The sequence below is a fragment of the Pelmatolapia mariae genome, linkage group LG16_19 (genome assembly GCF_036321145.2).
Source record: "Pelmatolapia mariae isolate MD_Pm_ZW linkage group LG16_19, Pm_UMD_F_2, whole genome shotgun sequence".
Classification (NCBI taxonomy): Eukaryota; Metazoa; Chordata; class Actinopteri; order Cichliformes; family Cichlidae; genus Pelmatolapia; species Pelmatolapia mariae.
In genome coordinates this window covers 56,043,495-56,096,220 of record NC_086241.1, presented here as the reverse complement: position 1 = coordinate 56,096,220, position 52,726 = coordinate 56,043,495, and the positions used below count along the sequence as shown (strand labels likewise).

Below are 52,726 nucleotides of genomic sequence, written 5' to 3'. Positions count from 1 at the left end.
TTCTGCAATGTAATTGTACTAGTAGGAAAAAAGCCTCAGAGCTTCATACTACTACCACCATACTTGACAGCTGGTACAGTGTTCTTTGGTTTGAAAGCCTCACCTTTATTTGAGATATCGTACAAGGTTTTAAGTAATGCAACATTTTTAGGGTAGGCTAATTCAAGTTAATTAACATATTGAAAAGAAAACTATAATTCTTTTTCCATACTCATTATATTGTCTTTTTGATACATTATAGAAATATGTCACCTGTGTGTGTGGTCTAAAACTGAAACAAAAAAGTTTAGTTACAAAATAAGTTCCTCATGATCTGACCTTTTTGTTCCTTTTGAAACATGAGACCTCCACCAGTCGATGTAATGTGTGGGTTCCTTGTACACAGTAAAAAACCAAGTGTCAATTTTACACTTAGAGAGTTGATTTTAACTCTGCTTCAGATAACATTTGGTCCCACTCAAAATTAGAGTTAAATTTACTCTATGGCCAGTGTTAACTTTTCAGTGTTAATTGTACTCAATTTAGTGTCAAAATTAACAACAAAATGTGCAAAAATATTTAACACTGAGGGTTATTCACACTGTTCAGAGTAATTTGATTACACTTTATAGAGCTATTTTTCCTCCAAATTTAGTTTAATAATAACACTGATGTGTAATAATATATCATTTTTATTTCTCTGTAGTGTTACTTTTTCATATTCATCTTATGATGCTATATTACTAAACTGTGATCTATGCTATATTATGGAAATTACAACAAACATACAGGTTAAAGTAACAGCATTTATTATGTTTCTCATTTCAGTGTCATTTAATTAACATAACAAACCCTTACAATTCACATTAGCATACAGTTCTATGATGCTCACTAGACAAAGCAATATGACGTTTCCCCAATGTCATAGTTGTTTGCAGAAAAGTGAAAAAGTTGGTCAGGGATGAACTGTATGATGTACCAAAGACATAATGGGCCCTAAAGAGTTCATCAAGGGCTCCTACTGAACCTGTCGCTTTACATGGAAGTGCATGCTTGTCAATCACAAGGTGTGAATGCTGCTTCTTGTGGATCCCTGAGCAAGAAGGTAGGGCTGACTGCTTCGGGTGATGTTGTCTAGATGCTGCTGTACACTGGTTCCAGCCTACAACAACACATTAAACAACAGTATTAAGTGACTATCCTCTGACAGTAGATTAGCTCACCTCACTGTCCATGAAAATAGAGGTGATGGATTACCTATATAACCAACAATGGCAAATAAAAACAGTCACAATCATACCATTCTCAACTTCAGTACCTGACTCAGCATTGCACATTAACTCCAAGAGCTCTGAGGTGGGAACAAGACCGTGACTTTCCTTTACAACCTTTGCTTTGAGATTGATGGGCCACCTCTCCAAGAATTTGCTGGCAGTGACCTCACAAAACAGGAGTCGGAAATCTTGTTCTATCTGTAATGCAAAAATACAGAACATAGAGAGGTGCAATGAGTGACACTGCAAGCTGCATGGAATATTTCAGTGATTCAACAAATGAAGATGTCTTACCAGTCCTGGTGTGTCCAGAAACCGCATCAGGCCTATGAAGACATCTGCTGGATTCTTTTCATCGCTGACCATTGAATGCCGATAAATGAAGGTAGCTTTCATCTTTTCATGGATGTCTTCATCAGCAGAGTGTCTCAAAAGAGCAATAGCTGCTCTTACATCCTCATCTGATAACACTGTCTCAGTGGTGAGTGGTCTGGATCGACCATGGCCTGGCCCACCAACTTAAGAAAAAACAATTTGATTGAATCCTGCCTACAAATTACATCAGTATCATTTAAATGACAAGTGAACTTACTTTTGGGAGATTTGCAAACTGAGGCGCTTCTTTCCTCCGCAGCTTTTCTTTGAATGGTCTTCAACCGCCACGCAAGGTATCCTGAACCACTCTCTCTGTTAAAAATGTTTCTTTATATCCTACATTTTTTATTCTTACCCATGTGTTTCTGTCATCTCAGCCTCAAGTATGTTTCTCATCCGTCTTCTGGTTGCATCTCTCAGAGATTTGGTTTTTGCATACTCTTAAACCTTTCTATAAAATAGAAACATTACTTAATATTACTTAACATATCATTAACATTGCTATCAGTTAATTTATACAAAATACATATTTCTTACTAAATAATGAGCAAAACTCCAAATTAGTGTATGCCTTTGGCATTTGTTTAAAATAATATAAACCAGTAAAGTTAACTTTATGAAAAAGTTACCCACTTTTTCTGAAAGTACGTTTGCTTGTGTAAGCTAATTAGCGATTATTAGCTTACTAATAAACGGTAATTTAGTTGTTCAGACTGTACCATTAGACATGTGACAATGATATTATTTGGACAGCATTTAGAAGAAATACATAGTTAAAATGTTTTAGGTTCATATTAACTCAGTGAGAAGATAACGAACATCTGAACTTTTAGCAACTGCTAGCATGTAGCTACTGGACAATATCATTAAACCCTATGGGTAAATGCTGCTAACATGTCCTCACTCGACATCAGTGAAACTATAAAGAGCTATTTAGTTTAAAAATACCTTTTAAACAATGTTACCAGTATGGGAATGTTAACTTCACTTACCTGACTGCGGCAACTCTCCGGAGAAAATTCCACGGCATCAGAGCTCTGAGACCCCACACGCCTGCGGACTGGTACTAATCAACACTGTGTGGAGTTAAGTCTTCACTGCATGTCTAACAAACTTTACACTGACTTTTAACTCTGATGTTAGAGCTGGTTTACTCCTCATAGAGTTGTAAATACTCTATCTAGGTTAAAATAGGTTTACTCTGAAATATTGACACTCCATTTTTTACTGTGTAAGTTTACCAAAACCTGCTATGAAGCCATGACATTTAGGCTAGGATTGCATACATTCACATACAAACTGATACTTTTTCTAACTTTAAGTAATTCAAAGAATAAAGCTAAATGTGAACAAACCCAAACGAATTCTAAAATAAAACTATATTTCAAAAAGTGAAAAACGAACTTATCGACTACTTAAATCAAGTGAAATAAAATGTAAAATAAAAAACAACGAAGAGGCACAGAGGACCTGATGTACTGGCAAAGTCTGGATCTTCACTTTAATTAGGCTGACCAGGTATTCCACTTTTTAATGGTATCTGCAAAGCACTTGTATCCCTTGCCCCATTGTTTTATGTATCTTATACCAAATCTGTTTGTCTGCAAACTCCACCAACATGCAGTCAAACTTGATGGTGATATACCAGCAAGCTAAAACCACCAATTTTTAGCATTTATGTTATGAATACTGTGCAAAAGTCTCTAGCCACTCCTGCTTTCTTTATTTTTCTTCCAAGGAAAATGGGTTCATTGTTAGTCTGTTGCTAGGCAATATGATGACCTCATGACATCTGATATAGATAAGTACTTTTGGGGCCCTGAGTCGTGCCTGTGTGTTCTCAAACTCCTGATTGAGTAGAAGTTCACAGACGGTCACACACACACACACACACACACACACACACACACACACACACACACACACACACACACACACACACACACAGAGAGAGATTTGTTGCAGGCATGTGTGCAGTTAAGGTCATTGAGTGCATTCTTCTTCACTACTAGGGTTACTTCAAGGCCAAGGCTTTCTTCTTTGTAGATGAGAGACGCATGGTTTCCATTGACAAGCAGCAGACGCATCTAGTAAACGTAGAGCGGGCGCAAAAAATGACGTACCGGCAGAGCGCAGCAGCGGCCAGCGCAAAAATTCGCTCCAGCCAGCTGTCAGTGCAGCGCATGCCGCTCCCTGTGTCAAGGGGCCTTGAGAGGGTCACATCACAATGCCTAGAAAAAGGAAAGGCTCTTGCCGTAGCAGTAAGGATGCCATGCGGAAGAAGAAAATCAGGGCCACTGAATCTCAGCATCAAAGAGAATCTAGACTGGAAAACGCCAGATTAGCAGAAGCTGCACGAAGACAGCGAGAAACCAGCGAAGAGAGACAGCGTCGTTTGGAAAACGCCAGAGTAGCCCAAGCTTCGCGGAGACGGCGCGAGAGCAGCGAAAAAAGACGACTTCGCCTGGAAAATGCCAGACTGGCTCAGGCTTCGCGGAGACAGCGCGAAACCAGCGAAGAAAGGCAGCGTCGATTGTACCATGCCCGGTCGGCTCAAGCTTCGCGCAGACAGCGGGAAACCAGTTTGGAAAGGCTGCATCGCCTGCAAAATGACCGCCTGGCTAAGGCTTCCAGAAGACGGCGAGAAACCAGCTTGGAGAGGGAGCATCGCCTGGAAAATAAGCGGCTGGCGCAAGCTTCACGGAGACTGCACGAAACCAGCGAAGAGAGACAGCATCGCTTAGAAAATGACAGATTGGCTCATGCGTCACGAAGACAGCGAGAAACCAGCGAGGAAAGACGGCTTCGGCTGGAAAATGCCAGACTGGCTCAAGCTTCACGGAGGCAGCGAGAAACCAGCGAGGAAAGGCAGCGTCGATTGGACCATGCCCGGTCCGCTCAAGCTTTGCGCAGACTGAGAGAAACTAGTTCGGAGAGGGAGCATCGCCTGCAAAATGACAGGTTGGCTAAGGCTTCACAGAGACAGCGAGAAAACAACTTGGAGAGGGAGCATCGCCTGCAAAATAATCGACTGGCTCAGGCTTCACGGAGACTGCGCGAAACCAGTGAGGAAAGACTGCATCGCTTGGACCATGCCCGGTCCGCACAAGCTTTGCGCAGACTGCGAGAAACCAGCGTGGACAGAGAAAGACCGTCTGAAAACGAGAGACCATGGCGCCGTGAACATTATAGACTGCAAGTGCTCAATGCTTCCCGAAAGACAAATGGACTCGGCTTTCCAGCCCCTGTATGGAATTTTCACGAGTCTGCTTTTGAGGAGGGACAGGTGCACTCTGAATTACCATCACTGTACACAGTGAACATCCAGAGTTTTGTCTGCGTCTGATTATGGTGACAGTGTTTATATGTATGCTTCTCCGTCTCCCCAGAAGCCTCTTGATTCTGTGTATCACACTTACTCACCGTTGTATCTTATATGAAGGAGTGGGATTTATTTATTTAGAAGGCCGAAAGACATTTTAGCTGTACCTCTTCACACTGGTCTTGGAGAAACTGGATTTGAATACCTTGCTGCCTATGAAATGAGCTACAAAGAAAACAAAAATTGTGAAACTGCATTTTTTGATTTCACGTTAAGTGTCTGTCTGGATTTTTCTCATGGTCATGTCATGGTTCTGTTTGTTTGTCTGTCTGTTTGTTAGCAAACTTGAGTCCACAGTTTTCAACGTATCATTTTCATATTTTGTGTGATGGTATACCAGTAACAGCTGGAGCTGATTTAATTTACAAAAAAATCAGGTCAAGGTCACGCCAAAATCAATAAAATCTTTATATTGCTCTTCATATTACCTTTTTTTTTTTAAATGGGTTGTCTTCACAAAAATATGCAAACCTAGGTTAGCTAAGCATTTGACCTTGACCTTCATTGTCAGCACCCAAAGGTAAAGTTGACCCAGAAAAGTTTTTCAAAAAAACAATATCGAGTAATATATCATATAAAAGGCCACTGAGAGCTGTACAACCTACCACCCCACCCCGGCCCTCCCCCAAATACCATGCCCTACAGTGTTACAGTGACAGCATAAAGTTTTGCAAAATCACGCACTGAAAATGAAAATATTTTTAAATCTCAAGGTGTTTTAGCTTATAGAAGCCAGAAATTTTAGTCAGTTGTGCTGCAATCATATAGGTAAAGATAATAAAACAGACTATTTTAGTATTCAATGCTTCAAGGGCATAGGTCAAAGGTCAGACATTAGGATGTCTTTATAAAAGCAGGCTGAGGTCGCTGCACTGTAATAAAAGCAGGCTGATGTCAGCATGTTATAATAAAAACATCATAAAACATCTATTTTTTTTAGTATAGTAAAAAAAGTATAGTCCTTGCCCTTCAGGGTGAGTTGCACCCTCTGAATGCTCTTGTTTTTTCAATTTGACATCACAATGACACTATAAAGTCACAAAGTCACAGACTGCACGAATTTAACTTAAACTTAATTTTAACTTAAAATCTCTTTTTCTGCTTATAGAAGCCAAAGATTTCAGTCAATTCTGCTCCAGTCATATAGGTTAAAATAATCAAATACACCACTGTAGTGTGGTATTTATATTTGGTATATATTTTAGAATATCTTCAAGGCCATAGGTCACAGTTCAGGGTCACACAAATTAGGAAAAAGCTTTAGTTTCCATTGGATCATCTCTAAACTTTAAAGTGATATATTAGTCATTGGGGGATATAAGCACTTTCTTTGTTTGAGCTCTTTAAAACATTACTTTACAACATTATATAACTTCAAAATGCAAAAACACAAAAAGATTACTATACTACGCTAGATTTATTACACTAGATTTTGTGAGTGCTCTTGTAAGGCTCTCCTCAAGGAGAAGAAGAGAGTCTTTAGATCTGGAGACAAACAGGAGCTGAGAGTTGTCCAGAAGAAGCTGAAATGGAAGATAAGGCAAGGGAAGGAAAACTACAGGAGGAAGATGGAAGAGCAGCTGCAACAGGACAACATCAGAGGGGTTTGGAACAGCCTGAAGACAATCTCAGGACAAAACCAACCCCCCAGGCTGCAGGAGACTTGGGGTGGGTGAATGACCTAAATAAATATTTTAATAGGTTTGATCAACCACCCACCCCTCCCCCAGCATCGTCCCCCCTGCTGCAATCTCCTTCATCTTCAGGGACTGCCTGTCCTTCATCTCAGGACTTCACACCTCTCAGCTTCACACCTCCCAGCTCCCAGTCATTACACCCACCCCCAGTTTCTGTGGACTCCAACATACACCCCCTTCCCCCAAAATCCACTCTTTCTATCTCAGCACTTCAAGTGAGGAACAAGCTTCGCAAGATCAAGGTGCGGAAGGCTGCAGGTCCAGATGGCATCAGCTCCAGGCTCCTGAGGTATGAACTGTGTGGCATCCTAGGATATCTGTTCAACCTGAGCCTGTCACTGGGGAAAGTACCACAGCTGTGGAAGACATCCTGTGTGCGGTACCAAAGACCTCCCATCCCAAGGACCTCAGCAGCTACAGGCAGGTAGCCCTGACATCACATTTGATGAAGACCCTCGAGAGGTTGGTTCTAAACCATCTGCGCCCCCTGGTGAGGTCTTCATTGGATCCGCTGCAGTTTGCTTACCAGCCTGGCATTGGAGTGGAGGACGCCATCATCTACCTCCTGCACCGAGCTCTGACTCACCTGGAGAAGCCTGGAAGCACTGTGAGGATCATGTTCTTTGATTTCTCCAGTGCTTTCAACATCATCCAGCCACGACTTCTGAGAGACAAGCTGGAGCTATCGGGAGTGGACCACCACATGTCCCAGTGGATACTGGACTACCTCACAGAACGCCCACAGTATGTGAGGACACAGGGCTGTGTCTCTGATACGCTGGTCTGCAGTACGGGGGCCCCACAGGGAACTGTGTTGGCACCGTTCCTCTTCACCCTCTACACTGCAGACTTCTCCATCAACTCCCCACGCTGCCACCTACAGAAGTTCTCTGACGACTCTGCCATAGTCGGCCTCATCACAAGTGAGGACGACTCAGAGTACAGACAGTGGACTCTGGACTTTGTAGACTGGTGTCAGCAGAACCACCTGCTGATCAACGCCGGGAAAACCAAGGAGTTGGTGGTGGACTTCCGGAGACGCAGACCCACCACACTGACACCGGTGAACATCCAGGGAGTGGACATTGAGATAGTGGACTCTTATAGGTACCTGGGTGTTCACCTGAATAATAAACTGGACTGGAGCCACAACACTGATGCTCTTTACAGGAAAGGTCAGAGCAGACTCTACCTGCTGAGGCGGCTGAGGTCATTTGGAGTCCAGGGAGCGCTTTTAAAGACCTTCTATGACTCTGTGGTGGCATCCGTCATTTTTTTACAGTGTTGTATGTTGGAGCAGCAGTTTATCGGCAGCTGAGAGGAAGAGGTTGGAGAAACTCATCAGGAAGGCCAGCTCTGTTCTGGGATGAACCCTGGACCCAGTGCAGGTGGTGGGAGACAGAAGGACTCTGGCCAAAATAACATCTCTGATGGACAGAGTCTCCCACTCCATGCATGTAAATGTTGCTGAACTGCAGAGCTCCTTCAGTGACAGACTGCTACATCCTAGATACATGAAGGAGCGTTTCTGCAGGTCCTTCCTCCCTGCAGCTGTCAGACTGTACAATCAAAACTGCTCCCAACAAACATAGATGTTTACATCTGCGCTGTAACTGCAATAATTTAATCAACCAATTCGCACTACAACCTGGGTTTGCCTCTTATCTGTAGTTAATTTTATTTTATTTAATAACTGTACAGTACTCTGTTTATAGTAACCATTGTCCTTGATGTAAATATGTAAGAAAAAATTGTGTATGTTTCTGTTCTGTATCCTGTGTACTGTTTGTTTGTATATGTGTCTTTCTGGCTGCTGTTACAACCAAATTTCCCCTTGTGGGACAATTAAAGGATTATTCTATTCTATTCTATTCTATTCTATTCTATTCTATTGTTGTTTTAGTTTTTTTTTGGTACACCTTTCTCTCTTGAAAAAGAGATCTCCATCGCAGTGAGACTACCTGTAACTACCTGTAATAACTTCAAAAAAACAAGTTTGAATTTATTTTGGATTTTATCTAATCCACGCAGTGTAAAAAGTACACATACAGGCTCAAGTGTATACACTATATTGCTAATAGTATTCACTTGCTGCCTTTCTGCTTTTGACCCTGTGTAGATTGAAGAAAATCCTAAATAAATTCAAAGCTGTGCATCAGATTGATGAATACTGTAAATTAATCATTCCTAACTGGAAAAAGAACAGTTCAAAGAAATTATTAAAAGCCCTAAATTATCATGACTTTCATGCCCATAATGAGTGTATAAGAACTTCTGACCAGTACTGTATTTCTGAACTTCTTAAAACATATAATTAAATTAAAAGAGTCAAAGTATTATTAAAAATGACAATAATAATACACCAAAATCCAACTAAGCGTTGTATTAGGATATTTAAACATTAACGAGCTTAACCCATTCTGAAGTCTGATCTAAACTAAACTAAGATGGAAACAAAACATTTTAAATTATTGCAAATTAAACTACAGAACTTCAATAGCTATCACTTACAGGTGGCTTGTTTTTGGGTTTAATTTGTGCGCACAATAAGAGATTTTCATATAGATTCCTAGCGTGATCGAGTATTTTGCATAGACGCGCGCTCCCGCGATTTGGCCACCACGTGGTGTTTTAAGGGCCAATGGCTTATTTGCAGCAGCGGTCTGAAGCGCGCACCCGTCGGCAGGGCAGAGGAGAGGACAGAAGGCGGCAGAAAGACAAATAAAGCCGAACTAGCAGAATATTCTGAAAACTGCAACACGAAATCCTGCCGAGATGTCAGAGGAAAAGCCAAAGGTAATATATAGAGGTTTATATAATTGCTTGCTTGTTATGATGGCTGAGGCGAGCTCCTGCGAAACCGTCGCTTATATGTGCAATCTAAAAATGGCCTGGTTTGCACGTTTCTCTAAATCGGCGCAGTGTTTGTTTCGCAAATGAATGAGTACCCGCACATTCATATGTGCGTCTATATGCGCTCACACAGCTCGCTGTAGGTGAGAATGGGAGGGATGTTGTCCCGCTAATTGGGTCTAAAAGGTTGGGAACAGGAATGTCAATTACACCATGATTGTTATTTGCGGATTTTTTTCTTTGTCGAAACGGGACCACGCTATGTCCGCAACGCCGCAAATGCCGCAACTGCAGCAGTGGCAGAAGAGCGCAAATGGAGGTGACGCACCGCCTTAAAAACTGATGTGACTATGGTATTCTGGCAGTTTTTATTTTATTTGTTTTAATTTTTTCGTTGTGCTGCTTGTTGTACCACAATACTTCATAACAAAACTGCTAGCGGCGTTAGCCGGTAGCTAAACTCGCCAGTGGTTCTGAGCCTAGCCCGGAGCTAATGATGCTAACGTTAGCGCCCGTGAGTGCCCTGTGAACACATATGGTAGCATGTCTGTGTTATTAAGCTCCAATGTACGTTTTGTTTTAATCAAAGCATCAACTGAACAGTATGGCAGTAATTCAACACAAGTCACATCTGTGTTTTGTGAAACGGCTGTTAAAATTGTGGGATTATTAGTTTACTTTCTGTATGTCTGAGCTAGCAAGGCTAACAGTATTGTGTATGTCGCTTTAAAGAAAACGTATACGTACTATGCATTACTGTGGTTGCTAATCCATTTGTTTATCAAGTGTTAAACCATTGTGTTTCTACAGGAAGGAGTAAAGACTGAGAATGACCACATCAACCTCAAGGTTGCAGGGCAGGATGGGTCGGTGGTTCAGTTTAAAATAAAAAGGCACACACCTCTCAGTAAACTAATGAAGGCATACTGTGAACGACAGGTAAGCTGCTGTAAGTTCTTAAGCAGCATGATTACTTGCACACTTTGCTGTTCTTTTAACGAAAATGCGGCATCTTCATCTGCAGGGTCTCTCAATAAGGCAGATCAGGTTCAGGTTTGATGGCCAGCCGATCAATGAGACGGATACGCCTGCACAGGTATGATTATTATGCACTTAAAACCATGATTGAAACACATTCGCGTTTCTTTAAGATTACAGCGCACTTGTCCCCTAAATAAATTGAATATGTTTGCAATACTGTAAAATAATTAATATATGGAACATCTTTTTCTCAGCTGGAAATGGAAGATGAAGACACCATAGATGTTTTCCAGCAGCAGACAGGCGGGCATTGCTAAGCCCTACCCACCTCATTGACGGCCACCCTCAGACAACGCCCTCAACCATCTCACTGTCCATCCCTTCCCCACCACTCTCCTCATCTTATTATTATTATTATTATTATTATTATTATTATTATTATTATTATTCTTTCAGTTTAAAGATGTCTGTCATGGTTTTTGTCAGGTGTGGGCGGGGGGGCCTCGTTGGCTGTTTATGTGCTGTCTCAGTCAGGACTGAACTTTTGTGTGTCAACAGTCTCTCTGCTGGCCAATCAGGACACCGATTTCCTTCTGGCACCGCCGGCTGTGATTGGACCAACAACTCATCACAGCTGTTCCTGGTTTGTCACTGCTTTTGGTTCACTGTGCAGTGAAAGCTTAGTATCCAGTAGTTTGTCACTGTTTTCATCCATCAGGGTTGAATGCGAGGCTCTGCAAGTGTTTTGTCCAGGGGTCACTGTCAGTGGGCATAAAAATGGTTTGAAGTGGAAGCACTATCTGAACATAATACACACATGCTTTCCATTTCACTTTGCTTTTCTGTGTGTTTGTTGTCTGAATGGTGACTCCTGCTTTTTTTTGTTTTTGTTTTGTTAAATGAATTTTAATTCTTTGCATTTTAGGTGCTTCTGCAATGTTTCTTTTCTTTTGTAAATGTTATTTTTTTTGTTTTTTCGTCTGTTATTTTAAACATTAACACCCATGGGGCATATGGTCGACATTTTTTTCCCCCTCCTGTACAGCAGTATCAGAATGGGTGTTAGATAAATGTTGTGGGGCTTGGACCAATACTCCAAAAACAGAACGTCTGCTTCATATTTGACGTGCTTCTCTTTAAAAAGCCAACTTCAAGGTGAAAACTGTCACATTTAAAGGCATTTATATTGCATCAGTGTTTGCTTCCTCTTAGATGGCTTCTCAGTGAGTGACTGTGGGTGTCTGCGGTACAGATGGATATATGCTTATGCAGAAATGCTTGTTTCAGGGGAAAGAATTCATCTATATCACAGAAGTGCATCCACGGTGTGAGCTGTTCGGCGTTTGATTGTGTAAAGAGTCTCTTGGTGCAAAATACATAACATTATTTTATTTTTTTTTGTTCTGTTTTTTTCCAAAGTGGGCTAGTGACCGGTCCTTGTGATGATCTCAAAAGCAGGTCTGCTTGTTGTAGAGGGTGGACTGTGAGTGGGAATAACTAAAAGGTTCCTCAATGGGGTTTTTTTTTTTTTTTTTTTTTTTTAAGGTCAGGTGTCTCATCCCCTGTATTGCCCTAGCACAAGTAGGCCGACGGGAACACTGAGTTTTAGATGCGCTTTGAAGAGGAGCAGGTTCAAGTTTGAGCAAGGATATCCAACAAAAGTTGGACTGTCTTTGCTAAAAGACACCAACGACACTTTTCACTGCTGTGCCAGCTGCTGAGATGCTGTCTGCTTGTGTTGTTACAGTAGCAGTCTTTCAAGTGGTGATGAGCGTCTTTCACTATTTTTACATTCTGGAGAGTGAAGCATGCAGTTCGTTTCATATCAGGAGGTCAGCCATTGGAGTTTGGGAGACAAGTGTTCTGTACCCACAGGGCCCCGTTCTTCGTATGTGGGTAACCAAATTATCTTTGAATGTAAATAGTCTGAAATGAGCTAGGATTTCTTTTTCCCCCCCTTTCCTCCCCCCAGTTCAGCCACGGTTCATTAAGCTCAAATCCTGAAAAGAAACACCCAGCTTTTCTGAAGTTATTAGAAAGGGTTGCACCTTTCAAAGTTAAAAACACACTGCAACAAAATGAAACCACTGCAGTTAAGTATGGGTTGTAGGTTTTAATACGTGCTTTAAAAACTGTGTCTGAACATTTTCAGCTACTACAGTAAATGTTTTTCATCTTTTATATGAATAGTTAAGAGTTGGTGCCAGTACTGAGAAATGAAACCTTATTTCCTTGCACAGCCATCAGTAAGCATCTGTCAATATTGTATTGCACAGAGACATGTTGAGTGTTTGTGCGACATGCATCTGCACAAGCCAGTCAGCGATCATGATTCCAGCTTTCATCACACAAAGTAAGAGCACACTTTACGATGCCAACAAGCAGCCTTCCGCTCGCATTTTAAGAACCGAGTGAGCTGGACAAAGGTCAGCTGAGCTAAACTGTAAAGTACGAAGAACGGGGACCAGGTCTTGTCATGTTATGTTTTCTCTACTGATTTGTACATTATTTGTGGTCTTTTACTACTGTATACAATAAATATAGTTTGGTACTCAGATTTGATCTCAAGTTTTTGTTTTTGTATTTGACCAGCTAATCTCTGTTTGTTTTAAAGAACATAACTTAAAGCCCCTTTTCTGCCTCCAGAGGAGGGTTGGATGAAATTTGGGTACCCAGATGCACACAGATGGGAGCTAAAGATCCATATTATATGGTTTGTTGAACAAAAAGCACTGAAAACCTGCTTTCTTATGTGCAAAAGTAACCATTAGGTGGCACCACTGGTCCATACCAATATCATATCGCGGGTTTGCTAAAGCTTTGCTTTCATAAAAACATGAAAGTAGTGGGAAAAACTATATAGAAGTGCATAAAACTGAAGTGTGTTTCAGAAAATGATGTTCTGAAGTGGTCCTCAAGCACATTTCTTCCTGTAGTAGACAAAAGATGACTAAATTTAGATAAATGAGTTAAAAAAGGACAAACACTGATTATCATCTAAAACTTCACCATCATCTTTATTACCCAGGTCCAAATTTAGAACGTGGCATCTCATCTGATAGTCTGCGTGAATACTTGCATTCAGTATAACCGGAACAGTGATAAGATTAATCATAGCGGCCGATGAGTCAAACCAGGAATAAGGAACATCGGGCACCGGTGGACAATCTGCATCTGCTTTTCTTCATCTAAACAGGTCCAGGGGTGTAACTGCTGTTCCTGGCAGTAAGAGAGATTGATGAATGGATAAAGGAAAATATACTGGTATGTATTTTGCATCCTTGATATTTGTGGCGTCCATAATCTTAATGTGGGTAGAAGAAGAAAGACTGTGTCATTTGCCTTGTAAATGTGCCGGATGATTCTAAGAGATCTGACACAAGCTGACATGCCGCTGTTCCTCATGAGCACCTGGTGACCATCAAAATAAGATTAAACATACTTGAGGAAATCAATGAATGTCGAGTTTGAGTGGCACTGAACACTCCTCTGTAGGAGACTGTACACTTTTAGGTACTCCACTGTGACTGACTCGGCCCAGCCAGGTTAACATACATGCAAATATGTATTATTTGCAAAAACTATCGGACCAAGCTGCTCTTAGTACTTTGTCCATTACAGTCTTTGCTTATTTTAATACTATTTTGCTAATTCAAAACATATATGTGGTTCAGCATACTATTTAGCTTTACTATCTTGAAACATAATTACTTTTTCAATACTTGCAGAGCTTTTAGAAAACATCCAGATGTCCTGCACATACACTAAAGTGCAATCACAACTAATATAATAAAAGCTTCGCTTGTATGCACTGCTTGACCAAAGCTCGCGCAAGTGTTGTGTTGTTTTCTTTTGATTGCCTTTTAATAAGAACAATAAAAAAGCCCTTTAATCAATCATTTTTCATGTGATCACATTCAGTTATTGTGTCTGTCTGCTTGTCTGTGAGCGTACACGTATACATTCAGTGGTGCAGCTCACCCCTCTGGCAGGTCTGTGTCATCAGATTTGTGGTTGAGGGAGGATGACTGACAGGGTGCTTAGTGATTTGCATGACTCTGGAGTTTAAAAGGAGCTGCAGGTGCAGGTTTTTCCACACTTATGAATGGATCTCTCTCCAAGCGCGGATGCTCTGGGACTTCCTACTCCTAACATCAATCTTGGGTTGCCAGTGTGACTTTAATGATTTTCAACCGAGTTTCTTCATAGACATTTTTTTGTTTGGAGCTGGAATTCTTAGCAGGCTCAATATGAAGAGTACACAGCTTTCTGGTGTGTGTTGTCATTTAGGATAGGCAAAGAAATACCTTCAGTATGGAGACATTCCTACCAGCTGGAAACTGAAACCAACCGATTTTCTGCAATGTCAACGCTGATATTTATGCTGTTCCTTCTCCTGGGGTTAAGAGTAACTGAGACAGCCACAGAAACATGGAGGCAATGTACAGGTATTATTCCATTTTTATTCTATTTTATCTCTTCCAGTCTCAGCTGAGTTCAGCACATGTAATGTTTAGTTAATTATTATACAGCGAATGGCTTACTGTTTCATCTAAAACCCAGGAAGCCCCTCTAGCTAAAATACTTTTTGGTAATTCCAGCTGTCTGCATCTGCCTACAGTACAGTAGGAGTGCTTCTCTGTGTGGACGTGCATGCCACTTTAACCTAAATTAACATCCATAAACAAGTACAGACATTGGGTGTGGTTGGGATTCCACAACAATCCCGTACACATTGAAATATTAGGACGTACACAGCGCATGTTTACGTGATGTCTCATCAGTGTGGGAGTATTATTATTTTTCTGTTATCGTTGCTTAGGAAAGAGTATCTTTTTAAAAAAACATAATTAGATAACAAACCCACTGAAGTCTCATAAAACCCCACCACTACCTAGGGCTATTTCTCACACTCCAGGGTGTGGTGGTGGCAGTAGTACTGGGACATTGAGGAATTTATTAGTTTCCTGTGGATCCTGACCTTTTTGACTCGTGTCCCTTTAAAACAAACCTCTGGTTTGAAGATGCTCTACCACACTCAGCACTTAAGGTATATAGAGTAAGTAATCCTGCTGATGCACTAATCATTTCAGCTCAAACTTTATATGCTATTAGGTATTTTTTGTATTTTTTTTTACAATAAAGCATCAAATCACACTTTTCATTGCAAAACCTAAAGTTATTAAATTATTCTAAAGTACTGAAGTTGAGTGAAAGTGTGAAGTACGGTGAATAGATTACTTCTACTGCAGCCTGAGAGCGATTTTGTTTAAATCCACTTAAAAAACTTTCAGCTTTTATTCTTTTCTAACCCATTAATCATCCCAGGAATTCTGCAGTTTTACTTTTGCAACATGAGGAAGTTTAAAGTTTGGCCATAAAAGTCACTGCCACAGTCTTTATTTGCATATTTTGTTCAGGTTCGCTTCCCCTGGATCTTCTATCTTTTGTCCTTGAGAGGGACCCATCCAAACTTGTGCCGGGGGTGCACATGAAGCAGGCCGGCGGGGTGAGGGGGATTCATTTCTCAAGCCCTGATACGGCACTGAGTTTTCCCTCCTCCCAGATACTGGTGAACTGTGACCTCTTCCCCAAGGAATTCTCCATCGTTCTGACATTAAAAGTCACCGACGGTGCACCCAAGGTGAGCATCTGCCTGAAACGCCTTGGTACTAATGACTACAGGGGTGTGAAAATAGGAATATGTTGCAAGTAATAACAGTGGATTACTTAAGTATATAATAGATGCCACCACTCCACCCTGCTTTGCTTGAGGAGATGTTGTGTGTTATATAAATAGAAAGACTGTGTCTCTGCAAACCCAAAACACAGAATAGATTTGACAGAAATTCCTGTTACAGTGCCATATTAACCCTGACAGAAAGATGAATGCATACGCTGCTAAACTTGACACAGATGTCGGTATTGCTCATATTTACTGCCTATTGATTTATTTGCAATTAAACTTACATGCAAGCCTGTTCTTCTAGTGCAATTTAGTGTTTGAAAATGCAACATAGTTCATCACCCATCACCTAAAAAACTCCATTCTTAAGTAAAAAGCGTATGCACTTTGTTACCATCGTCTGCTGCCAAATTCAGTGTGTCTGAGCTTCTTTCTTGTTTTTCCAAACAGGGGAATGAATATGTGTTTTCTCTGATGGGGCCGAAAGGACGACCAGTGGATCAGAACAAAGAGGAGAACGATGGAGGCAGCAGCTTGAAAAGCAATAAAGAGTCAAGTATCACTGGAGAAGAGCAACACAGTCAGAAGACTAGAGTCAAAAGTGATGGGGAACATGGGCGCCTCATTCTTGGACTTAAATTCTCAGGAAAGCGCCTGCACTTCCTTTATAAAGGTCACAGAGGGGTTGTAGAGCACTGGGTGTTTCGAGGCACCCAGCTGGCTGACAGCCAGTGGCACACTCTTGTTTTAGCCATTGGTAGTCATCACGTGAAGCTCACAGTGGATTGCAGCTCACCAGTGGAAATGTAAGCTCAGTTTCTCTTCCCTCTTGCTCTTCTCTGTTCTCTGTTCTCTGGGTGGGTACGTCTGTTTCCCACTTTACTCTGTTCCCTCCGATTTTGCCTTGAGGCGCAGTAGATCCTTCACCACAATAAAACGGTCCTGCTCAAAATCTGCGTATGCCCTGTAGCCATATCAGAGTAGCCTGACAGTGTGTGATAGATGGTTTTTTAGTGGAAACTCCCTCTGGCACGCCGAAAGGAGGAATATCAACACCCACACAGCACTTGTACATGTAATACAGTTCATGTCTCACATTGAGTCCTAGAATGAGAAGAACAGAGTGAACTACTTTAATTATAGAGAATTTAGTTCATTTACAGAAGAAAAACAACTTACTCCACCTATTAGAAATAATTATATATATCTTTTATGGCAAACAGCATTCCCTCCAGGCCTTTCCCTTCAGACCTCAACATTCAGGGATCCAGATTCCACATTGGTAGTCGGGGGCTGTGGAAGGGCTTGTTTTCAGTAAGATGCCTTCTTTATTTCAGACTATAATAAGATTTCTAAAGGATATGCCATGACCTCAGAAATGATTGCCTCTTCTGTGACCACATATCCAGGGTCTACTGCGACAGCTGGTTTTGGTGCCAGGTTCAGATGCTACCCATCAGATCTGCCCCTCTTCTGACCCCCAGCTAGCAGCTCTGTCAGTACCACCACTGTTTTTAGACCTGCCAGCCACAGGAGCAGAAGATGATAGACATGTGAATACCTATGGTAATTTGCACATGCATGTATTTTTACTCAGTATAAATAAGACATTGCATGTTTGCTTGCCTCTTTGATTGCTTTCTGGTTTTAAATATGTCAGAAACTGAAGCTAGAGTGTCTGTGGGGCTGGAGAAGTCATGCTCAGAGCAGCTAAAGGGCCAGCTGTGGTTTAATCCCCTCAAAAAGGGCCTCTACCTCTGTGACGGTACAGTTTGGATCACTGTGTTAGAGGGTGAGACTCCAACTACCACTGTTTCTGTTCTTGTTTCTATGAAATAAAATCACATAAACCATTCATTTTCATTAACACAGATCGCAAAAGGCTGGACTATGTGCTGGAACATCAGGTGCTCACCACCAGCTCAGAGACCCACGATATAGAGGTATTTATCCACCATTTACTGTGAAACTTACTTAGGTCTTATTGTCTGATACTTTATTATCTGATACTTTTGTTTCACTTTCATTTGGGATTTCCTGTACATAAACCCATTGTGAAAAAAAAAATCCAATCTCCAGCTGTTCCAGGTACCTGGTATGGGTCTGATGGCTGCTATGGCTCATCGGTCAACATCTGGCTCTGCTGTGTATCTCTGGACCAAAAAAGGTTTCCAACTCTATCAGAATATCAGCACTAACGGAGCCCTGGCTTGGAGGCATTTCAGCATGGGCAATAAGGTGTGACAAGTTAGTGGAAAAATCACACTTTAATCCTAGTAAAAGCTTTAAATCTATACTCTTTCTCTTTTGTTGTTTTTAATGTAGATATATCTGGTGGTGTCTAATTCTGGGGGAGACAGGCGATTTAACAAAGAGTCACAGGCGGACTTTTCTGTGATTTACAAGTGGAGCAAAAGGAGAAAAAGATTTGTGCAGTTCCAGACTCTGCAGACTCACTGTGCCCGAGACTGGGAGGCATTTAATATAGATGGACATACATATCTTGCTGTCGCTAATCATAGACAAGGTAATATAAATATATACCTATACTACCTGTTAACTTCCACAGTTCCTGGCATGGCATCTTTTGCTTGTTTGGCTTTTAGGTGACAAGAATCACACTATAGACAGTGTGATATACAGGTGGAACAAATTATCAAAGTCTTTTGAGGTCCACCAGATGCTCCAGACTTCAGGGGCGTACGACTGGGAGTTCTTCACTGTCGGACCTTACTATTTCCTGGTGGTTGCCAATGCTTTTGATGGCGTGACCACTTCTTTAGACTCCGTCATCTACGTTTGGGTGAATGGAAACTTCCAGGTGTTCCAGAAAATTAAGGTTTGTGATAAGAATAATGTAGCTCAAATAGACTAAAAATATTTTCCTATCAGCTGTTTACTGCTTCGCTACAAAACCCTCAAAACTCTGAGTGGGTTTGAGGACGGCATGGTTTCCATTCCATGGCAAGATGTCATCTTCTGACCATTTGGGCTTTGGTTTCTCATGATGAGATCTGTATCTGATGATTATGAAAAACTACCTTAAAAACAGGGAAAGATAAAAAGCTGATATAAGAGAGCTGGGGTGCAAGGGGTGGGCATGTCCATGCATTTAAGGCAGGGCCGAAAAATAGAGTATGTGGTTTGCTATGATTTGCCTGAGCGATAACGGTGCTTTGACGTGTAACTGATAGTGAATGGTATATTTGAATCAAACCACATCTGATGTGAGAGTGTTGACACATTAATAGTCTCGAGAGAAAACAGAAGGAATTGTGTAATTAAGGGGAACACCCCATGCGAGATGTGAGGATGTACATGATCACCTCAGGGCTGCTGGAAATTAATTAACTGAAATAATAAAGAAAGAGGTCAGAAAACATACTTTTAGTCATGTTAGCTCTTTGATTTCACAGAGGCAAAGTGAGTCTGTTAGCTTATGCCCAGGATCTCAAAATAATTTTAGCCCATTGGCTACATTTAATATTATCAATTTGGATCTCACCTATCCAAATCTTTCCTTTACGCTGAATTAAAAGAAGGACAGGTACACTCTGAATATGCTCACATTTAATGAACCATCTATGTACAACTGATGAAAAGCTTGACATGTCTTCAGAAAAAAGGCGGACCGTATATCTTTGCTTTTTTTTGTTTATTGGCATATGCTTTAATTATAGAGAGTTGTAAATCCAAAAGCATCGGCACGCCTCCTTAAGTATCTTCAATTTTGGATGGTGAGCCATAGGTAATGTCTTTGTGACTCTGGCTTGGATAAATCTATCATGGGGTGAGCCATTTTAATGGCTTATAATATTTCCTGGAACAAAGTAAGTGAAAAGTCCAAGTCATATTTAAAGCTGTCCAGTGGATGTCAAATGGATGTCCCAACAAATTCACCCCAAGATTGGACTGTGCATTGTTCAGAGAAATTACAAAACCCCCCAAGAGTTACATTTCTGATTCAGACACAGCACAACTAGAAAAAGACTGAACAAGTATGGCTTGAGTGGAAACGTTGCTAGGAAAGCCTCTTCTATCAAAAAAGAACATGGCAGCACGGATTAGGTTTGCAAAGTCGCATTTGAACAAACCACAAGATCTCTTGAAGAATATCCGTTGGAAAGATGAGACCAAAGTGGAGATATCTGACCATAGTGCACAAAATCAGACACAGGTTATCAGCACAAACACCTCATACCAGCTGTCAAGCACAGTGGTCGAGGTGGGATGATTTGGGCTTGTTTTGCAGCCAGAAGGTCTGGGTAACTCCTCTGTATACCAAAGTATTGTAGCCACAAATGCAAGGCCATCTGTTTTGGCTGAAACTGGATCCTGCATGTATCAGCAGTTTCAGCACTGTAAAATATAATACCAGCAGAACTCATCCCATCAGCAGCAATATGCAACTTACTCAACTTCTGTGTGCCACGAGTTTCTCATTTGAAGGCTAAAGTATTTGATTTATTGATTGTTTCTTTTAGACGTTCTGTGCCACAGACTGGGAAATGTTCCAGATTGACAGCAGAGTTTTTTTGGTTGTTGCCAATGGACACAGACTCCATGGTAATGGACCGAGTCAGTACACCATTAACTCCACTATCTATGAACTGGACATGAGTGCACAGCTGTTTGTCCGCTTCCAGGACATTGTCACCTACAGGTATAGATGTTCAATTACCAGATAATACTTACCAGGTGTACGTACACTCAGAAACATTTTCTTGATGCGTCTGTTGTCATTTTATCTGTTCATTATCTCCACATACCTTCCTCTTTCTTTCCAGTGCAGTGGATTGGGAGTTCTTCAGCCTCGGGCAGGAATATTTTCTGGTTGTTGCTAACTCCTTCAATGGAGAATCCTACTCTCTCAACAGCATTCTCTACAGGTATTCAACTTGTCAACAGCACCCCTCCCAATGTGAAATAAGTCCACCTTATTGCCTTTTGGTATCTGCCTTGAAACCATCTCAAACATCACACACACAAGCAATTCTAATATTGATTTATTATCTTACTGTGAGAGCAGATGGAAATACTGCACTAATGGGATTCATCTTTTCTGTTTTGCTTTTAGGTGGCAGGGATATGAAGGATTTGTTCCTGTTCATTGGCTGCCAACGATCGGGTGCAGTGACTGGGAATTTTTCAGCGCTAAAGGAGAATCATATTTAATCTACTCCAGTGCCAAGGCACCGCTCTCCAAAGTGTTCATGCTGAAAACCTACTAGACAAACAAACAAAAAAAGTGTGGCTTTGTGTCCTGCATTTGTGTAATTGTACACAATCTATCATGTATGAAAATAATTTGCAAAAGATCATTTAAAAAAGTCATTTAATGGTTAAATTAATTATTGAAATTTTATTGACTTTTTAAATTATTGTCTGCTCAGAAATTCCCTCAGGGTGTTGGCTGGGATACCTTTGCAGTGATCAGCCCTGTATATAGTCACCCTCTGCACAGTGATATGTTAACAACTGATGTACCTCATTTTGACACAAAAAAATCACATGGACCAAAGAAAGTCTCTTTTTAATATCTATTTGTGTGTATCTTGTGACAAAACTTAATACAAATTTCTATATACTCTCTCTCTCTCTGTAAGAGCATTGTGTTTTAATATTATTTTGTTTACTAACTGTAATATGTTTTCTTAAATAGAAAGTTGTATTGTTTGTTGTTATATTTTGCCTCTGACTGCATGAATTGTATATGAAAAGTGATAGTAAATTATTGAAATTTAAATAAACTATAATTATTGTGTTTATGTATGGAATAAGAGTTGTTTATACCAACAGATAATGTGGTTTAATATTTGAATGATGATTTATTGCAGTTTTTTTTTTGTAGCTAATCATTTATTTGGTACAGTTTTCCTTAGACAAATAATTACCCATTGAGCTCTGACACTCACAAGATGTTGGTCTATAAAAGACTACAAATCACATAATACATTCTTAACCTCGTAGCACAGACTTGCCGGAATTGTAGTTTTTACACAAAATTATTTTGCTGTAATCAAAACGTAGATATGAAACGTGGGCTTTATCCATACCTGTATCATAAAATGACATAAAATCACAGAAATTAAACTGGTTAATTATGGAAAAGAGCTTCAGTTACTTTCACTGTTGTGTGCGCATTAACCAAGCTTGGTACTACAAGAACCATAATGCATCATTTCATTCTCGGTCAGGAAGAAACATGGCTGCTCACTGTTCAACGACGGTATTTTTATTTACGTTTCGTTTGTTTTCTGCTTTACGACAAACAGAAGAAGAAATGGCTTATTTTGGTAGGGAGTCTGAGTAAAAGTTAAATAATAAAAACTGTTAGAGTTTCATTAAGGCGACGTTGTTTTCCCAGTCGTTGTGACACAGTTCCCGACAGTGTGATTTTTTTTTTTCCTTTCAATTTTCGCTGAGCTGTCAGCTGCTCGTTGGTGTCGGTGCTTTGCTAGCGTGCTGAGCTACCCAAACGACTGCAAATTTCATCCGGTACTAGCCGCAATGTTTAGTCCCGTAAAGTCTTCTTACTTCAGAGTCAGTCCGGCCATTGTCAACAGAGAACTCGGCAAAACCAAGATGAGATAGCAAGAGGGCACGTCGGAGTGCTAACACACGATTTACTGCAAGGCTGAACCCCAGCATAAGCGAGACACAACGGAGTAATAACCAAACAAACCCCCTAACGCAGCATGTTTGGGAATCTATTTGAGGAGGAGGAAGAAGAAGGCTTCTCTTCGACTTCCTCCAAGGGAAGAGTTTCAAAGATGGGAGATGAGCCACCTCCACCTCGAGGAAGAAGCAATCTGTGCGGCATCAAAAACCAGGGAGGGACCTGCTATCTGAACTCTCTGCTCCAGACCCTGCTCTTCACCCCCGAGTTCAGAGGTGAGAACAAGTGATCCTCCCTCCAGTACAGCTCATAATAATAAGGTGACAGTTTTTGCTTCTTTTTTGTTTAACATATTTGTTTTGTGGTGCGTGTTTGCAGAGGAGCTGTTCAGTTTGGTGCCAGACGAATTAGGATGCCTGGAAGACAAAGACAAACCAGAGGCTAAAGTATGTGTATGCATGGTTAATGTAGGTGCAGTCTCCATGGGTCTTTTTTTAAAAGTTAATGAGGTTTGTTCTTCTTCTCCTCAGGTCAGAGTGATCCCATTGGAGCTTCAGAGGCTCTTTGCCCATCTGTTGCTAGTGGACCAGCAGAGTGCTTCCACTGCTGGCCTTACTGACAGCTTTGGCTGGAACAGCAGTGAGGTATGTGCACTTTATTTGCTTCATGGAGGAGGAGTAAGAAAGGCTTGAGTTACATGTCTAATTTAAGTGATGGATTTACCCACCAGTAATGTCAAATGCTAGAGAACAGGCAACCACAGTTGTAAGAGACTAAACCTATAACAGACCAAAGCTTGTACTTTTCATGTCTTTGTTGAACACGCTGAATGATTCCTCACAGTGCAGGCAAGACGTGTTCTTCCAACACATTTCTGGGACTCATTGTTTGGGACTGCTGTGCTACTTCAAGGCCCGGATGCCTTGCAGTAAGTTGAGGAAACAATGGTAGATCAATACCTTTTACAGGAGACTGTCAGGATAGGGCGGTGCATGATCTCAGGAGATGTTGGTTGATGCACCAGGACAATGAGTCATCAAAACATATAAACTGACAAAAGAATGCTTTGGCACAGTTTTTTAAAAATTTTTCTTTGATCCAAAATTCTTCTTCAGTGTCTCTACAGTTACAGGAAGTGGGCTGTTTTTCATACTTATTACCTGGTGCAGTCAGTAAAGACATGACAACTATTTGTGGGTTATTAGTTTAGTCAGTTAGTGTCTGTCCATAATTACACAATCCACATTTACGTAGCTCATGGCACATAGTTACCTCTTTGTTTACATAAATCCTACCTGGAACCACCACGAGTACACGGAACAGGGAAACTTAACAAAGAATCAAAGGCCTGTTTGAGGATATAACGGAAGTTTCCGGGCATGACCCACGCAAACAATAAAAGTAGTTATGTGATCTCAAAAGGATCTTCTAATCAGCTAAAAACATCTGTTATAGTGTTGTTTATTTACTACCTAATTGTAGCTAACACTTTGGGTTAGCTCGAAGTACTGTTAAAAGTAATAACTGTCCTTTAGTGACGTGTATCAATGGTTCAGGCTTCTGGTGGTGTGGTACTTGGCACACTTATGATCCTTTCTTTTGGGTCCCTTAGTACCAACTGAGCGTTGTTTGAACACCACAGCCTATCTGAGTATTGTTAATAATCATGTCCATATCTTTATGACAGCAATGTACCCATCGTCTAAAGGACTACGTGCCATGTCAATAAGCTAAAATCATTTCAAACTGGTTTTTTTTAACATGGTAGTGAGTGCACTGTACTCAAATGACCCCCACAGTCACCAGATCTATAGATCAAATAGATCACCTTTGGGATGTGGTGGAACAGGAGATTTTTATCATGGATGCACAACCAGCATATCTGCAGGAACTATGTGTCGCTATCATCTCAATGTGGTCCAGAATGTCGGAGGAATATTTCCAGCAACTCGTTGAATCAGTGGCATGAAGAATTAAGGCAGTTCTTAAGGCAAAAGTAGGTCCAACCTGGTACTAAAAACATGTACCTAATAAAGTGGTATATATTTACTGGAAGGGAAGCCGTGGATCTTAATTGAATGCAGATTTTACTTAACCCTAACCCTAACCCTGGCTGTAGTTGCTGGGCAGCTAGCTGTCTGACATCAGTCTGATAGGAAATACTTACTGAAGTTAAACTCCAGAATCAATTGCAAATTTAAGGATAATCTTACATCAATATTTCATAATTGGACAATATAAACACCACCATTTGCCTCCATAAAAATACTACTCAGTCTGTGCTGTAGCTTTGCTGTCCTCAGATTCAACTTTGCCTCTTGTTTTTCCACTTTTGTGGACCTAACAATCTAATTCTATGTGTACGTGTGACAGTTAACAGAAACTAGATTTTAGACACACTAACTTTTATCAGCCCACGACTGGAATTCCATTTTGTCTGGAGCCTGTTCAGCTGCCTACAAGCAAAATTAATACAATAAGAAAGAACAGAAAGAAACAGAATTTGCCACAGGGCATGCAAACCACATGTTCCAAGTGAAAACTGTACATTCTGTGATATGTTTAAACTTGAAGCAGTGCTCTAAAACCTTTGAAATATGACGTGCTGGAGAGATCATTCGTATATTCGGGTAAAAATGTTGGAAAAAAAAATTGCTGTGTGTTATTTACTGATTTAAAATAAAGAGTGACTTGCTATCGTCCTTACTTACTACAGTTTTAGTGCAGTTTAAAATATACTGTATATGTTGAAGTCATAAAGATTTAAATGTACCTGTAGGGTCCAACAGACATATAAATTAACATTATTATTCTTTTTTATTATTCTTTTATTGTCACTGATGTTTTGGTATTTTTTCAATTTACAAACCATAATGCAGAAATAATTTAGAAATGATGTCATCCATAGTTTTTACACGGAAACTTGTGATATTAGTGTTTACAGCACTGGTCACTGTCTGCAGCACATGCAGCAGAGTAGCATCACAGCTGAGGACGCTGCAAAGACAAGCAATGTATTTATATTGCGTTGAAAACGACATGAAACAGATTGCCGTAGAACTTAATGAGCAAGCATCCCATTGTTTTTCTTTTCATTTCTCAGCATCATCTCACAAAAACCCAGGGTTACTTGTTCCACGTTGTATTGAAGAAAAGAAATTAGCATCAACAATAATACAAGTAAATGTAATAAATATATAAGGCAGGGGGCAGAAATGTAAACTCTGAATCTGCTAAGAGTTTTTACTAAGGCTGGATTGAATCTTATTTATTTATTTATAGGTAGTATTGGATCTGTGGCACATTTTTTTTGTTTGTTCCTAAATTGATTCTTGTTCTGTTGTCACGTTGTTGTTTTTTTTTTTTTTAAGGGAACAAATCAGCATGATGTGCAGGAGCTGAACAGGATTTTGTTCAGTGCATTGGAGCACTCTCTTGTGGGCACCAGTGGCAGTACATTTATCCACCGTCTCTACCATGGAACCATTGTCAATAGTATCGTCTGCAAGGAGTGTGGAAATGTCAGCCAGAGACAGGTGTGTGCAAACCCAAACTCATGACATTACAGAACATGATGCAATAAAATGCATCTTAAATGCAAAGAGAACAATAATCAATGAACCTAATTTGTTTGTCTTCTTCAGGAGGACTTCCTGGACCTGACAGTGTGTGTTTGTGGTCTGCCTAGTCTGGAAGACGCTTTGTGGAACATGTTTGTGGCAGAAGAGCTGTTTGAGGGCAATAACCTGTACCGCTGTGCACAGTGTGACAGACTGGTCACTGCTGCCAAGGTCAGTGCCAATTTTCAGACAGCATAAATACAGCAGTGAAGAATACAATGCAGTAAACATTTGTACTTTTTTACCATGCTCGACATTACAATCATTTCTTCCACTTTATTTACATTAACAATATGTAATTTGTTCTTTCTCACCATTCTTATTATCCAGTCTGCTAAACTAAGGAAACTCCCTCCATTCATGACTATGTCTTTACTGAGATTCAGCTTTGACTTTGCCAAATGTGAGCGATACAAGGAGACAGGACGTTACAGCTTCCCCCTCACCATCAACCTACGACCCTTTTGTGAACAGGTACTTAGGAAATTTGAAATTTAGCTTATGAAACACACTTTGCTGCATTAAAATGGCTTTTACTGTTAGATTTCCCCCCTCCCACAGGCTGATGGAGATGACTCTGATTACTCCTATGAGCTCTTCTCTGTCATCATCCATAAGGGTGGCTGCTATGGTGGCCACTACCATGTTTACATCAAGGATGTGGATAAACTTGGTCGATGGGAGCCACCGGTGAGAAAAAGAGATGAGCCAAAAGAAAGTACACCCTCTGTTAATTCAAAGGTTTTTACATATCAGAACATGATCAAAATGATCTGGTCCTTAACAAGTCTGAGGTAACTACAACCTCAGATGAACAGCAACACATGACATATTATTAATGTGTCATTATTTATTTAACAACAAGTAAGCCAAAATGCATACCAAGTACACCCCATGATTCAGTGGCTTGTAGAACAACATTTAGAAGCAATAAGTGTAAGCAATGATGTGAGAGACTTTATCAGTCTCTCACATCATTGTGGAGGAATTTTGGCCCACTCATGTTGGCAGTCATTATGGCACAGCTCTCTTGAAATCCTATCACAACATTTCAGTCAGGTTGAGGTCTGTATTTTGACGGGGCCATTACAACACTTTGATTTCTTTCTTTTGTTCAAATGCATTTTTGCAAACCTAACCTGTGCTGTTCTTTTTAGAAACAAGGGTCTTTTTTTGGCAACCCTTTCAAAACAAGCTGTACTTGCTCAGTCTTTTTTTAAATTCTACTGGGATGAGCTTAAACATTTAACACACTAACTGAGGCCTTTAGAGTCTGAGATGTAACTCTTGGGTTTTCTGCAGTTTCTCTGAGCATTGCAGGGTCTGACCCTGAGGTAAGTTTGCTGGGGTGTCCATTCCTGGGAAGATTGGCAGCTGTTTTGAATGTTTTCCACTCGAGAATAATCTTTCTCACTGTGGAATTATGGGCTTCAGATTGTCTGGAAATTGTTTAGGTACCAATTGTCAAAACTTGTGCTTTTATAGAGGTGGTTACATTTCTGTAATCATTTAATCAGGTGCATTTGATTATGAGGACCTTGTTGCTACTTAGCCTCTTAATAATGACACCGTTTAACATGTCACATGTTATTATTCATCTCAGGTTGCCTAATTTTAAGATCTGGAGATCAGGGTGTACTTTCTTTTTATACTGACAGTATACTAACCGCCCGTACTTGCAATAATATTTTAGAATATGATACTCATTGATTTTCTTTGTGTACTACTATCAGCAAATTAAGAAAAGCTTCTCATTGTCAGGAGGAAGACTGCAAACCTAAAACTCAAAAGAAAGCCAAAGTGGAGTTTAAGGAAGTGTTGGAGCCAAAACTTCAAGAAGATGACCCTTTGTCCATCGTCACCACTATTATTGCCCAGGTACTGCATGAAAAATCGTAATTCTCATTTTCATTTTTTTGAGTTTTGACCAGCATTGAGACGCCGATGAATAATGAATAAAATGCTGTTTCTTTGCTGTCCACTAGGAGTCATCAAAGAGTGTCCTGCTGGACCAGTTGGGCCAGAAACTCATGGATAAGATTGGTTCATCATGGAACAAAAAGTTCAGAAAACAGTATGGACCCATTTGCAAGGTATCATTAGTTTCAGGTTTTGACTGTTTAACTAAGCTTCTGTCATTTTGTATGCATGCAAATCCTGAATCCTGTTGCAATGCTTGGTCTTTTATAATTTAGTTCCTGCAGTCGCACAATGATGTTTTCATGATGGTCTCCAATGGCACTCGAGTGGCGCTTAAGGCAAACCCACCAAGCCCAGCGACTGAGCTCCCCAGCCCTGCAGAGCTTACCTCAAACTCTGATCCTTCACCAGCTCCAGTCTTGGGAGCTTCTGAGCCACAGCTTGCACTAAACCAGAAGCCAGAACCGGAACCAGAGGTACTAAAGCAACAAGCTTTGTATCAGGAATGCAGGGTTTAAATTACAGTCCAGTCTCAAGTCTTTTGAAGCCTCAAGTTTGTTTTTCTTCAGATTCCTGGTAGACATCTTGTGATTACTTTGATGCCTGTTTTCTCACGGAGCATCCTCCTGTCTGTCAGCAGGGTAGCCACTGGTTTGACCTCAATGACTCAACTGTGACCTCCATCAGGGAGTCGGACATAGAGAAGCAGTTCCAGGGCAAAGAGAGTGCCTACATGCTGTTTTACAGAAAAACACAGCTGCACAGGCCCAGTGAAGGTAATGAATACCATGTTTTGCATTTGTAATGGAAAGATTATATCCGCTTAGTTCGACAGGGGAAGGAAATGGGGGAGAGGTGAAGTTAAAGAGTTCAGAGGGTTCTTGTTAACATAAGGATCAGTTAATTGTTGATTTAATCTAAATGACTAGATACAAGTAGTAATAAAAGTCATAATAAAAAGACTAGCTAATTGTTTTATACTTTCTTTTCCAGCTCTAAACAATCCCCAATTTAAAGTTCCTTCTCACCTCATCCAGATGGCTCAGGAGGAGAATATCAGACTGCAGCAGATGCGGTATAGAAATGAATAAATTTATACATGATACTCTCATCAGTTCACCTGAAGCTGTTTAGTATCTGACTCACAATCATGACAGTCCAGCTGTATCTTAAATTTAAACCAAACAACAAATAGAAAAAATGAGAAATCTGAGCTACTTATGGAAGTTATTCATAGGAGTTTCTTTGCTTTTGTTGCAGTGAAGAGTTTGAAGCCACTAATAACACAGTGGAGCTGCGTCTGCACCTGGCTCCCTCCTATAGGCTAGAAAACGGAGCTCTGCAACCAGTCAGGAACAAACCGAGCGGCAGCACTGCTCTGAGTTTTGACCGTAGAAAGACTGTGGGAGACCTGCGATTAGCTATTTATCAGGTATTGTACCTCTGAAATCAACAGCTGTTCTATGTTGACGTCCTGAAGGTGACAATAACAATAAGTTGTTTGTTTAGATGCAGGAATTCTGGGAGGGAGATATGGCTCTGACTGTGGCTAAGAGTCTTCCAGCAGGTTTACACCTCTACAATACTCTCACAGGTTAGAACCTTAAATAAAGGCTTAAATAGAGCTTAAATAGAGGGTAGTGATTTATTTATTTTGTAACTACACTCTGTTTTCTTTCTGTACAGATGACAGTGTTTCCCTGTACAGTGCAGGCATCTGCACAAACACAGAGCTGTTTGTGTGGAATGGCAGAGAGGTGAGGAGAGGCATGATTCATCACCTGCTTTGTTGGTCGATAACTGGCATCTAAAATGTTTTTATGATGTTTTCAGGTGTGTGGTGCATCTGTCTTGACTGGGGCTGAGTGGGAGCCTGTCCTGCTGACTGTAGTGCGTCCCTTTTTAGGTGATGATGTGGATAAAGAGGTGGAGGAAGATGTGGAGAGTGAGAACAGAAAAGGTTTTGAAAATGGTGGTCCAGGGCTCAAGAGGGAGGCAAGAGGGTTTGCTGGTGGTGTGACTCTTGGGGAGGTGAGGGACTCACTTGGAGAACCTAAGGAAAGCCTGCTGTGCCAAGAACATAAGGGAGGCAAAAAAAGGGAAGAGGAGGCAGGAGAAGGTGGAGGGTCAAGTGGATGGAGAGTTTTCCCTCCTGATGACATGCAGCGGACACTGAAGGAGCTGTCGCTGAAAGATGGAGATGCACTGTTGGTGCTGGAGCCACAGTCATTTGACAGCAGGTAAGTTTCCTATCATGTGCTAAGCATTATGGAAGGTTTTCTTTATATGTTTGTTTTAAAACCTTCTTCCCAACTGTCTTTAGCATCTTCACTCGAAATGGAGATGTTGTCACTGTGACTACACCGTCTGACTGCCGCTGGCTCCAGGTGGAGTTTCGGCCTACTGCGAAAGGAGGTGAAGGGAACAAGGAAGAGGAGAATATTAAGAAAATCAAGGTTCCAGCCACAGGAAATATGGTCAGTAGTTTGTTTGTGGCTCTCTCTACTTCCTTTATATCTCTTTATTTATGAGATATCTAAAATCACTTGATGTTTCTTTCCCACAGCTGCTGTCTGAGGTGAAACAGAGGGCCATAGAGGAGCTGCAGTTACAGGATCAAACCCCAGGCAAGATGCATACTTATGGAAAACTGCAGCACTACACAAGCACATCAGTACTTCATATTAAAAGTACAGGGTTTATCAAAAAGAATGATCAAATTTCAAATAGCCATATTTTTGTTAAAAGTAATGGAGTTAGAAGTTTGCAGGAACCTTTAAAATACATGCCTGAATATAGTTTTAGATACAAAACTTATGTTTACAAGTGCTCAATATGTCCCCCTCCAGACTCATGGCAAATGTCCATACAATATTCAAACTGGGCCCATACTTTAGAGAGCATGTCTGGAGTCATTGCACCTGATGCTGTTATTATCCTATGTAGTGGCACTTTGAAATCAAATCGAGTCTTTTTGTTACACAGTTAGAAATTTAACACAGGTTTTTATGTTTTTTTTTTTTTTTTTTGTTTTTTTTTACCTTTTTATATCTTTAATTTAACAGCTATGTAACCAACAGACAAGTTTTGGGATTTTTTCAAAGCAGGAAAAGCACAGGTGTAATTATTAGCATTAATGTTGGATATATTACATATAGCTGAGTTAGAGCTGCTGTTTTTTTTGTTTGGTTTTTTTTAGTACACAAAACGTAACACATTTTTTTTCCTCCAAGTTTCTATTTAGGCAGTTACAGAGTGTATTTTTGTGTAAGGTTTTTAAATGTACGCTCCTAAGCTGGCCATTTTTCCTGCTTCACTGACCAGGTGCAGAGTACTGTTTGAGGCAGTCTGACTGCACAGGGAAACTCCTTCCTCCAGGTACTGTGTCATTTGTTACCTCAGGGTAATTTTAATAGTGCAGATCACTTAGAGTTGGAAATCCCCCTCATTTTGCCAAAATATTTAGATTTGCTTTCCTTTACAGTTTTCCCTTATTAAAAGTTGAAGCGGTACTCCCCCCTGCTTTTAATTTTCTTCTCATCATGTGCCTTTGAAATCTTAAAACACGTTTATGAATCGCACTTGTGTCGTCCTATTCTCGTTTGCCTGACAGTGTGTGAGGAGTCGAGCGTTCGGGATGCAGGGGTGCGACTCATGACCACACTGACTCTCTGTCCGGGTACTAGCCCCAAGGCATCGCAGGTGTGTCTTTTATTTGAAGTCTTCAATGACGTCTCTTTTACTTGCAGGTGCACTGAACAAAGTTGCAGAACCTTTAATCAAGACCTGCATTTTTAAACGACAAAAACAAATCATGGCACATTTAAAAAGCTTGTTTGAAGTTTAGAAATTTACACTTTGCTTTGCAGCTTTTCTTGCACTTTACTGTGGGTGCAGCTCCCTCTGCTGGCATGGAGATGGACATAATTGTGGAGAAGACTAGCACTGTTAAAGAGGTAAGGAAATAAAACTGCACATCATGCTTATAAAATTTTCTGCACTGAATAAAAATGTGTAATATTTTCTTTGCAGTGTCTAAAAACAATGCTGGACGCAGTTGGACTTGATGGTAAAACACTTTTTTACTTTGGTTTTCCTAATGTATGTTTGCATTTGCTTTAGCCTCAGCATTTGTGAATTTGGCATTCCTTCTCACAAAGATGATCTCATTATTTATAAATGTGTTTTTAGGCACATGTTGGCACTTGAGGAGGCTTGATTGGTGTGAGGAGGTTGGAGAACCACTTATGGATGAGGTAAATAAGTGGAGAACTATTGTAATAAGTCAATACAATACAATACTGCTTACCTTTTGTTTTTGTTTACATAGTTTCCAAGTACCAAATTAAAGAATGTAGGTCTCTGATCAACAAGTGGCATTTCATTTTCATTTTCCTAGTTTTCCTAGTTAATTGACTAATTCTTATTTGTGATGATGGTGGACAGGAAGACACGTAAAACCAGTGAGGAGTCTCCATGGTCTGTGATGTTTGCAGATAACATTGTGATCTGTAGTGAGGGTAGGGAACTGGTCAGGTGGAGGCATGCACTAGATAGAAGAGGAACGAAAGTTAGTAGAAGCAAGACAGAGAATACATGCGTGTGAATGAAAGGGAGACATGTTTAACAGTGAATATGCACATATTTTAAATACTTGAGGTCAACCATCCAAATGCAGGGGGTTGGTGTGACAGAGAAAGATGCTAGAGATAGGTAGAGCACCAAGAAGAAGACAATTGCTTAATTAATTCACTGTTTAAATGTTGCAATTAATTTAAGTGACAGTAAAATAGCTTCATTATTACTCTGATATCATCTACTCAGTAGAAGTTACCCACATATGTTCCAGTGCACATGACTAATAAATCTTTATGGCCTTTGATTCTCAGGATGCTTCTCTGTCAGAGCTGAAAATCAGCAATGGAGAGACATTAGTTGTCACAGAAGGACATTTGCCTTCGAAGGTACTTCAGTGTTTTGAATGTAGTTGTGGATTAATGATGTGTTATAGCTTTATGTAGTGCTTTAGCATTTTTATGTCTTGTTTTTTCCATCAGGGTTTCCTAAAGATATCTATATGGCTGTACTGGCATCCAAAAAACATGGAAAGAGATTTTAATCACACAGAGAACGGGCCTGCTGACGGGCAGATGCCTGCAGGAACAACACACAATCAGTTACCTCCTTTATGTAATGGAAACGCTGCAGAGCTTAGACGTGTGGGGCAGATAGAGATATCAGATGAGGCCACTCTGGAGGACCTCAAAACTCAGGTAAACTGTTTTGGTTGTATATGTGCTGACTGTCTCTTGTAGCCATTAGTTAGCTATTTTCAGATGAAATACATGCTCACTTTGCTCTTTTAGGTTTTGACGCTGCCTGCCCTTCAGGAAGTGTGTGTGCCCACCACTGGATTCATGCGTGTTTGGCAGCTGGAGGGACGGAAGCTAGCCCGAATCCTCAGAGGACCGCAAGCCACACTCAGGTCTGAATGCTGTGCTCTCATTCGTACATTAATGGTCAGAGGATTGTTTTTTGTTATTGACAGATGAAGGTCACTGAGTGATTCCTTCTTATTATCCTTTTGGTTTCTCCTTCTTCAGGAAGATGAAGCTGACCAGTGGTGCAGACCTTTGTGTGCAGACACTACTGAAAGAGGAAGATCTTGGGTAAGTATTATGTTACAGCTCTTTTCTTACAAAACATAACCCAATGTAATATCTAAATAACTCATCATGAAGTGCGTCTGTTGCGCACATTTTTGACTTTTAGTAACATTTTTAAATATCTTTCCTTCTTTAACTGTTTCCTATTCACAAGGCCAAAAGATGTGCTGCTCTATGTTAAAATGGGAATACCAGGAGAGAGGTCTTACTACCCTTCAGAGGAACTGGTTTGGAATGCGACCCATGATTCCTCGCCTCGCTCTTTACGCACTTGTCTGGCTGCACGCTATGGCCTCTCTCCAGACTCTCTGCTGTTGGCCAAACACCAGCCAGACAAACACATCTGGGAGGAAATCTCCAACTGGGTACGATTAGATGAGGGAAGGTTCTTGAGTAGGAACCTGGTTGGGGGTGATACTGTATATACTTGCACTCTCTTGCACATCTTGCATGCACTATTTTGTGCATGAAATTAGATTTGGCCATCACTAAGTAGTTTGTCTTTACTCATAGACCCAACAGGTCTCCAAAAAGAAGAAGAAGAAAAAAACAGAATCACTCCTGGGAACACCGTTCCACCTCAAAGATGGTGACACAATTGGCGTCAAGGTAAATGCCTGTTTAATAAACTCTGTTCTGCTTTGGTTTCAGAGACACTCAGTCTGTTCTCAATACTTTTTTCAGAATCTTTTGATTGACAACAACAGGAACTTTATCACTCTGGAAGACGAGCAGGGCCAGCAGAGGCTCAGAGAGGAGGCTGAGGAACGCAGGAAAGGGTGAGACCCCTTGGATACATGTAACAGCAGGGAAAATGCTTCTTATTTAATGAGAAATTAATATTAGTGTTTTCACTCAGTCATTTTACAGCATTGATGCAATCCATACAGACTGTGCCAATTGGTGTTTGTTATGTTTTATGTTATTTGTGACTCTTGCTTACTTTCAGAGGGCAGGCTGCAGGTGCTGGTGAATCACTTAAGAAAGCTGGACAGACCAAATCCAGGAAACCAGAGGTGGCACTCTCAATCAGTGTTGGGGAATTCAGATAGCGTCCTTCTTCCATTTGTATAGATCACAATGAACTGTGACACTACATGCACACACTCTGAGATGCCACATTGCAATTCGGACATCTGACATCAGTCTTGTGCCATTTGTTTTTCGAGTACTGTTTGCATACTGACTTTCTCCACAAATCTCCTACTTCTCAACTTTCTGACGGACAAAGAGAAGGAATTTATTTTTGGCACTTTGAGTTGCTGTTTTGTTATAACTGACTTTGATTTGCATCGTTCCTATGCAACATTTCTGTTTTTAATGGATTATCCATATCTGTCTCAGTTCCTCCCTCTACAGACTTTCAAAATATGATAAATCAGTCTGCTTTCTGTTTTGTTTTGGGGTTTTTTGGTGTGCGGATCATATTTTATATTCTGACACTGTTAGTTTCTCAAAGGCAAAGTGTTGAGTGTTTTGTCCACTTGGGGCTGGCAGTTATGAACTGACACATGTGCTTACTGGAGCTCCTGTTAATTATGAGCCAGTACAGGTCAAAATTTATACCCAAGCCACATGCCAGTGATCAATATTCTGGTATTCTTCAATAAATTGTTCTGAGTGACCAGCCAGTGCAGTAGGCAGTTGCCTTCAATATGTCCTAATGTTCTTTAATAGGGAACCTGTTGTATAGAAAGTGACTACTTTTTATAACTAACCTGTCACTGTGCAGCACGAGCAAAAATGTTTCTCTGGATCAGCCGCTGTATTGATTTTAGGTTGATAAGGGAGAGGAGAGACAGGCCTTAATGTGGAGAAGCCTTAGTGCTGCTCTGTCCTCCCTACCTCACTCTCTGCCTCTCTCTCTCTACCTCTTCTGCCCTGTCATTTCTTTTTCTGGTTTTCATAGTTTTTTTTCCTTTTATTTCCTCTATTACTGTAAAGTACCATTAAGTATTTAGGCAATAATGCATTGGTTAAATTTTTGACTCTGTGCCCTTAACATTGAGTGTGACATGATGCATCAAATTAAGTATAATGGGAAAATGAATAATAATTGAGACATTATCCAGACTTTTGTAGGTGAAGATTAAAGTAGGATGATCTTCCTTTTACCTTTTTATTTCATATTCAGATTAGCTGTATAGAGCAGAAACATTTTGTTATAGAACTGTTTAAGATGCCAGTGATGCAGATATATATATATACTGCTGAAATGCTCTTCTTGAGTGTGTAGAAGTAAAGACCCATGAAGTGTCTTTGTGGAACATTCATTGTTTTAGTTGCATGCACTATTTGTGAACTTCAGGGAATTTAAAAAATGACTCTTTAGATAAGTTATTCAAAAGAAGCGACAAATAATTACATTGTTGAATGAAATATGATGGGGATTTAATTTTCATACAAAAGATTTTCTAAGCTGCTTCGTTCATTAATCTGGCCTTGACCGGTGCCAAGAATTTTCAAGTAGAAATGTTTTTGTTCTTTTTTTAAAAGAAATTATTTGAAGCAGATACATAAAACTGTTCTACAATATACTCAGCAATAGATGGACTTCTTTTTGTATAATGTGGTATCGTTTACTAGTGTTAATGATTACATCTTTGGTGTCATTGATAAGGACTGATCTACTGTATTGTAACAGTGGACAACTGTTTGTACTCATGTCTGACTGTATTTGCAGAAAGTATTTTATGAACAATAAAGGTATACAATCATAATTACCAGTCATGTCATGTTAATGACAAATAACTACTATTACATCAGTAATCTGGTAGTTTAAAACTGATTCTTATGGATTCCTTTCTAAAAATATTTAGTAAATCTTACATCTGGCGCAAACATTAAAGGGCCACTGAGTATAATTAGGATTTCATACTAATTAATTAGAATTAACCAGATAATTCTCCACTTTGAAACATGGTATAAATAATATTTATTAAATACACTTTGGTTTTTATTCATTATGTCCCAAAATGAGTGACAGACTTGATAAAATTAGCGGGAAAGTGTTTACAGACGTTAAGTCGGAAAGCTGGTTTCCCAAAAACTTCTAAAGGACCGAAAGTCTTTTTACAAGCAAATCTATCACCATCTGGTGGCCTTCAGATAGAAGGGCAGGTTTAAGGTACATCGACATTGGCTTCTTTTTTCCGATCTGGATGCTAAGTCCATGCTTTACACTGTCGGTATGTGTCCTGCAGAATAGTTCCTATGGATTTATCCAGTGGGATAACAAAGGATAAACCCTAGTGCTTTGAGGATCCTGTGACTTTTACAACAAGTAGCTATTGCAGGGTCATCATCACCACAGGGTGTGGGAGATTATGTCTAATTGTTTTTAAACTAAATTTAGTTATAAACCAAAATCTAAAAAGTTGAGGTATTTAAATACCTGCAGCCTCAGCCGCTAGGCACAAAAAGACGGATATGAACAACAACCAAAGTGCTCATTCACAGTTTACTACAAAACCGCTGATGCCGGTCTGGTTCTTTATTTCTGTCCATGCAATATCTACAGTTTGTCTTTATGTAATAACATTTTCTTTTCTACATGTTCTCACATTTTACGACATATTTACACAAATAGTGCATATTCTGGACAGAGGATTTTGAATAGCAGCAGAGAAGGCTCATGGATGCATGGAGGGTTGGTATGATAAAGGAGGATAGGATAGGGATGGAGCTAGATGATCTGCTATGACAAAAGGGAGCAGCTGAAATGGGAAATTATTATATTTATATATATTTCAACATCTGAGAGTCCCTGGTTCAAATCTCTTTGTAGTTTCTGTAAAAATCCGCTACATTAGCTAAGATACCCGCTGTGGCCAACCCTACCGCCCTTACAGGAGCAGCCGAAAGCAGCTGTCCAACATTTGAGCGTCCCACCTTTAACACCGAGACATTAAGAGCGCGTTCCATTTTGACCAATCACAGTCTTCAAGTGTTCGGGAAGATCCAATCAGGATTTCGCGCCACTGCTTACGTGACCACTCTCCGTTATCGTATTCATCAAAGGGGCGGGCCCGCTTCTGCGGCTCCAGGATTTAATCCACGGAAATTAGAGACACTGTCTGACAGTGTGACACAGAAGTGGACCAACAACATCTGCAAAAATGGTTGAGGCTTTCTGCGCTACATGGAAACTGGTCGACAGCCAGAACTTTGATGACTACATGAAGGCACTCGGTGAGCAAAAAAAAAAAAAAACGCCTGTTGTACAGTTACCGTGATTTATTTATTTATTTTTTACATTTATTAAATATTTAAACTTTATTTAAACTTTTAGGAGAGAAAAAAAAACTTCTTAAAAATGGTATCTATCATATTTCAGTACTAAAATCTGGATTTTTTTTTTTTTGATTTTTTTTTTTTTTTGACAGGCGTTGGCTTTGCCACAAGACAAGTGGGTAATGTCACCAAACCAACTGTAGTGATCAGCCAGGATGGAGACAAGGTGGTGGTGAAAACTCAGAGCACCTTCAGGAACACTGAGCTCTCTGCCAAGCTGGGAGAGGAGTTTGATGAGACCACGCCTGATGACCGGCATGTCAAAGTAAGATGAGTAAAACTTGAGGGTGTGATCACTGATGATTTCCTTCTGCTGGTTCTAAATAAAAAATAAAAATAAAAAAAAGTTGTTTTTTTTCTGCTCGTAGTCGACCTTCTCCATGGATGGAGATAAATTTGTGCATGTGCAGAAGTGGGATGGCAAAGAGACCAAGTTTGTCAGAGAAATCAAGGATGGGAAGATGGTGATGGTAAGACCGCCTGTTCTGCTGGGATTACATGTATCAGTTTTTAAGAGGCCTTTGAAAGCATCTTGTTCTGCAGGGAGGCTGGTTTATTTGCTATACAAATAAACCAGCCCTTGTCTTTGCATATATGCAGCAACTCATAACATATGACCTCAACAGACTGAAATACTTGCTGAATAATCAGATGCTAATGTTAACTGCCAGTCTGTCTAAAACAGATTTTCTTTTTTCTTCTGCCTCCAGACGTTAACCTTTGAAGGAGTCCAGGCTGTCCGCACGTATGAGAAAGCCTAATTTTTAACATCTACTTGAAAGAGCAAATCATTCCAGCTATCAAGAAATGTTGTTTTCCTTATTATTATTCGTTTTTTTTAAGTAAAAAAAGTGTTTTGACATTTTGCTGTGATTTGCACTTGTTTGAACATGAGATAAATATTTTGTAAGATCTTTTGTGAAGGCCTCAACAAAAGGGAAAATAAACTTCTGGGCTAAACTTTCTCAATGTCTCAAAGGTTCATCAGAAACAGGACAGACTACTCACTTTTATTTGCAGCATTTTTCCTTTAAATGCAATTCCACATTTCTGCTCATATGTCTGCTTCAACCGTGGGAACAGTCCCGTCCCCGTCAGAGTCTGTTACAGGTGACAGCTGCAGGGTGACGGTGCAGGCTGGAGCCGACCATGCAGCACCAGCAGCCAGTCTGACCGTTGAACTTGCTGTGTGAATGCCCTTTAGTAACCCCCAGATGGTCAGAGATGGCGAGGAGCTGGGGGGAGGGTGGGGGTGGTGATGTCACTCGCCTCAAGATAATCCGGTTAAAGTTGTGGTGTCATTACGTAGAAGCATCATTCGATGCTGTGCGGACCAACCGTGACTAAATGCTGCCACTGGCATGATGATAAGACAGGACACCACGCAGGATGTAGACAGTTTGGATGCAATAGTCACTCTAGTGTTAGAGTTTGCCAGCAAACCTTTGTCCAGCTGTGGGTTTTTATTTCTCTAATACAAATATTATTTAACACTGTTTTAGTTCCCACATTTAAGATGCTAAAGCCTCCCTTTTTCAGCTCTGTGCTGTGTCCAGCCTACTGAACACTGACTACAAGTGGCCATTCTTCTCATCTCAACACACACGCTGTTCAGTTTCTGGCTACCTTTGAATAGGCCGTAACACAAAGAAGCTGTGGTAACTGGAGTGGAACTCATTTGGCAGTGGCCAGATGAATTAATTTAATTTAAAGTCTGTCTTTATGCTCCAGTTATACAACACTGAAAAGCATTTAGGCTGCATGCAGTGAGAAGACAAGCTCACGGGGAGTTACTTTCTCAATATTTCACAGTGGCATAATCACATAGAAAAGGGAGCTTATCGCATTCTGTGTAGCAGAAACAAAGACAGATAATAGTTAAGCGTCTTCTGTCTGCAGTGTTTGCTGTACTCTGCCTGGGAGAGCAGCGGGAGTTTCCTCTTTGTGAGGAATCTGTGTCAGTGGTGTAAGCTGACCTGTAGTAACCCCTCTCTGGCCTTATTAGGGAAATAGAGTATAAAGACCTGACCATCTACTGTATATCCTCTTTGGTTCAGTTGTCTGACTGCTACAATCTTTCACTTAAACACACTCATCAGGGGTGTAGCTACCATTGAGAACACAGACTCTGAGGTAATAAATATAATTTGTGAGGCTTAATAACATAAAGGTTAGCCTTGTATTAATGGGTTTTAATCAAATTTCAGTACATTTAATATTAATAATCATTGAAATTCAGGTGAAAAGTCAGTTTTTATTAATAAGTTTAAGTAGATTAACACTTGTTTTATGCAAATGGCTTAAAACCACACTTTTTCTTTACTGCTGATGCTAAAAACCTCTATAATCAGGTTACAGGTTAGGTTGGGGATTAGCCGGATGACAATGTTTTGCCATCAACTCTCTGAAATCACATGGTCAGTCCTGCAGGGAATTCATCACGCCGGGATCAGCGGGTTTAACAGGGAACTACATGTGAGTATCAGCAGCACAACAATGAAAAGAAACACCGCGATGTCCCGTCTCGCTAATGCTTTCATTGCTCGTGCGTTTAGTCTCGCGGTGAATTTGATCTCTGCTCGGTTGTTTTTCTGGACCTTTCCTTTCTCTCCTACATGTCAGATACAGTTGCCCGATCCTGAAATGACTCCTAGTTTCTTACAGGAAAAAATAAAATTGCTCCCAGAGACGAACCCTACTGCACAACAGACACATTTCGTTATACTTATCTCGATTTGAGGTGAAATACTGAAATACTTTCACATTTAGATAGTTAAAAAAAACTTCATGCATTAAACATAAAATGTACAGTATAAAAAAGACGTCAGCTCATTTTTGTGTTAGAAATGTTGGTATGTTTAAAGAAAAGTCAAAACACTTGCATTGCTATGTTTTAATGCCTAATTGTTCTGTTCACGAGGGTTTAAGTGACAAATGATACACGTTGTGGTTTTTACTGCAGATGAAGAGCCGCTTCAGGAATAATGAATCAGGGATAAAACAATCAGTTTTTCTGTATATTTAACTATTTACATCAAGAGCATTTTAACACAGTGTGTATGATGTCAGCGACACCATACAGTGACACACATCAGCTTTTGGTACCAAATTCACTGATTCCTGTCTTCAAGTGTTCACGCTATTAGGGAACCACATAAAAATATAAGAGCATAAAACAAAAGCACACACATCATGCATACTTCATTAAAAGACTATTAGACTAACATAATGTGCTTTGATCGCTGATCTAAGTATTGCACATGTTCACCTGGTAAACGTGAGTCATTAATATACAGTTTAAACAAGTTTATTTATCTTTTGGTACCATAAATAATAATAATAATAATGACAATAATCAAAATTGTTTTGTAAAAAGTGTCCAAAACTTCATCAGTCACACTGATGAATCGCTATTAAACTCTGAGCTCACTGAGAGCTGCAGAGTGTGAGCTTTCATTATTCCTAGACTGACAAAGTGTGCACTGGTATCATTTTAAAAGATAAGCAGATTTACATTTAAGCTTCAGGATTAGCGACACAGGATGTAAAAACTGCTCTCTGTGCAACATATGGAGCAAATGCAACAATGTAGCCATACGTAGCTGCTAAAAGCAGACTGAGAAATCTTTTACATCTGAGATCACCTGTCCAAACATGTGACACCTGCAGCGACTTATAATGTGATCACACGGTGTGCCGGTGTAATCAACAATGTAAAATTTGACATTAGACTCAGCCAACATTGCTTTTGTGTTCATCAGACATTATCAAGTAAAGGATATTCAGATAACAGAAATCAGATTCATGCATTTTAGCAGCATGAATCTGAGATATCATTATACAGTCGTCATTAATATTATCTTAATGTTGCCATAGCATATTTAGGCAATATTGATTGCATTCTTGTTTATAAGAACCTGCTCAATAGGTTTCTACAGTACGTTAGCTTCTACTGTGTGCACACAGTGCAACAGCAGTGACCAAAGTCAGCTACAGTGTGATTTTGGTCAATCAAGGAATTTGCAGAATAAATCTGACACTTGATTTGCTGATGTTTTTGATAGATTGAAAGGAACAACAACAACAAAAAAAAAACTGAACTCAATCCTCATTCTGAGAGTTCAGGCAAAGCCTCTTACTAGCACCAATATAATAACGAGGAGCTGGTGCAGATATCCAGATGGTACAGTTTGATAAGACTTTAAATGTTTCAGGTAGCAAGATTGGGAGCTCTCATATACAGTGCATGGTCATTCCTTTTGATGCATAAAACAAAAATAAAAGGTAAAAAAGTCATTCAGTAACGATATGATATCTGTTGTGTCCCCATTTGGGAAGAACAATAGGAAACAGAGAGAATCATGAACAAGTGCTATAAAGAGTGGGATGAGCAACATGATCAAGAAAGAAGCCACAGAGATGTACAATTACAACGCAAACCACTTTTCAAGTAAATGTGGGCTAAGAGGGTCTGTCTTGGAGTAGCAACTGTGGCAGCTTTGTACCCTGTTAACCTCACAGTAAACTACTCTACACTTTGTAGCTACTTTAAAAATACTGCACCATTTTCTGGACCTTTTATGAGAAAATAATGTAAGCTGTAAATATATTAAAGGGTTTGAATTCACAGAAGTGAAGTAGTAAATTGCTCTATTTAAAATATGCAAAAGAAGTTATTACTTAAAAAAATATTTAAAAAGAAAAGAAAAGGAATGACACTGACTGCATGTATTTGGTACAAGAGCTCAACCAATTCTGGAAAGAAAAAAATAACGGTCCATCTCATAACCCATCGTCTTCTGCTGTGCAGGGATTTCTGCTGAAGGCGAACAGCATCACCCGTGTTTCAACAGTACAGGGTGTGAGGTGACCTCGTCCTTATCGGTAATTTGACTAAATTGTAAATGTCAGACCACAGACTGAAGTGTCAAATCTGCAGCGGCGAGAAGGCGTAAAACGGAAACTGGGCCTCATCCTCATCCACAAAGAAACACTGGAAGTAGGGCAGCTCATCTGTAAAGAGATAAAACAGTGAAGAACAGTATGTTCCTTTCCTTTAGCGTTTGGAGAGAAAAGTGCCTGAAATTTGCGCGCTCTGCAACATTTTGTTCTAAAAATCTGCACGTACCTTCCATGAGAAAGCTGTCCGATAGAGACGGCTCCACTGTTAAAATGTGAACATAATGTTAACTACAAATCAATAAAGTGTTATATGACTCTAAATTACAGGATCAACGTGATACCTTTAACTTTCTCCTCCTTATCAGCTTTCTTCTCAGCAGTTTTTCCTGCAAATGTTTTGCATACAGTCAATAAAAGCTATAATGTAGTTTTTGAATACTCAGAAATGAAGGGTGTCACAAACAAACCTTTCTTTGCAGGCTCTTGTATCTCTTTGAGAACCCTGTCCTCTGTAAAAGGCAGCAAGGCATAAAACAGTCAAAGAGTTTTTCTCAAGTGTTTAATTTGAATGTATTTGACATAAAAAATTTATTATTACATGAATAATTTAAATGTTGTGTTTTCTCTTAAAAAAAGGAACATGTTTGTGAATTTTGTGTAAAAATATTTCACTTGAGAAACATCTGAATATTAAGATAGTCGCTGATTATTTTCACCCTGTTCACTAATTAATTGAACAGCGGTTTCAACTCAGTAATAGTGACTGCATGTTCTACATTTTATGTTAGTTTCTCCAAGCTGACTGCATACCTTTCTTTGTTGCAATGGGCTTTATCTTTTCTTTTAAAACATGAGGCTCTGTTTCACAAACATGAAGCAAACACAAACAGGCATGAAATACACAACAGTTATGTATAAAAATATGTTACTGGAGGGAAGAAAAAGGTGAAACTTTAAAATAAGTGATTAGAAAATTTTGGTAAAGGGTAGAGGGCTCTTTTTTTGCAGATGTAATGCAACTGAATGACTTAAAAACTCTCATGAAAAGCGAATGTGCAGAATGAAAAGTGATGCCCAGTACGCTCAGAGAAAAATGTTAAATGAAGCACCACTTTCTAATAAAGTAACCTTTAAGATTTATAATGTGCTACTGCTTGGTATATACACTCTCACTTCATTAGATACATCCGTCCAACTGCTCATTAAAGCAAATATCTAATCATCCAATCACAAGGCAGCAATTTAGACATGTAGGCAGATGACCTTCTGGAGTTCAAACCGGGACCAGAATGGAGAAGAATGGGCTGCTGCTTGTGTAATCGTATTGGAGATATTTTCACTTTAGTACCAACTGGACATTGCCTAAATGGCACAGCCTACCTAAGTATTGTTACTGACCATGTCCATCTCTTTATGACCACCGTCTGCCCATCTTCTTATGGCTACTTCCAGCAGGTCAACTTGCCATGTTACAAAGCTCAGATCTTGACAATGAGTTCACTGTACTCAAATGGCCGCCATAACCACCAGATCTCAATCCAATAGACCACGTTCAGGATGTAGTGGAATGGGAGATTTAAATCATGGATGTACAGCTGACAAAACTGCAGCAACTGTGTGATGCTAACACGTCAACCAAAATCTTTGAGGAGTGTTTCCAGCACCTTACTGAGTCTGGGGCTGCACTTAAGGCATAATGGAGCTTAATATGGTACTGGCAAAGTGTATCTAATAAAGTGTCTGGTGAGAGCATATATTTAAAAAAAAAAACAACAACAACTTGGGAGCGCTAGGTTGTGAAAACGTGGCTTTTTAAATTTGCAATTAATAAAAAAAGAGCCACGTGTGATATAGATGAAAATCTGCTTGGTTTTATAGTTTAACTACAGATTTGATAACGTTTCGTCAACTTTCATAACAGAATTATAACTAAATACATCAACAGCCAGATTTCTCAGACTCTGTGTTCTCCAAGCATAGCTCATAAATCATTTTTAAAGAAATTATTTAGAAAATATTTATTCATGATTAAGTTAGTAGTTACAACCTATATTTCCTTTATGTATGAGGCCTTATTAGAAAGTGGCAGTACATTCTCAGATTTGTGCTAATTACCTGCATGCATGCTTTGTGTAAAAATTACTGTGAAGCATTTATTTATTTATTTTTACATCAAACTATAAATATTTTATTGATGGCAGATTAACTAACTTTGAGATCATTTCCTTGCTGGCCATTCAGTTGCCTATAATCTTTGCTAATTTAGGATTTTCATTTGAAGCTCTTTACTTAGATGTCTGACTGACTATTTCACACCCAGCAAGAAAATCTTCTCAACTATCAGCAGCAGCACGTTTAACAGTTACTTAATTTTTATAAGCAAAATAGCTGTTTCCCCTCTAAGTTACTTATCTACATTTAGAGGGGCCTTCATGTTGTAATCAGATTACCACTGATGGTTACATGAAGTATGAAGTGCTGCCTGCACTGAAGCACCACATGTACCTTTCTTCACGTGGACTGGTTTGGTCTTTTTCCTCAACAATGCTGTGCCATCAGGGACAAAAATGCAATCGATAAAACATACAGTTGGTGGAAGAATTTCAGTGTATTTAAGACATCAGAAAATCTCAAATTTGTGACAGTATCCTGACATTACACGTACCTGTACCCACAGTGCCATAAATAAAGTGTAAAACTTTGCACTGTACCTTTCTTTGCTGCAGCAGGCCTGGCCTTTTCTTTAGGTGTTTCCAGTTCTGTAAAAGAACGACTTTGGTCAGACTTTAGCAATCAACCTGAAGAATTTTACTGCAGAAGCCACAATTAGCTTACTTTTAAACAATACTTATAGCAGCTCAAACCACTTTCTGCAGTGTGAAAGCTTCAATTATTTTTGAAATTACTGATTTAGTCCATTCTACAAACAGTCAGAACACATTTTTAGTTTGTTTTGTCATCTTTTCAGATATGAAATAGGCCTATTATGTTATTTTAGTTATACAAAACATTCCTTTTCCTTAGTAGAAACTACTTTTCTTTGGTTTGCTTCTGACTTTGTGCAGTACTTGGGGGTCCATGTGACTGCGATAGAGCCAACGATCTGTTTTTGCACATTATTAAATCAAATCCACTGGTAGATTTCTTCTATAGAGGATTCCTAGGTCAGTCTTTGCTCAGTCTTTAAAGAACAAAACAATGATTCTACTTGTTGCCAATCACACCAAAGATTTTTATAAATTACCTTTTTTTACAGATGGTTTTGCTTTTACCTCTGGTACTTTTGGCTCTGAGAAATAAAACAAAAAGGTATGATATGTAAGATAATCAGTGTTTATCTACACCATTATCATTATTTTGTGATAGTTTTCTAATGGTACTACATAATAAAAAGTATCTACATGCAGATGGCAATGGCAGTCTACCTTTTGTCTTTAGAAGGGATTTAATCTTTTCCTTCTTTGCTTCGACCTCTGCTTTAGGAGCTGTAAAACAGAGAAAAATAACATTTTTAACTTTTTTTTAAAAGAACTACTTAAACAGTATAGAGTGTATATGATCTATAACAGAAATAGAATATGAATAAAAAAGTATAGATTGCCTAGCTTATGACTATTTAAAGAGTTTAAATCGAACATATACCTTTCTTTTCAAGAGCTGGTTTCATTTTTTCCTTTGTAAGCTCTGGCTCTGATAAAAAAAAAAGCATGAAAGTGTTAATAATAATTCACTTTAATAAATAATAACCATGGATTGTAAGCAATTCACCTTTCTTAGCAGGAACTGGCTTAGCCTCAGCTTCTAAAGAGAAAGGGAAAAAAAGACGTCATATGAGAAGAGTGATGACTGTTATCACTGACAGCTAATTGCAAAACTAAAGCAACACAGTGCATAAACTCAGTCTATTGATTAAGCATGTATTGAGGAATGCTGAAACATGAAAATGACCAAATTGAAAAGGACAAAACTCAGCGGTAACATAATAATTTAAGCAAAATAAAAGCAGATTATGATACTTTGAGCATTTTTAGTTGGGTCATTATCACGTGGCAGCGAAGCAAATCATCAGCAGCTACATGTCAGCGAATCAGCCGTGATGTGACGTGGCTTGAATGTGACTGGATTAATATCAGCACAGTACTGCGTGTGATGTTTCTACAGCAAAACAACACACGATTCTGCTGTATACCTTTCTTCTTTTTAGCAGGTGATGGTTTTGTCTTGATAACAGCTGCTAGAATAATAAATGCTCCAATTAACTTGAATTATATTTATAAAAAGGTGAGAAACCACTGAAATACTGCTGTTCTACATGTTAGATAATTAAAGGAAAAATAAGACCTGTGAAAGAGGTGAAAAGCTAAAAGGATACCTTTTTTGGGAGTCACGAGCTCAGCTTTCTTCTTCTTAAGAACCTTGGCTTCTAAACAAATATTAGCAACAGAACTTCACATTCAGAAAAATATAGACATGACGTCTGTTTAAAGTAGAATGAGTATTAATATTGGTAGATAGTATTGGACTAGTGAAAGGTTCAGTCACTGTACCTTTTTTGGTTGGTTCTGGTTTGGCTCTTACTTTCGGAGTTGCCGGCACTAACAGAGAGGAAAAAAGTTGCCAGGTTGAGTTTGGAAACAGTCAGAAAGTATTCAATAATTTTAAAAATATATATTTTAAAAAGCTTGCATAATAACAGTGCATGGTGGTGAACACACAAGAACAGCTGCTTAAACAAAGAGATGCACCTTTCTTCAGTGGCACCACCTTCACCTTCTCCTTTGTTAGCGTAACATTTTTGTGCGGTGCTTCTGCCTCTGTAACAGAGAAAAAAGCTTGAGTACATTTTTGGCTTGGCTGTAACTGGTTCTAAGTAAAGGAATTTTAAGTTCAGCGTTACAGAGAATAAGACAAAATGAAACTTAGTGATAACTATTTCTTACTTTTCTTGGTTGGAACTGGCTTGAGCTTCTGTTTTGAAACCTCAGCTGATGTTAAAAACACAGAACGTGATGTTCAGTATAAAATTCAAATTCTCTTTCATGTTATTAAAAGTCTAACTGTTAAAATCTAGAGTACTGTGCTGTGTTATTTTTGGCACTTTTTGTAGAGCATATGATTTGATTTACAACAGACTAGTAATAAAGTTTCCAGCACCTCTACAGGTCTCCTGGTTGATCAAAAGCAAAGGATCTAAAGATGTTTTGCCAAGTTTTGGGCATTGATTTCAACTCCATCATCATATTTGCCTTACCTGGTTTTACAGGTGTAGGCTTTACTTTTAGCGCTGGCTCCTTCTTAGGCTCCTTGGGAGCTGCTTCTGGTGGAAAATAAGACATTGATTTCTATAGATTGTTGCTTATGAATTAAAGATTTATTTTGATTTTTTTTATATCCCACATGAAAGTCTTTAGGCTCATTAGGCATTACACTGTCAGTGTCAGCAAACAAAGTATGTATTAGAACATGCTTAAATGTATTTCTTGAATGAGTTGAAAGATCAATGAGGCATTATATCTTTAAGCATCAGAATAGCTTTAGCTTGCACATTGCAGAGAAAACAAGAAAATGCGGTGATTCATGCCTTACATATATTAACCAATAGTCCAACATAGTCTCACCTGCTTTTGTAACATTGAGCTGTTCCTTCTTAAGAACAGATGCAACCTCCTTCTTGACCATTTTAATTCCTCTTACAGGTTTTTTGGCCTCTGAAGTAAAAAGGAAAAGCTGCTTCAAACGTTTTTATTCTCCACAAAACAAATAAAGCCTATAAGTCCATTTCCCTTTTAGGCTCAATGAGGGTTTCCTTCTGTGTGAGTACAGCTCATGCTAATGAATTTTTCTTACAGGTCCACATCAGTCATCCAAAACAACAACCAAAAACTGTTTTAAAGACAATAAAATCCTGTTTAAAGTCTGACTGTTAAAATCTGGAGTACTGTGCTGTTTTATTTTTTATTTTTTACATTTTTTTTTGTAGGTTTAACTAAAAAAAATGAGAACAACTGATTTGGTTTTACACCAGACCATTAATAAAGTTTCCAGCACCTATACAGGTGTTCTGGTTGATCAAAAGCAAAGGATCTAAAGATATTTTGCTAAGTTGTCTGTTATGTGTAGCCATAACATTGAGTCAACCCTTGAGTTAAGTTGAGTAAGGTGCCTTTTTATTCAATTCATAGTATTTATTCATATAGCGCCAAATCACAACCACAGATGCGTCAAGGCTCTTTATATTGTAAGGTAAAGACCCTACAATAATACAGAGAAAACAGAGAAAACCCCAACAATCAGATGACCCCCTATGAGCAAGCACTTTGGTGACAGTGGGAAGGAAAAAAAACCCTTTTAACAGGAAGAAACCTCCAGCAGAACCAGGCTCGGGGAGGGGTGGTCATCCCCTTTGACCGGTTGGGGGTGAGGGGAAAAGACACGGGACTTTAAAAAGTTCCATAAAAGTCTGGTTCTTTGGAAGCAAAATATATAGAAATGAGTGGCGGCTTAACACTTTTGCACAGTACTGTAGATAAATAATTAAAATTGAATACAAAATGTTCTCATATATGAATGTTTCTACCTTTTTTGGTTGGTTCTGGTTTAACTCTCTCTTTCAGTGTCAAAGGCACTAAGATGGGGAAAAATGTTTGAGTTTGGAAACATTGAGAAAGCATTCTGAACTTAGTATAAAAACACACAAGAACAGCTGCTTAAACAAAGAGATGCACCTTTCTTCAGTGGCACCACCTTCACCTTCTCCTTTGTTAGAGTAACATTTTTGTGTGGTGCTTCTACCTCTGTAACAGAGAAAAGAGTGTGAAAATCAAAAGCTTGAGTACATTTTAAAATTATGATTACCAAAATAAAGTCTGCTCTTACCTTTAGCTGGGGCTGGTTTTGTCTTAATGGGAGCTGGCTCTAAGTAAAGAAATTTTAGGTTCAGTCTTGCAGAAAATAAGACACTGTGAAACAGCATTCATACTTAGTATGTCAATCAAGCATGTATTGATGAATGCTGAAACATGAAAATGACCAAATTGAAAAGGACAAAACTCAGCAGTAACATAATAATTTAAGCAAAATAAAAGCAGATTATGATACTTTGAGCATTTTTAGTTGGGTCATTATCACGTGGCAGCGAAGCAAATCATCAGCAGCTACATGTCAGCGAATCAGTCGTGATGTGACGTGGCTTGAATGTGACTGGATTAATATCAGCACAGTGCTGCGTGTGATGTTTCTACAGCAAAACAACACACGATTCTGCTGTATACCTTTCTTCTTTTTAGCAGGTGATGGTTTTGTCTTGATAACAGCTGCTAGAATAATAAATGCTCCAATTAACTTGAATTATATTTATAAAAAGGTGAGAAACCACTGAAATACTGCTGTTCTACATGTTAGATAATTAAAGGAAAGATAAGATCTGTGAAAGAGGTGAAAAGCTAAAAGGATACCTTCTTTGGGAGTCACTGGCTCAGCTTTCTTCTTCTTAAGAACCTCGGCTTCTAAACAAATAATAGCAACAGAAAATATAAGGTCCAGTTTACTGCAGAGGACAATAATCTGATTTCTATTATAACAGTCACAGCTGATTATTCCAAACTATGATGCTGTATAAAAAATACAAAAACATGCATAGAAATACAAAAAGTTCACATTCAAAAACATTATTAAAATCTAAATCTATGTATTAGAATTAGTATTAATATTGGTAGATAGTATTTGACTAGTGAAAGGTTCAGTCACTATTTCTACCTTTTTTGGTTGGTTCTGGTTTGGCTCTTACTTTCGGAGTTGCCGGCACTAACAGAGAGGAAAAAAGTTGCCAGGTTGAGTTTGGAAACAGTCAGAAAGTATTCAATAATTTTAAAAATATATATTTTAAAAAAATTAGCATAATAACAGTGCATGGTGGTGAACACACAAGAACAGCTGCTTAAACAAAGAGATGCACCTTTCTTCAGTGGCACCACCTTCACCTTCTCCTTTGTTAGCGTAACATTTTTGTGTGGTGCTTCTGCCTCTGTAACAGAGAAAAGAGTGTGAAAATCAAAAGCTTGATTACTTTTTAAAAACTATTTAAAGGAAAGGTTAGCATCAGCTTACCTTTAGCTGGGGCTGGTTTTGTCTTAACTGGAGCTGGCTCTAAGTAAAGAAATTTTAGGTTCAGCGTTACACAGAATAATTCAGTTCAGTTTAATTAATACAGCCCCAAATCACAAGAAAAGTTGAATCAGAGTGCTTTATACTGTAAGGTAAAGACCCAACAATAATACAAAGAAAAAAAACCCTAACAATATGATGACCCCCATTGAGCAAGTGCTTTGGCGACAGTGGGAAGGAAAAACTTGCTTTTAAGAGGATGAAATCTCCAGCAGGACCAGGCTCAGGGGAGGAAGACAGGACAATACTGAAACTCAGTGATAACTGTTTCTTACCTTTCTTGGTTAGAACTGGCTTGAGCTTCTGTTTTGAAACCTCAGCTGATGTTAAAAACACAGAACGTGATGTTCAGTATGAAATTCAAACTTCTTTCATGTTATTAAAATTCTGATCTTTGACATTGACATGATATACTGTACGTACTTGTCTTTGCAGAGACAGCTCTGACTTTCTCTTTTGGCATCTTGACCACTGATGAACAAAGAACAGACATCAGGTTACGGAGAATATCATTAGGAACAGTGGAATTCAAAAATCTGAAATCAATGTAACATAAAATAAAAGTAGATTACCTTTCTTCATAGGCACAATTTTAACCCTCTCTTTCACCTGTGAGGCATTTCTAGCAGTACCTTCTTGTTCTGTCAAGAAAAAAAAAACATTTGTGAGATTTGCATGCAGCCTGTATAGTTAAGTTGGTGTTTCTTTGTGCATCAAAATATGCACCTTTTGCCAAGATCGCTGGTTTGGGCTTTTCTTTTGGAGCAACAGCTTCTGTATATGAAAAATACGATTTTTTTTCAACAGCAGGATAGTGCAACTCCCTCAGTATCAATCATTTTGTCATTTGGTGATCAGAAGATTATCAATGTAATATGTGAATGTTACCTTTCTTTGCAGGAGGTGCTTTAGCCTTTTTCTTTGGTGCTTCTGTGACACAACACAAGTGCATAAAGTTACCATAACTCTGACTTTGATTGGTTATTTTTACAGTTCAGATTTTAAAACATCTGGAATGTAAATATTAGTGATATCCATAAAACGGATGCACAGGAACATTCTCCATAAGAGTGGAGGTGTCAGTAGTAGTGTCCACTTAATTCCATAGACCTGTGACTCTTCTGCCTTTAAGTCTTGACACTGTCATAAAGGTAAGTATATTTACCCTTCTCTGAAGGAGCTTGTTTTACTCTTTCTTTTGTAACTTCAGCATCTAAAAACAGAAAATAACACAGGGATTGATAAGAATATGTAATTTGCTAGTAATTAAGTATACTGCTCCATATAATTTATTAAACTGAGCAACAGGCAAATAA

The 52,726-nt window shown here is 39.3% G+C and overlaps 4 protein-coding genes and 2 long non-coding RNA genes across 7 annotated transcripts; 4 read left to right on the top strand and 2 right to left on the bottom strand.

Annotated features, from left to right (window-relative positions):
• Nucleotides 1-771: 771 nt before the first annotated feature.
• On the bottom strand, nt 772-2,108 carry LOC135933851 (uncharacterized). The gene is made up of 4 exons (XR_010573956.1): nt 1,846-2,108; nt 1,548-1,771; nt 1,298-1,451; nt 772-1,141 (listed from the first exon to the last, which is right to left on the bottom strand). It is a non-coding gene; the product is annotated as an uncharacterized LOC135933851 (long non-coding RNA).
• A 7,263-nt stretch (nt 2,109-9,371) lies between these two features.
• Nucleotides 9,372-13,098, top strand: sumo3a (small ubiquitin like modifier 3a). The gene is made up of 4 exons (XM_063499024.1): nt 9,372-9,503; nt 10,371-10,499; nt 10,585-10,656; nt 10,796-13,098. Exons 1-4 carry the CDS (start codon nt 9,483-9,485, stop codon nt 10,856-10,858), a joined length of 285 nt encoding a protein of 94 aa, XP_063355094.1. The 5' UTR covers nt 9,372-9,482; the 3' UTR covers nt 10,859-13,098.
• Nucleotides 13,099-14,904: 1,806 nt separating this feature from the next.
• On the top strand, nt 14,905-21,458 carry LOC134645895 (thrombospondin-type laminin G domain and EAR repeat-containing protein-like). Its single transcript, XM_063499522.1, has 13 exons — nt 14,905-14,989; nt 15,962-16,185; nt 16,678-17,033; nt 17,451-17,541; nt 17,637-17,793; nt 17,888-18,019; nt 18,100-18,170; nt 18,307-18,465; nt 18,553-18,754; nt 18,834-19,066; nt 20,712-20,890; nt 21,015-21,116; nt 21,305-21,458. Exons 1-13 carry the CDS (start codon nt 14,905-14,907, stop codon nt 21,456-21,458), a joined length of 2,145 nt encoding a protein of 714 aa, XP_063355592.1.
• A 973-nt stretch (nt 21,459-22,431) lies between these two features.
• On the top strand, nt 22,432-36,756 carry usp40 (ubiquitin specific peptidase 40). 2 transcript variants are annotated; one of them, XM_063499157.1, is made up of 31 exons: nt 22,432-23,121; nt 23,225-23,292; nt 23,377-23,490; nt 26,218-26,382; nt 26,491-26,637; nt 26,797-26,940; nt 27,028-27,156; nt 28,228-28,344; nt 28,452-28,559; nt 28,662-28,862; nt 29,027-29,162; nt 29,380-29,461; nt 29,647-29,818; nt 29,896-29,980; nt 30,073-30,143; nt 30,220-30,626; nt 30,710-30,863; nt 30,953-31,013; nt 31,711-31,764; nt 32,000-32,088; nt 32,256-32,342; nt 32,419-32,455; nt 32,578-32,642; nt 33,276-33,350; nt 33,444-33,659; nt 33,753-33,871; nt 33,990-34,055; nt 34,207-34,417; nt 34,566-34,661; nt 34,737-34,831; nt 35,002-36,756. In XM_063499157.1, the coding sequence occupies exons 1-31, from the start codon at nt 22,926-22,928 to the stop codon at nt 35,102-35,104; spliced, it is 3,870 nt and encodes a 1,289-aa protein (XP_063355227.1). In that variant the 5' UTR covers nt 22,432-22,925; the 3' UTR covers nt 35,105-36,756. The 2 variants fall into 2 exon arrangements, with proteins under 2 accessions (XP_063355227.1, XP_063355226.1); XM_063499156.1 differs by having other exon boundaries at nt 29,024-29,162.
• Nucleotides 36,757-38,113: 1,357 nt separating this feature from the next.
• fabp7a (fatty acid binding protein 7, brain, a) lies at nt 38,114-39,310 on the top strand. The gene is made up of 4 exons (XM_063497457.1): nt 38,114-38,243; nt 38,438-38,610; nt 38,714-38,815; nt 39,056-39,310. The coding sequence occupies exons 1-4, from the start codon at nt 38,171-38,173 to the stop codon at nt 39,104-39,106; spliced, it is 399 nt and encodes a 132-aa protein (XP_063353527.1). The 5' UTR covers nt 38,114-38,170; the 3' UTR covers nt 39,107-39,310.
• A 12,826-nt stretch (nt 39,311-52,136) lies between these two features.
• LOC134646199 (uncharacterized) lies at nt 52,137-52,625 on the bottom strand. Its single transcript, XR_010096621.1, has 3 exons — nt 52,576-52,625; nt 52,299-52,340; nt 52,137-52,184 (listed from the first exon to the last, which is right to left on the bottom strand). It is a non-coding gene; the product is annotated as an uncharacterized LOC134646199 (long non-coding RNA).
• Nucleotides 52,626-52,726: the final 101 nt, after the last annotated feature.

What these genes read in the sequence shown, in the direction of transcription:
- sumo3a (XM_063499024.1), top strand. Translation starts at nt 9,483, where the DNA reads ATGTCAGAGGAAAAGCCAAAG. An exon ending in TGTCAGAGGAAAAGCCAAAG is followed by an intron (nt 9,504 to 10,370) that starts GTAATATATAGA and finishes GTGTTTCTACAG; the next exon opens with GAAGGAGTAAAGACTGAGAA. An exon ending in AGACGGATACGCCTGCACAG is followed by an intron (nt 10,657 to 10,795) that starts GTATGATTATTA and finishes TCTTTTTCTCAG; the next exon opens with CTGGAAATGGAAGATGAAGA.
- LOC134645895 (XM_063499522.1), top strand. Translation starts at nt 14,905, where the DNA reads ATGTCAACGCTGATATTTATGCTGTTCCTTCTCCTGGGGTTAAGAGTA. An exon ending in TAGACATGTGAATACCTATG is followed by an intron (nt 17,794 to 17,887) that starts GTAATTTGCACA and finishes TAAATATGTCAG; the next exon opens with AAACTGAAGCTAGAGTGTCT. An exon ending in TGTCGCTAATCATAGACAAG is followed by an intron (nt 18,755 to 18,833) that starts GTAATATAAATA and finishes TTTGGCTTTTAG; the next exon opens with GTGACAAGAATCACACTATA.
- usp40 (XM_063499156.1), top strand. Translation starts at nt 22,926, where the DNA reads ATGTTTGGGAATCTATTTGAGGAGGAGGAAGAAGAAGGCTTCTCTTCG. An exon ending in AAGACAAACCAGAGGCTAAA is followed by an intron (nt 23,293 to 23,376) that starts GTATGTGTATGC and finishes TCTTCTCCTCAG; the next exon opens with GTCAGAGTGATCCCATTGGA. An exon ending in CCACAGTCATTTGACAGCAG is followed by an intron (nt 30,627 to 30,709) that starts GTAAGTTTCCTA and finishes AACTGTCTTTAG; the next exon opens with CATCTTCACTCGAAATGGAG.
- fabp7a (XM_063497457.1), top strand. Translation starts at nt 38,171, where the DNA reads ATGGTTGAGGCTTTCTGCGCTACATGGAAACTGGTCGACAGCCAGAAC. An exon ending in TGACTACATGAAGGCACTCG is followed by an intron (nt 38,244 to 38,437) that starts GTGAGCAAAAAA and finishes TTTTTTTGACAG; the next exon opens with GCGTTGGCTTTGCCACAAGA. An exon ending in AGGATGGGAAGATGGTGATG is followed by an intron (nt 38,816 to 39,055) that starts GTAAGACCGCCT and finishes TTCTGCCTCCAG; the next exon opens with ACGTTAACCTTTGAAGGAGT.